Here is a 72089-nt window from a genome sequence, read left to right on the forward strand (position 1 = left end):
CGCCCAGAAGTCGCTCACAGGTCGCGCAAAGCTTCTGCCTCAACTCTTATTTTAGACCCCAATTTGTGCGCTTTCTGACAGGGCTGCGCGGCCGCGAATTGGTTGCTCTGTGAGTTTGGGTGTTGGGCGAATTGCGTGGCTTAATTGGTGAGTAATTAGGTTAGAGTTTGGTGGTCGATTGTGGGTTAAGGGCTGGTGGTTGTCGAATCGATGCGGTGGTTGATTGTGTGTGAAGGAGGCTGCGGTTTATGGGAGCAGGGGATTGGCAGGTGATGTTTGTTGCGGTTTTCTGTGGTGAAAGTGGTGGAATAGGGGAGAATTGCGTGGTTGTGGAGGCTGTTGGTGGTGATTTTGGTGGCCAAATGGGAGGTGAGGATGGGTTGTTGTGAGGGAGCAGAGGGTTGGTTGTTGCGGCATTGGTGGGTGATGGTGGTGGTGGTTGCTGGCGGTTTTGCGTGGCTGTGGATTGGAGTTAACGTGTTGGGTTTGAGTGGCTGAAGGTGGTGCGCCAAGGGGTTGTTTAGATGTGCAGATTTGGGGTTATTGGTGGGCTGCTGTGGTTGATTGTGGTGGTGCAAGTAGGGTGAGATTGGTGGTGGTTTGGTGAGTGTGTGGCTATTGTTGTTGGTGTTGGTGTTGTTGGGGGAAAGCAGGGCTGCTGTAGGAGGCTGGTGGTTTGCGTGGTGGTGGTAGTGGCTGCTGTTAAGGGTGGCTGAAGGTGTTGATGGTTGCGGTTTATGGGAGCAGGGGAATCGTGCTTGATATTGAATTCGAGACTCCCTTTATGACTCAAAACTTGAGACATGAATATTGAACCTCGAACCTTGGACCTCCGAGCACAATCCTACACAAACCAAGAAAACCGAGAGAAAAAGGGACTAAACCTAAAATAAAATAAAATAAAATAAAACAAGATAAATAAAGTAAAAATAAAATGCTATAACTAATGAAATAATAAAATAAAATGTAATAAAATAAAATAAAATAAAACAAACTAAAAACTAAAAGAAAATAAATAAAATGAGAGAAGCGGGAAATTATTAACTAAAACTACAAAAATAAACTAAAAACTAATAAAAACTACTAAAATACTCAAAATAAAGAAAAAAAGACGAGAATAAGAAAATAAAAGAAATAAAGAACAAAATGGGATAAATTATCGTAAAATAAGCCGGAAAGCGACTCAATAAACACCCTAAAAGTGACATAAAAGTCACTTATCACCTATACCAGTTTCAACAAAGGGTAAGTTTATCCCTAGTCTTAAGGTAAGTCTTTAGACAAGTCTTGAGTAAGATTCTAGCAATAATCTCTACCAAGACTACATATAGTCTTGAGATTAGTTTTGGATTCCAAAACCCATCTTGAGACTATACAAATGGACAAAAATATTTATGTTGTCCAATAGTGAGTTGCCAACTCACCATACTAAAATAATTAATAAATATATAAATAAATTAATGTTATAAATATTAATTGGATAAGTAAATCTGAAGTGGGTCTTGGAATAACATGTGAAATTGGAGAAAGTCTTGTATGAGTCTGAATAATAAAAAAGTAATTAAAAATTAGTGGAAATCTAATGTGGCAGAGTCTGAAGTATAAATCTCAGTCTTGGGATAAACTTACCCTAAGCATTCAAGGGATTGTATTTCAAAATCTCAAAGTGTCAGCTACTCCTAGACGAATAACAGTAATACAAACATGATTATCATCTACCAAACAATTTTGAGGTTTAAACATAGCAAAAACCGAGTTAAGAGTATGCTTCGCGCCATTTTTCAAATTTTAAAATTTGCAAAATGTGAATTAAGAAAGTAATACTAGTTCTTATACTATAATATATTTCATAATCAGCAAATGCAACCAAAATGAGCAAGAAAAAGCAACAGATTCAAGCAAAATTCGAAGAAAAAAAAAGCAAGAACGAACTTAAACAAAGAAACGCTCATACAAGGTTCAATACTTAACAACTATTCATGAAATTTGTTGCAAAAGACTCCTTAAATATGGCATAACAACATGGAACAAACAATTTCAAGAATTATGGACCAAATAAAAAACCCTAAATTCAAAATTTGGGGTTTAACGATTCGAAAATCGCCCAAATTCAGCCAAAAACGAACGAAATTTAGTAAAAAAAAAATTACATTAGATTATGGCAAATATGAATAAGGGACGAGATATACTTCCTTTGGCTTCAAAATTCGCAAAAAAATCGACCTTTCTAGAGAGAGAAAGGATCGAAAATGGTGAAGAAAGAAGAAAGAATGCGAACTGAAAATCGCGCTCAGCGATTTCTTTTTGCTGATTTAAATGTCGCGCGCAACTGAATCTGTTGCGCGTGAGAGACCAGCGCAACTCAAAATGATGCGCACGCCTGGCTAGCGCGACCTACTGAGTTGCGCGCTGATACTGGTCACTAAAATAACCGGTATCCAGATTTTGATCCGTTAGATCATTTTTCAATGGTTTTTGCTCGTTATTAGACGTAATGGCACACAAATTATCAAAATCTTTTAATTGCTTTGCATTTTGTAGTTTATTTTCTTCTTTGTTAGTTTTTTTGCATCATTTTTCATGCGCACCGTGCTTTGTGCCTTCCTAAGCATACGTTTTGAACGTTTTTCGTAAAGTTGTCTTAAGACGTTTCGTAGTGGTGCTTTACGTAAAAGCTCCCATCGACAGGTCTGTCATTTTATTGTACTGACGTTATAAAGGTTTGGCTTTTCTTATTTTTTCACGTCCAAAGCAAATAGGAAGGCGTCATCATGGAGCGTAAAAAAGCAAGGCGTATCGTACAGCGTAAAATTGTATGGCGTAGGTGTTGCGTAAAAATTTCACTTCAGCCCAAGCTTTCCGAGATCTACCTCTCGGAACTAAAAGGTAGAGGATTACTTTAGGCGTTAGCTCACGAGTTGACAGGCATAAGGAACAGACATATCTTGATTGGAAGCAAATACTGTAGTTAGTGAGCTTACTAGCTTACCGGACAGTTAGGGTGTCTGTCCACCCTCTGTATAAAGAGCGACGAGATGATGTCGCACCTATGTAGTCACGTGCCCCCAGTCCTGAGACACGTGTACTCATCTTGTGGACAAAACTGCTGAGAGAGTTACTGACTTTCTTCTCTCTCACTAGATTTGGATATGTGCCTCCAGTCCTGAGACATGTATTTCTATCATGTGGACATCCGATTCGAATACCGAAACATTTAGGCTCGAATGCCGAAAACGTCTAATCTTGAATGCCGAAAACACCTTTTTCATCTTTTTATATTGTTAAAGTCAAGCTAGAGTTTTAATGACATATCGAGGGACATTAGACAAACGATGAAAGGATTAAGAAGAAATCATCCCCTTTACAACCTTTTTTTAAACCGATCTCTTCTCATGATTTGACAACACCCAGAACACCTTTACTTGTCAAATTGTTCTACAAAAGTAAAGGATCAATCTAGATTCTTTATCGAGTTAAGACTAGAAATAACATTTTTTGGCCTTAATAGCTACTTGTTTCATACACTTAGCGAATCGAGGATCGTTTCTACATCCTTAGCATTTCTGAATGATTCTCTACTCTTTGAGAACTTTGCATAATGAGTCTCGGATTTATTTCCTTTACTACATTGATCATCGTCTATTCTTGACTTGATCAAAGTGGGGGCTAACTGTAGACACCTACTTTTGGCCTCATGTCCTGACAAGAAGGGCAATGACGATAAATAAAACCATCTTCATGTTGGATCGAAGTGAAGAATGCTTAAGGATAACTGGTTAAACCACAAAACACAAAAGACTATCCCAAACCAAGAAACAAAGCTAAATAAAGTCCAATTAATTAAATTCGATCATAGTTAGGCTTAAGTCCGTGCTTAAAACCCAATAATGACGGATTTAGGAGCTCCGAGGTTAAAATAAGCGTTGCCGAAGAAAATAACGCGCGCATCTCAAGGAGTTGCGGTATGCTGGCGTGTGCAACTATTTCAGCTGCGCGTGACTCTCAGCGCAATTGCCAAAAGTGCGCACGTGAAAGATTCTCAAAAAATTGGAAAATCGAATCTTGCCATAAAGCTGCGCGCAAGACAATTAGTTGCGCTGCCTATAACAGCGCAACTCAATCACCTGCGCTGGGTGGCCACGCGCAACTCATCCAGTTGCGCGCGACACCCGTTGCGGCAAAATGTTCATAACCCTAAACTTACCCATTCCCTATAAATAGAGGCTTAATCTGACGCTTAAACAGACATAAATTAACCCTAAACTCTGGCGAAAAACTTGTGAACTTGTGCTACCTAACCTCTCTTGTCCTAAACACTCACCCCTTTGATATTTTGTTACTACGGTGGAGGTTTCTGAACAAGGAGTCAATAACTGTTCTAAACGAGGATCTAACAAAGAGAAGTGGTAAATTCCCGAGCACTTAGATAAATCATTTTTATTTTCTTGTTTAAAATAACTCTAATTAATTAATTAGTGTTGCTTGATCACTTTAAAAAGGTTTAATTAATCAATTCCACATAGTTTATTACATTAGTTAAGATTAGAATTGAATAATTAATTGTTGGTTGATCACTTAAGCCAAGGCGAATATTGTTTATTTCTTGTCCTATTAACAAATTTGATTAAATAAAGAATAACAACGTTGCAATGTAATTCCTACGTGAATTGATGTGTGTAAATAAAATCAACTAACTTAGTTTTAGGTATCCCATTGCATATATTGTTTAGTGATGAAATGGTAAAAAAGGACGAGCTAGTAGAGGTCGTACTAGGGCTAGGATAGCGATTCCCCCTTAAAGGGAACGTGATTTTAGTACCCTCGCTCCCGAACTCATTTTTGGTTTATGTAGACCAATTTGGGCATGGGTAAACTTAGGATTGGTGCTAATTATTACATGAACTCCACATGGAAGAAAGGCATGAACGAGGTTTATGAGTTTTCCTAAAATTCATTGGCGACTCCTACTTGTTTCTTATAAAAAAGCGTGATGATAGAATCAATTGTAATTGAAGGTCCCCCAAAAATTTAGGAATTCAAATCCTATTACAACTTAAAAAGTGTAAATTCATGGATTTTAAATTTCCATGGGCATCTAAGGAAGGACCCCCTTACGATGGGATCACCCTCCTTACAGATAGTCCAAATTCCACAAGAAAAAGATGCTACCATTAATGGAGTTTGGGACAGTGACGATGAGGATGTCTACCTTAAAGATTTGGAAGAGACTGCGCTCTCCACAATATATCTAGTAGATGATATTTGGGATGAAGAGGATTCACCCATAGATGTCCTCACAAGGTCCGGGAGAATGTAACCTCCAATTACTGTACAACAACCTATCCCTACAACTTAACAAGTTCCCATACCTATCATTGCAGACAACGATGTTGTCAAGCAATAAAGAAGATCAAAGTTGATATGAATGTATGGAAACTCTTAGCTACATCCCATCAACATAGGTTGGTGGTAATGAATGCTTTGGACAAGATAGGAATAGATTCTAAAACCACTCTTGAGGGGTTGGCTAACTTTCTCACGAGTGATCTTCCTAGTCCTATAAATTTGATCATCTTTTCTGATAAAGGCTTACCTCCAGAGGGTGATAAACACAATAAAGCATTAAATCTCACGGTAATCTGCAAGAGAATGAATGTCCCAATGACTCTTGTAGACAATGGATCAGCAATAAACGTTTGTCCACTCCGAACTGCCAGGATGTTAGGGATAAAAGATGAAGACTTGTCTCCATCCACACAAGGAATAAGAGCCTATGACAACACTCTCCGCCAAGCCCTTGGGACTATCACTATGAATGTGACGGCAGGAGTCATAGAACATGCCACTACGTTTCAAGTGATAGACATTAAAGCCTCTTTCAACCTATTGTTAGGACGCTCTTGGCTTCACGACCTAAAGGCCTTCTCTTCATCCTTTCATCAGCAAGTGAAGGCTATAGTTGGAGGAATCCCTATCACAATTTATGTTTCACCAATGAGGATCAAAGCTATTGAAAATCATATAATAAACGTGGAGCACGATGAAGATGACAAGGACTTGTGGGGCTTTAACGAAGAGGTCTCCTTGATCGAGGAAGATGAAAGGACCCCTTTTCACCATGACCTCCACTCTAACATGACAGTAAACAGCATTCTTAAGAAACAAGGACACTTTCCTTGGATGACCGGTGGAAAGAAGAAAGGAATAGCAAAACAAATGGGACTACCTGCGGACTTATTTTTGGGTATGAAAAGAATGATCCAACACGCATTTAAGACAACTCCTTGCTCATTCAAATGGTATTACAGAGTGATAACTTTGATCCGTCAAAACTTATCACTCCAGCAGAGGGTCTAGTTCAAGGATGGCGAAAAACTGTGAAAGTAACTACGCCAAGCGGAAGAAAGATCTCTATAACAACCGGACAAGGGTCAATGTTTGATGAATTGTCAGAGTCTAAGTTAGAGTCTTCCCCTATCGAATTTCGTAAGTCCTTAGTAGTAGCACCCTCTTTTAGCTTTTCTTCTTTAGTTTCTTCCCCTACGATAGTCAATAATTAAGTCCCAACGGACGTTTCTTTATTTGATGTAATGATTTCAGAATTCAATAATATGTCTTCTTCTACTTACTCCTCATGTCATTATTTTACTCAAGATAATGAGCATTGCTTAACTAACAATGAAAGTGATAAATAAATAATTAAAGCAATGGAAACACTTGAAAATAAAACACGAATAATTGAGGGTACTGAAACGGTTGACATCTAAAAAGATCCAACCATTAAAAGAGAAGTTAAAATCGGACTAACACTTAATAAAGATGAAAGAACCGGTTTTATTAATCTATTAAAAGAATTCATCAATGTATTCGCTTGGTCATATGAAGATATTCTAGGCATTAATAGAGAAATAGCTCAACACACAATTCCACTAATTCCAGGAATGAAACCTCTAAAACAAAAGTTACGTCGAATGAAACCTGATGTGGCTCTTAAGATAATAGAAGAAGTATAAAAACAAATAACAACAGGTTTTATCAGGGAATCCAAATACCCCGAATAGGTTGCAAATGTAGTCCCATTTCCGAAGAAGGATGGAAGGGTACGAATGTGTGTCGACTATCGAGATATAAATAAGGAAAGTCCAAAGGACGACTTCCCATTAAAAGACATCAATATTCTAGAAGATAATACAGCGAATCACACAATTCTCTCATTCATGAATGGATACGCAGAGTACAATCTGATCCTCATGGCAGAAGAAGACATTGATAAAACAACTTTCATAACACCTTGGAGCACTTACTGCTACACGGTAATGCCATTCGGGTTGAAAAACGCGGGTGCCACTTTCCAACGGGCAGCGACTGCCTTACTCCATGATATGATGCACAGGGAAGTCGAAGTCTATGTAGATGAAATGATTGTGAAATCAAAGGATCGACTAGGGCATTTGGTAGCCCTAAGAAAATTCTTTGAAAGATTAGGAAAATATAACATGAGGTTGAATCCATCCAAGTGTGCTTTAGGAATCACCTCAGGAAAAATTTTGGGATATGTCATTAGCTCTAGAGGAATAGAGATAGACCCAACCAAGATTAAAGTAATCATGTCAATGCCACCGCACAAGACCGAGTAGCAAATTTGGGGATTTATTGGTCGGTTGCAATACATAAGTAAGTTCATATCAAAGTTGACAACAATGTGCGAACCAATATTCAAGAAGCTCACAAAGAATGTGCCGATAATATTGGACAATAAATGTCACAAAGCCTTTGAGAAGATCAAAGTCTATCTCGCTAACCCTCCTATATTAGCACCAGCACTCCCAGGAATCCCTCTTAGGTTGTACTTAACAGTCACCAAAGAGACAATGGGGGCCATGCTCGCACAAGAAGTAGAAGGAACAGAGAACGTCATCTACTATTTAAGCAAAAAGATGCTCGAGTATGAAATACGCTATACACCACTTCTCAATTTTCCACCATGGGATAATCCATTTGATAGCAAAATTACGAGAGGCGAATATTTTGCTTTACTCACGGCGACCCATCTTTATGGAAAAACGCTTCTTTCACCTCCCAAAGCACTTTGGAGTATATTTTTCAATGTTATCAGGAGGATTAATTAATTCTAGTCTCTCCATAAGCCACATCTGCAAAAATCAAATGCAAATAATTAGTATTACTATACAAAAATATATGTTTTTTTATTTCTGTAATTAAAAATATTATTTTTCTACCTGTAATAAAATTGGAGAACCTCGAAAAGGTGCTTTTGGATTTTTCTTTAATTCATCCAAACTAAGAATTGTTTCTCCAACAATTAATGGCAATGGATTTCTCCCTGATTCAATTTGTTCCATCACAGATACTAAAATTGCTTTACCCTCACAATTATTACCACTAGTGAGGTGATATTGGCTAAGCATGCAAAAGAGAAAAGCCCTTCTTCTATAAACATGAAAAGACTCAGAATATGGTCTATCAAAGTAGTGGCGTGCAAATTCTTTCAGATTAACTACGTTACCATCTACAATATTTTTTAGATCTCTGTATTTGAGATTAAAGAAGCGCTCAAAATCTTTTTAATAAGGATAACTAATATTAGAAATTACCGCAAGATCCATGGAGGGAAAGCCTAGAATGGCACCAAATTCTTCCGATAAAGGACTAATTTCATCATAGCCTAGTCTAAAGCAATGTGTGTCTGGATCCCAATATTCTAAGGCGGTATGAATAAAACCTATATCTATGTCTACCCCCTTAATACCATAAATACCTCCCATATGAAAGAAATCAAGCTCTTTTCTCTCCCTAGCAGTCAAAGAACGACACCACTCACGAGTAAAATCACTAAAACTCTTAGACATGATTGCTTAAAGAAAATTAAAGCTATAACTATTATTTTTAATCTGCTCAAAATATACAAAACTCTGCAGATTTGGGGGCTATTTATTAACAAAACTGATGCAGTTTGTTTATCGGAAGGATTCGAAGAAAAAGAGTCAGTCGCAAGACGACAGGAACAGCGCCTGGCGACAGGGCTTATCGCCTGGCGATGAAATCAGCGCCTAGCGACAACACCAGCGCTTGGCGACAGAAAGCCATTTCAACGACAGTTTTTTCGCGCTATGCAAACCATATGATTTCTTCGATTACGACTCGATTTTCGTGCATTGACTATATGTTTTCGATTAATTTAAGCTTAATTAATTTTAGGCTTATGTTAGTCAAAATTTAATTTTTTATTTTTTCTTTTTGGGGGAGAAAGTCGTATACCCTCCATTAATAAAAATAACAGAAATTTTTTGCGCAAAAATTAGTCACAATTTTTTGCACACACTCACATACACATACAGTAATAAATAAAAAAGCAAAGATAAAATAAGCGTAATAAAGTTGTATATACAATATGTCTAATATATACAATATGTCTTATAAAGAAGTCATACAAATTAGCAAAGTCCTACCAGTCAAATAAAATAAGCAAAGGTACAGCTATGGTACCGGAGGACGCAAATGTGGAGGCACTCCCAAGGTATCAAAGAACAAGGTGGATCGTGGAATATGCCCCTCACCAGCATAGGATCGCCACCATTCAGGATCGACAAAGTCGGGCCAGCCTATCCAGGCTCACTATGGAGCTGAATAGCCAATGAATGAGGCTGCAGCGGCTGCTGTGACGACGAGCCAACCTTGTATGTCCCACCACCCCCTAAAGGAGTCGATGGCATGCCTCCCTGGCCTGCTGACCTAGCCTGCGCACCTTCAAATGAAGAGCCCGAACCATTTGGTCTATTAGGAGGGGACGTCTCTGATCGGCCACCCTCACCCCTAGAAGAGGTACGACGACGCCTTGACCCGGACCTCTCTCTCCTAGCCTCAGATCTCAGTAGGGTATGAGGAGAAATAGGTTGCCCCTGCAAAAGTAAGTCATGTCAGATGCAAAATGAGTTAACCAAATCATAAGATAAGGGTAGGAGTGATACCTCTGCAGTGTCATCATGGCGACAAGAAGCACGATCCCTCCATTTAACCAGGGTAACAAAAGGCGTCCAAGACTCTAGCCATCATCGTCACCACCTCGCGAGAGAACTGTCAAAAGACAAGTCAGTATCGATCAACAATATGCATGCAAATAAAAAGCAAATAAATGACTCACCCAAGTCTTACGTCGTGGTATCGAATGCTCGATAAAGCGATGATCCGAAGGAGCAAGAAGAATCATCTCCTCAACAGGGCCATACATCCCATAATAGGTCATGGACACAGGTGGAGCGACAAACTCCGCGTGCGCATCCTATAAGATAAACTTGATAGTTAGCATCTGCTTGGGGGATACACAAAAGATAAAAAAGCAAAATAAAGAATACCTCCTCTCTTCCCTCTGGCAAAATCGGTGGTGGAGCCAAAAGCGGCAGCAAGGCCTCCATATAACACAGCTCCGGACGAGCGTGCGTCCGCCAAGGCGTGCCCTCTAGCGCCCTACTCGCCAAAGTCCTCAACCGCGCCTTGTCAAATATATGCCGATGGTGGGTGAGCCGGAACAACAAAGGCGTCCGAGGAGTGCTGAATAGCCACCCTCTCGCCAAAATACACCGCGACATCATACGTCCCCTGGATATAGCGACGCTGAGCGGTGTATTGCGCAGCAAGCGCAGGAATGTCAAAATCGGCCCACGGCCAAAACTCTACGGCCGACTCCTACAAAATGCATACTCATGAGACAAAATCCTACTAAAGGTATAAAGAGCAGGCATCTGAAAAAAAAAACATACTGAGAGGATCAACTCTCGGATGCGCCTAGAAGTGACATCTACACTGTGACAACCTCCCCAACAGGCAGTTACAGGGAGCTCGCGAGGTGAAGGTCTCGCCGGCGCAAGAGATGGAAAGTACTCGTAGAACCAAATCTACGAAAACAAAAAAAAATGTGTCAACGGATGCTAAAATAGGTCTAGAGCTAACTTTAAAAGGAACAAAGTATACCTCTACGACTCTCTTAATTAAAAGCTGGAAAGTGGAATGTCTCCCTAGAAGGAGTTGTGATGATTAGAAAGTCGCAGTCCAACCAGGAAGTCTGCATAGGCCAAGCTAGCCCTATCATACGACCCAACTAAAGCAAGGTCGCGAACAGCAGACAGGTAGTAGAGTAGCATTCGACTACCTCTGTCAAGAGAAAAGGTCCCTGACAATAGGATAAGAGCAAAAATGTGCACCCGTTGCTCTAAGGTGGTCGCAAGATCCTGAAATACCACAGCAAGCGTGCTCCGGCGAATGCATCGAGTGCTAAGCTGTGTCAGGTCAGCCTCAGCATGAGCCCGAATAGTAATGGGGCCTAACAGCTCCAGCTCCTCTAGAAAAAAGAGTGTCGTTGTCGAAAGGGAGAGGGACTGAGGTGAACTCCAATACCGTAATGAGACCAAAGTCGGTGAGGGTAATAGTCAGCTCATCCCATGGAAAGTGAAAAGTGTTGGTGGTGTCCCAAAATAACTCCACCAAAGCTCGGACTACAAGGTGGCTTTTTCCAAAACAGTACATAGCTTGGGTGGCTCGCAGCAAATGATTCAAGCCACATAACTTACACAGAAGGCGCAGACCGACATGGTCGCGGAAGTAAGTATCGTACAATGAGCCAATGATCATGTTTCCAGAACCATGGCTACGGACCCTCCCGCTGAGAATCACTTGACAAACGCGCTCTGAGATGTGGAACTCTGGCGCAAAATACAGAGTGTGCTCGTCCCACTCTATAAACCTCCCTAGAGAAGAGGAGGTGCCTACGGGGTCGTCCTCCCGACGAGTCTCCTTATAACGGGAATGAGAACCCGAGCCTCGTTGTCTAGCCATGCTATATTTGCAAAAAAACCATAAAATTAAGGCTCTATAGTATCTAAGGTTCGCCTAGCCGCATGATGCTATGTTCGCAAAAACAGAGTATGTAGTACTAAAACAGAACACAATTTCAATCTAAGCATAAATTGCAAATTTCAGTAATCAAACAATTTCTTGCAATATTATAATAAATTTTGTGACAAATTTTGACAAAAATGGCAAGCAAAAACACGAAGAATGGGCCACATTGTTCTCACGAACTCAATAGGGTCAACAAAAGCAAATTGCTCATTTCTTCACCAAATTGAGTGAAACAAGTCTCAAGGCGCTCTAAATATGATATGCAAACATAATCCAACAATTTCAAATCATAAAATTCAATAAATGAAGAGAATTAAGCAAATTTGGGTTCGAATTTTTTGAATACTCGCGCAAGAACATCTAAAATTAAGTTAAGTTTGAGAAAAATTTACATGGATCCAGAAAATTTATGAGACAAGCTTTGATTTGCAACAAAATTGAGTGAATTTGGTGCACAAACGAGCAAGAACGGATTATTTGAAATCTCGAGCAAACGCGAGCAAGCAGTAGCAACAGCCACGACAAATGGGGAAGAAAGAGGTTTTCTTTCAAAACCCGACTCCGCCGCTAGTTGACGAGTTCGTCGCCAGGAGCTGGTCTTTGTCGCCTTGCGACAGAGTAAAAACGTGGCGACAAAGCTTTCCAGCGCGCGTTGGTATGGCGACAAAACACGTGGACCTCATAAATGATCATGTGGGCCTTATGCAGCAATTTCAGGTTCTTTGGTACGCCAGTTAGCCCCTATAAGATTTGACATGATTAAGTAATGGGCTCGATTACAATCACATAAAGTGATTGACCTGCTGAAAGATCGTCTCACTTAGCTTAAAGCGCCTAAACATTAGCTAAACGCAAAGGCACCGACATAATGGTTCATAAAAAGCAGAGGCACCGACATAATGGTTCACAAGCAGCAAAAAGCGTCGATGTACTGGCACAACGGAAATTATAACAAATATCACAGAAGCAAAGTTCAAGCGAGCTTTAAGGATTGACGGGCGTTGATCTTCGATAATTTTCTTCGGAATATTATCGCAGCAACTGAGGATGGCTTCAGGCAGAGCAATCTTTGATCATGTTCCCTAGCTTGAGGAAGATGGTCACAGGGCGGTAGAAGATCGTTTCGGGCGAATCAATCTTCGATAGTGTTCCTTGGCTTGCGGAAGATTATCAAAGCGGAAATTGGAGGCAGTTACGGGTGTAGCAGTCTTCATATGGTATCCCCTAGCTTGAGGAAGATCATCAAACAAACAAAAAGCTCTTTGTTCAGAGATGTGTGGACATATCATTTGAAGCTCTTTTACTCAGAGACACGTGGGCATATCATTCAAAGCTCCATTGTTTAGAGACGCATGGACATATCCTAAAAAAGAAGCTCTTTTGTTCAAAGACGAGTGAACATTAGCAGCGGCAATGCAACAATATGGCGTTCCCAAGCTTGTGCAGGGTTGTCACAACAACAAACGTAGTAACAAGTCGATTACCCTCAGAGACGTGTGCTTGACGGTGCAAGATACGCATTTCTTAACTCTCTTATCTGTTTAACTAACACTAGTTTGCAAGTATCGACGTTACAAGAATGATTTAGGATTGCAGAAGGTTCTGAATCATTCTCCGTCCCTACCGTTACTTTGACTTTTTTTTCGAAACATAAGTTTCTCCAAACTCAGTCAAAGTGGGGTGACAGGCTAAAGTCGAATCACCTAATCTAAAGTAATTCCTAAAACCACTAACTAAAATAGATAGGGAAGTAGGGTCGAATCCACAAGGAAACGAGTCTTTTTATTCCTAATTAATTAATATAATCTAGATTATAGAGTAACAAATTATTATTATCGAAGGGAAACTAAACTACTAAGAGTAAAAGTGGGAAAAAATAAAAGTAGGAGGAGAAAAAATGAATAAAAGACCTAGGGCATAAGTTCACCAATAAATAATATTCCAAGGTAAAACATAATAATCAATCATCAATGCATCAATTAATCAGATCATAAAGGGCTTTCGCTATGTATTACATTCACAGAGTTAATTTACCAGTATTAAATCTCATCTCTCGAATCTCAACTTAACCATTTATAAATTAGTCCGCCTATTGAAACTAAGCCTAAACATCAATTCTCATCTCTCGAATCTCGAATCAATATTGATAAACTCATACATAATAAACCTGCGCAAGTATAGTTGCATAGAAATAAATCAATCAATAGGAAAATAATCTAGCATTGACAATTAACAATAATAAATTATCCCTTCATATTATTCATGGATCCCCACAACCCTAGAATTAAACTACTCGTGCATAATTAAAATTAAACTAATTAAAATAATTAAATTAAACATGATAAGAAGCAATAATATTAAAACTAATTTGAAATAAACAAAAGCAATAATAATAAATAAATAAAAACATTTGACGAAAAACTTAAAAGAACGTAGTATCTTAATTCCAAGAACAATCCCGTTAAAAAAAAATCCAAGAACAAAACTTCAAAGCTAATAATCAAAACTTAAATAGGAAGAAAAGAAAGCTGCTAAATTGCAATACCTGAATTTAAGAAATAAAGCTGATGAAAACTTAAATTATCTCCAAGGCTAATAATAAAACAAAAGCTAATTAATTAGACTACTGCTACCCAGCTATCTAATCCCCCCGCAGCGATTGACTTTGTAATATCTACTACCCTTGAAAACTCGGAAGTTCACATTACTTAGCGAATGTGAATAGTGATTTTCGAAAGGAGTAGTGACTTCCCGATTTTGCCCCTTTTTTTTTTCAAAAATGCCCTTCTAACTTCTTCTTTTAATTCTTTTTCTGTACGCCATCATCTTCTTTTTTCATTTTCATTCTGACTTCTTCTTTTAATTCTTCTTCTATACGCCATCATCTTCTTTTTTCATTTCACAGATATTACTTCTCCATATTGTTGATTTTTTGCTTTTTTTGCCATCGCCATGATTGAAGCATACTGCGAGGTAATTTTGTTTTGATTTTTGAATATAATTTGGGTGTATTTATTTGTTTTGATTTAGATTTGGCCTGAATTTGTTTGTGTTGGATGAATCAGGTTATAATTTTGGTATAATTTGGGTGTATTTATTTGTTTTTATTTTTATTTGGCCTGAATTTATTTGTTTTTATTTTGATTTTGGAATATAATTTGGGTGTATTTATTTGTTTTGATTTTGATTTTGATTTTGGGATATAATTTGGGTGTATTTATTTGTTTTGATTTTGGCCTGAATTTGTCTGTGTTGGAAGAATCGGGTAATTTTTCAGCATACATTTAAGTTGCAAAAAGGTTGTTATTGACTTTATTGAAGTTTTTACAGTGTTATAGCATTTTTTTACTAACATGCATTAACTTTGAGATGTTAATGGTATGTTTGCTTCTTTAGGTTCTGTTATGTTGTTTGGTCGATTATGTTTGTTTTGATTTATTGTGGATGACACGGTACATGAGGATGAAAAAGATGAGAATAGTAAGAAAAGTATCCCATTGCTCAATTAATGACACTTGGAGTGCACTTCCATTTGAAAATGATAATATGAGTGGAAGTACACTGCAAGTGTCACTTATTAAATTGTAGGGATGTCAATTGCCAAGAGCTACGAGTCAAGAGTGCAACCTATTGTAATAATTAGATTTAAAATAAATTCAAATCAAATCAAATGAATTTTCATCATGTGAATCCATACTCGAGCTACGAGTCAAGAGTGCAACCTATTGTAATAATTAGATTTAAAATAAATTCAAATCAAATCAAATGCATTTCCATCATGTGAATCCATATTCTAAACTACAAATAATGGAAGTATCATATGTAATAGACTCTTGAGCTAGAGTATTATCTATCTTAGTTTTGATTTCATGTTTAGGTTGGTTATATTTTTTTGTGGTTATTTATAAGTTTTCATTTTTTCTGTTTGGATGCATTTTTTTAACAACATAAGGTGAGATGAATTGTTGAGGATTTGGTATCAGATTCTATAGGATTGTTTTTCAGTTATTCTAACATATTGCAGTGACCAATGTCTAATTCTTGTTTGGTATCATCCTTTACATTGTATGTTGATATCTGTTTTAATGGTTTAATTTTGGTTTTAAGTTTGTCTTGATCTGTTCTGGTTATTTTGTTCTGTGTTAAAGTACATTGTTGTATCTTTTGTTTTGTTATGTTGTGGTTACTGTGTTTTGTTATTATTCATTGTGTTCGGATTTGATTTTAGTTGAATTCAAAACTTTCACTTATGGTATATATATAAGAGAGCATATAGTGTTGTGGGTTTCCATGATGTTCTTAGAAATTACTTTTGTTTCTGCTTATTTTCCAGTTCTTATGTTGTTCTTTTTGTGGTTTTGATTTTTGTTAGAAATATTCAATAGATTTATTCAAGATGAATGCATAGATAATGTTGGACTTAAAAAGAGTTAGATTAAATTATTAGAATTGACAAGATTAGTGTCTATTTTCTTGGTGAGTATCAGTTCTTATTTTTTAAATCACTATTAGTGTATTGTTAGTTCATGTGGATTAGTTATGTTATATTGTTTGATCATTTTATCTTCTTTAGTTATATGCTTTTAAATTACAAATTTCACTTTTTTTAATTTTAAAACAACAAAATTCGCAAGTGTTGCTCAAATTGTTTTCATTCTTTTTAGGTTTTCTTATGTAAGTACACAATGACTGATAGGAGGAAATTGCGAGAGTTAGTAGCACAGCTTGATGCTGTTTTTGATGAGATGGAAGACATTCGAGAGCAAGAAAAAGCTGAAGTAGATGGATTAGCCAACATCAGAGCTGCACGCATGGTTAAGTTACAAGAAGCGACAGTTTTATTATCTCAACTGCATCGGCTTTGGGAGCAGTGCGTTACAAAGCTATATTGGCAATTAGGGAAAGATAGAAGAAGGGCTTGGATAGCTTATGGGGTTATTGGAACTATTGAGAAATTTGTGCTATCTGAGGAGATAATTATTGAAGATGGCAAGGGTAGTGTTGTGAGTAGGATTGTTGATGTTGGTGGAGACATTGTAGCACGGGAGGATGATGGTGGTTATGGGGTTGTCGAATATGCTGGTGATGTGGGTGAGGGAGATGTTGTAAAGGAACAAGGTGAAAATAAAGATGAAGAACAAGATGGTAGTCGGGATTTAAAGAAAAAAGAGAACAATGCAAAATCCTCTTGGAGACAACCAAAGAGTAATGCAAAGACAAATGGTGAAGACGGTCTAAGCAACTGGGACTGTAAAAAGGGAGAGGGAAAGTCTAAATCTTCATGGGATTTTGATAAGTAGGAGGATTTAGATGGAATGAAAAACGATTTGGTGTCTCAAAAGGAAAATAGAAGATCGGTTTGGTGAGGAGATTTCAGGTATTGATGGAGATGATTGTGGCAAATATTTGTCTTTTGGCAGTAACAATAGGTATGAGATGATGGGATACAAAGTTAGTTACGGGTAAAAGGCTTTCATAAGATAAATAAGTTAAGTTAATTTGTTTAGTGAATTAGATTTAGAACTTGTAAAGTTTTTGGTTTATTATAAGTAGGTGGTAAGAAATATGTTTTTTGTGTTTTGATATGAATGGCAATGTTTTGTTGATTTATCTTCCTTTGTAACAAGTTGTTATAGCTGTTATATAAAAAAAATTATTTTTTCTTGCAAAGAGTATATTCATACAAATATAATCCTTTTCAGCTCTCATAATTTTACAAATTTCATTGTAATTATACACAGTGATATTTAAGCTAAAGTTGTTAAATATTACGATCATCTTTCAAGGTACATTGTAATTATTAAAACTGATATTTACGTTCTTTTATTTCATTTAACTTTTTCCTTTATTTCAGAAAATTTAGGAAGTAAATATGAGTTTTTATAATTATTAATATATGTATATCAGTTTTAATTTTCACCAAACTTTAGGGCATCCAATAATTTGTAGTAAATAGAAATTAACATTAAAATTTCAAAATAAGACCTATATATTTTCATTACTTAGATAATTACACAATACTTTTTCCCTTATTTTTTTTTTTTAAAAAAAAAAAAAAAAAAAAAAAAAAAAAAAAAAAAAAAAAACATAAGCTACTATTCTAAAGAACCTCTAACTGATTTTTCTTTAGTATTTTCCCTTTTTTCTCTTGGCTCATCCTTTTCATCTGCACCATCTTTCAAATCTTCAATTTCTTGTTTAGTATCTTCCCTTTTCTTTTCAGCCTTACTTCCGTCATTGGATTTCCTCTAAACATCATTAACAACCATAACTGGCCATTCACCACAGCAATCCCTTACAATCTGTCGATTTTTTTCTTAGTAGTTTCTTCCTTTTGCTGTTTTATTTTTCTTCACCCTTGAAATTCCTCGTTCCAGAAATTTTAAGTGATTGTTCATCTTGTTCGACATAGCGGTGACATACACTCGGAAACTTGCAACATTATCTTCTTGTGATTTTGACTCATCAAATCTCCAAATTAGTGGTGCAAATACGCTTTCAGGAGTGGTAGAGCTACCAGTGCTAGCCATTATTATACAGAAATGAAATGTTTTGCTTAAAAAAAAAAAGCAAAGTAGAAAAAGAAAATGAAAGACAGAGCAGAAGATTTGGGTACAATTTATGAACCATGCAAAAGATGTACCACAATTAACTAATTAAGAGTACATATCAGTTTGTTTTATGCTGATACATTATTTCAAAGTATACGTACTGCATTGAAAATGCACCTAAATAACAAAATCTAAGGAAAATCAAAGGGTTTTAGAGCATGAATCAGGGAATTATTAGAAAAAAATTGTAAGGATAGTCTAAATTCATAGAACTTGAAGAAAAATAGGGGGATTTAGTCAATCAAACAATCCCACATTTTGATAGTAATTAAGAGTACACTAAATAGCAATAATGACGAAATGTTGAAAGAATATAGACTTCCAAATTACAAATTTTAATTTATACATTTATGCATTTGCTGAAATGGAACCTTTTAATTTCCACCATTTTCCTTTCTTCAAGCATAGTGTCCGGGAATTAGAATAATAGTTTTTACAATTCTTAATTCATATATATCAGTTTTAATAATTTAATGTTATTTAAATGATATGATATTATTCACACAAGATTTTATACTGTATTGCTTGATTACATTTATCAAATAAAGTAATCATGTTATTTATTTCTCATCAATCTAAGGTTTCACAATATATTTTATTTATTATTTATTCGCTTATTTTTGGGATGATTAAGGTGACTTTAAAGATATTGTAAGGTTTTTCATATCCAAACTAATGCATATCACGAGTTGACTGTTTCAAGCATTAGACAGTGCGGAGATACTAAGATGGATACTAAAATTCATAACTAGAGATTGAATACCAATTTCGATAATATATGGCTTCAAATTAGGACACATAGTTAATGATAAGTTTTTCTTATCAGTTTTGAGAGATTCTTATTTGTTACCCTCTTGATTTCTATCCAATATCACTATGTTGATTTTTTAAAAACATTGAAAAGCTTCCTCAATTATTGTTTTGGGTTACATGTATCCAATTTGTTTATTTTAATTACTACAAAGTTTATATATGACAAAGTTTTGCTATATGCTTACAAAGGCTACAAAATTTTGCTTCTTTTGCTTAGAAACTTTATAATTGAAATTCTTTTCTTACTTCTTTATGTATAACAGTTTACTCCTCGGTTGTTTAAATAATTGACTATACATGTTTAGTTTACTAAGTTATTTATTGTTAACTTAACTAGGTTTATAAACTAACCATTTACAACAAAACATAATATTCCTACTTAAGGCACACTAGAATAACTATTAATTTTAAAATTTACAGAATTACAAGTAGCATAGCAAATTAAACATCACTACATTAGTTCATTGTTCATAAGACAGAAATAAACTTAAACAAATAACTTAACTTACAATAAGTCTTTTTTGCAAAAGTAAATCTAAGGTTTTAGAACGTAAACTACAATTAAAACACCAGAATCCTTACATAATCATCCAATAACAATCTTACAATACTACTTACATTAATTAAGCACTAGATCAACAACAAATATATTAGGGTCACCTTTTATAAACTTGATAAGTGCACCTTCATCCTCTTGATCATTGTATCTTTCAATAAATTGCCTCACACCATTTTTCAGTGAGCATTCAGTAATTATATCACCCTTTTTCATAATTTTCAGCTGAATCTCAAATTGTTCATCAAAGTTTTGCAAAATTACATCAGTTGTCTCACTAAATTTGCTTAAAAACTTCTTGGCAAAGTCTAAAGGAACATTTTGTAAACAACAACACCAAAAACACAAAAAACAGAATTCAAAAAAGGCTTATGCCAAAATCAGATTAAGTTTAAAAATGTGTTTAAGTTTATCAACACTTACAATTTTGGCCTGCTGAAGATAAGCTTTTTAAAAAATGAACTTATAATTTGGCAACTGACAATCAACAACAATTTCATCAATCCAAGCATTCAATTCAATCATCTTCTCTGATTTGCCTTCAATTACAGCTTTGCGCCCACGCTTTTTCATAGAACTAGGTGAACCCTTGCTGTATTATGACCTTTGCACTTTCTTATTTGTTGTTGCTCTAACAATTTGAACAAGAAATGAACTGTAACCTGAATAGATGAAATTTATAATATCACCAGCTTTTAAACTATTGCCCTTCACAAATTTAGACCAACCCTTTCCCAAAACAATTTTCCATTCTTCATTCTTTTCTTCGTGTACCATAGTAACATACCAAATTTTGGAATCATACCAGAAATTTGTTATTCTTTGCTTCAAAGGGAATAGAAAACGTGAAAGAGAAATCAGCCATGCAATTTCAATGTAGATTTCTGAGCTATACACCTATGGTTTCAATTTATAAAACTTATTAAGTTTTACTAGGCTATAAAGGCTTGAAAAATATAGAGCAAAAAAGAAGGTATTATATTAATTAAAATATTTATTGGCAATACACATATACCGAAATATATGATATTGAAAAGAAAACTCATCAAGAAGATTAAGTTACAAAAACTTTTCTTCTTCAATATTCAATAATAGTAATAATTACAAGTTTTAATACTATTACAATTTAACGTTTGTTTAGTTGTAAATATAATTATTAATTATATTATATTGCAATATAATTTATATAGTTGATAAACATATTAAATTTGTGGTTTCTTGCATTATATGAATTTTTAAACTGAATTCAATACTTAAAAAATCAAATTACCTTAATGCTTAATTATGCTTACCAATACTGAAATAATCTCACTATATTAATCTCACTATAATTATTGACAGGGTAAAGTCGTGTCCCCTAATAAAAAATAATTACCTAAATCACTAACTACAGTAGATAGGGAAGTAGGGTCGAACTCCACAGGGAAACAAGTCTTTTTAATTCTAATTAATTGTGATAATCTAAATTTTCTAAGTAACCAATATTTTAAATATGAATTCTATACTACGAAGGATGAGTTTTGGGAGAAAAGAATCAATAATAAGGAAACCTAGGGTCGCAGGTTCACCAATAATTAATATTCCGGGATAGAACGAAGCAATTAATAATTAACAATGCATCAATAACATGATTAACAGGCTCTCGCAATTTATTAACCAACATGGATCTAACAGGCTCTCGCAATTTATTAGACCTAAGTTCCTATTAAAAATAGCCTTTAATATTAAATCAACATCTGCTCGATTCATCAATTCAATATTGCTAAACATTCACAACCAAATTACATCTGCTCGATTCATAATCTACTTGCAAAGAATTAAAACAATTCAATAGGAAATTATCATGCAATATCAACAATCAATAATAACAAACTATCCCTTCATATTAATTATGGATCCCCTTAAACCCTAGAATTAAACTACTCACTAATCACCATAACTAATCCAATTAAATAAAATAATTGAAAACATAAACAAGAAAACAATTAAAATAGCTGAAATTAGAAAGGGAAGAAATTGTACCAAAACAAATCTGGAATTAATGAAGGAATTAAGTACAAGAGTTTAGAGAGAATTCTAGAGAGAGAGAAATACTAAGTAGAGAGAGAAAGTATAAGAGAAAGAAGTGATTAATTATCCGTACAAAACGAATATAAATATCTCCCCTAAAACACGAATTAAACAAAGCTTAATCAGGTTCTAACAAAACACGCGCCCGATCGGGCCCGCCTTTTTTTCTATGCCTATCTTTCAGTGCTGCGCCCGATCGAGCCTACGCTCACCCGATCGGGCGCGCATCTCCTTGGCAGCTGGCATGCGCGCAGCTCGCCCGATCGGGCGTAAGCTTGCCCGATCGGGCCCGGCTTCATCTTGGAGGTTTGGACTTCGATTTGGGCTAGATTTCTCGGCCCAATCCATATTTCCTCTCGGGTCTCGAATACATGGTCCAATTGCCTCGAGCTCCGAAAATGGTCGTGCTCCTCCAATGCTCGTAGTCGCTACATAAAAATCCCGGGAAAATACTCCAAAGGTGCAATTCTCTGCAAACCTTAACCAAAACTACGAAAACACTAGAAAACACATATTAGTAATAAAAGTGGCCCTAAAGGGCCAAAAACACTACTAATTATGACCGAGGGACGGGGGTAAAATACTATATAAAATAGACATATCAAACTCCCCCAAGCCAAACCTTTTCTTGTCCCTAAGCAAAGAGCTCATCAATGAACATATAAAACATACTTCACCCCAATCCACAAATCAAAAGCCAACGATTCAAGGTAAAATCAAACAAACATGCTTCGACGTCAATCAATCTTATTCATCTAATCACCCTTCCTCCCCAATAATTGTCAAGTAGAGCAAAACACAAGAGCATATAGAATTCAAGACTAGTGCTCACACACTCGACTCTCATTTATGTGGCGAGTAAAGAATGTACTCGATCGCTCTCCACCCAACCCCTTTAATGTGAACAATTCCCTCCCAACTCACACTCTCGTGTGTATAAAACAATGAACGCTCAATCCTACTAGTCGACTCGAAATATGTCAAGTCATAACTTGCATTGAAAGACAACACTTTCACATTTACACAACTTCTATGCACAAGGTCGGAAGGTCTTTTAAGCTTGTAATGTAAGGCTAGGGTAAAGGTAGGATAAATTTGGGATTATGTGAGAGAAAAGCTATGCATTAAGGGAGCCAAATCCTAATAAACCCATGATAAAAAATAATGATCATACACATCTCCAACATAACCAACTCCGACAACAATCTACCAAATACACTCCAAACAATAAAACAATCCCGACACTCACAAATTCACTCATAAAAATATGATAATGTAGAACAAGAGTGAATAACAAACTTTGAACTCATAACTTGAAATATTTACATTGAAACTCAACCCCTTTTTTTTTTCTTTTCTTTGAATTAACCCTCACTTAGAACATTTGAACATCAAACACTTTTTCTCTTTTTTTTCTTAGAAGTTCACTTTCTTTTCTTTCATATTTCTCATTTTTTTTTTTGAACTTCTTTTTTCCATCACACTTTTATTTTTCAAATATAAACAACTTTCAAATTCATAAAAACAAAAATATGATCAAGAACAAGTTACTTCTCAAAGCCCACCCAAATTGTGCAAATAAAGTGCACACCACAAACTCCCTCACCTCACTCACTAATAGCTCCCCCAAGCCAAGCTTGGGACTAGTAACCAATGGGGCAATTTAGGCTTGCAATGCGGCTATGAACAATAAAAGGGCACAAGCAACAACATGGGTGACAAGAAGGGAACAAATGTATCTAAATATCTCTAAAGGCTACCTAATGAATGAACGCCTTCGTCCTCCTCATGTGCATATTATAAAGTCATGAAACACTACTCATAGTTGCAAATCAATACTCAAATTCATTGACATACCAGGAATTATGGAACTATCACACATTTCCTAACCAAATCAACTAGTCAAGCACTATATTCACAAGCAGTTGGACAAAATTGACGCAAGTTAAGGAATCCAAACAATTAGACTTCAAATCATGACCAACAAATCTACAATGTTCATCATCAAATACCAAGAATCAAAACAATTTTCTCAAGTATGGGGCACAGGGAAGCATGATTTACAATTCATTGGAACGTATTTTTTATTTTTATTTTTTCAATTTTTATTTTTATTTTTCATATATAAGAAAGAAATAAAAAAAACTATACTAGAAAGAAAATAAAAACTACACTAGAAAGCAAATAAAGGGAGAGAAGGAAGAGAATTTCAAAGGTGAAAGAACACCCCCCCAAGCCAAATCAAGCAATGCCCTCATTGACTTGGGAGAGTAGCCTACTCCTCATCCTCATCCATCCTAGAGTACCCCCCACCGTGGCTAGAGCCGGCCCCTCCATGGCTAGAGCCACCACCACCATACCCCGAACCACCGGCATAGTAGTTAGGGTCTACATTCCCACCCATACCCCCATATCCGTGGACCGAAGAGTAGTCCACGTAAGTACCATAAGCACCGGGGTGAGAATACCCTCCTTGGGGGTATTGGAACCAATCGGGAGTAAGGGAATCGGGAGGAATAGCCCCTCGACGGGCATAATCATCATACATGGGGTAAAGGCCCCTCCCTAGGTTCCTCTCAATAAGACCAACCCTCCCATCTAGGGTGCTTAACCTAGAGTCTAGGTTTTGCATCATGCCCTCTACCCTTCCTTGCCTCGTCTCAATACGGTCTAGTTGGCTCCTAAAAGCCGAAAAGTCATATGGGGCATTTGGGTCAACATTGTAATCAACCGAGGAAGTAGGCATGGTAGGCATGCCATAGGTGAAAGGTGGGGGTGGTGTGTAGTGAGGTGAATGGTGAATGGGGGATTGGTGTGGTTGTGGTGAGGGGTGAGGTGGTTGAACCTCACCTTGACCATCTAACTCGAAGGTATAAGAGGGCTTCCCCCTCTCAAATTTGGTCAAGGCGGGGTTGGGTAAGGTAAATGCTTGGTCTCTCCTACCCGATTGTCGGTGGACAATCCACCAAGTATCACTCCCCACCGGTTGTACCCAATTCAAACTCCCAAAATAAGGTAGGTCCATTAGGTTCGATCCCACAACTTTTCTATGGCCATCGGGGTTCCAACCTAAATGCTTCCTAGCTATATGGGTCACTAACCCCCCAAAGTAAATAGGCGCTCTAGACCTACTAGCTTCGGCCGCATTGGCCGCCCTTTGAAAATGGTTGGCTATCCTATGGGGTAAATTTAATTTTTCAGCATTAGGAATTATATAGGAAGCTAACAATTCCAATTCATCCCTCCGAACATTTGCCGGTTCATGCCTCCCAAAAATAGTGAGGCCAGCAAATCTTTGCCAAAGTTTGGGGACGGGATGTTGAATCCACGTCCCTTTGGCATGTTGGAGGTTCACCAAATCCTCCCCTGTTAACCTCTTATAGACCACGGCGATGTGGTCTTGAGAAGGTTCAATAGGCTTGTCCGATTTCAAGTCAAACAATTTACCAAATTCCTTTAAAGTTAATCTCACATTATTGTTTAACAATCGAAATTGGACGTGAGTGATAAGTGCATTCATTTTGATAACATTAAAACTTGATATAAATTCCAATGTTAAATAATCATAAGTATCGTGGCACATTTGAACCACTCATGCCGATGCCCTTAAACAATTTTTCTACATATTTGTCAAGACCTAACCTAGCTAAAGTAGGATGATGTATGAAACGGGTAGAAATTACCTGACGATCGATGAGGTTGATCATCCGAACCCGTTGCTCCTCCGAAACGATTACAACTTCCTCCCATCCCGGAATTTGAAGGTCCGGGTTGATTGTTGGTTGTGCCGCACTAGAGCTCTCACCCCTTTGATTTCTTAAACGCTTGGAGGCCATTGTCGTTGAAAATAGTAGAAAATTTGAGGTTTCTCTCTCTTAGGGTTTGAGAAAAATTGAGACAAAATTGGGGAAAAGTAGGATAGAGTGTAGAGAAAGGTGAGGGAAGATGAAATATGTAAAAAATTTTGATTTTGGATGGAGGAATTGGAGAAGATCTTAGATTGAAGTGAAAGTTTAAGGTTTGAAAATGGAGGTTTTAGAGAGAGAAAGTGAATGAAGAAGAAGAAATAAGGAGGAAATGAAGGAAGAAAGAAGAGAAAAGAAAATAAAGGGGGGTCGTCCTGATGGCGCGCCCGATCGGGCGAGCCTAGCCCGATCGGGCGAAGGTGTGATTCTCCAAAATTCAAGTTGCGCGCCCGATCGGGCGAGCTCCGCCCGATCGGGCGCGAACGCGAACGATTTTTTCGCCCTTTTTCTCGCCCGATCGGGCGAACTTCGCCCGACATTTCTTTTTCTTTTACTCGATTTTCCAAAAATTTTGCCCGATCGGCCGAAAATAATCCTGGAATCCACTTAGCTTGCGCGCCCGATCGGGCGAAATTTGCTTCAATTCTTAGCTCACTTACGCGCCCGATCGGGCGAAATTGAACCTGAATTCTGGCTCACTTGCGCGCCCGATCGGGCGAGCCTCGCCCGATCGGGCGCGAGAGAGCCTTTTTCCTCCGATTCCGTTTCTTCTTCAAAATTTCTCTAAGTCTTTATACCCTGTGGAATTCATACCTGTACAACAACACTTAAAACCCGGTGAAATATCACTCTCCTCGCCTCTCTAAAAAAAAACAATAAAAATAAAAAAAGAAAAATAAGGAAAAGGAAAACTAGCCTATAAAGCATGAAATACGGGTTGCCTCCCGCAAAGCGCTGGTTTATCTAGGTCCCGCACGACCTTCTCACCACCTTGAAACTCATGTTGGAAGTGGAGTTAGGAGAGTCTCCTCCACATCTCTAATGATAGCACCTTCATGATACACTTTCAACCTTTAGCCATTCACCTTGAATTCTTCACCTTTGTCATTCACCAACTCTATCGAACCAAATTTGTTTACCTTTGTGACAGTGAAGGGACCGGACCACCTAGACTTCAACTTTCCTGGGAAAATCTTCAATCTAGAATTAAAGAGAAGAACCTTATCGCCCGGTGCAAACTCTCTTGGTAGGATCCTCTTGTCGTGCCACTTCTTGGTCTTCTCCTTGTAGATCCGCGCACTATCATATGCCGACAATCTAAACTCATCCAACTCATTGAGTTGAAGGAGTCTCTTCTTACCCGCGGCCTTAGAATCCATATTAAGATCTTTGATCGCCCAAAAAGCTTTGTACTCCAATTCTACGGGAAGATGACATGCCTTACCATAAACCAATCTATAAGGTGAAGTACCGATCGGTGTTTTAAATACAGTCCGGTATGCCCAAAGTGTGTCATCAAGCTTCATGCTCCAATCTTTTCTTGACTTGGCTACTACCTTTTCTAGGATCGCCTTGATTTCCCTATTAGAGACTTCAACTTGACCACTAGTTTGAGGGTGGTAACTAAGCCCTATTCTGTGATATACGCCATGCTTCTTAAGGAGGTTATCCAATTGTCTTTCATGGAAGTGGGTACCCCCATCACTAATAATAGCTCGTGGAACACCAAACCTGGGAAATATGATCTTCTTGAAGAGCTTAACGACTACCTTGGAATCATTCGTTGGTGAAGCTATGGCTTCAACCCACTTTGACACATAATCGACGGCTACAAGTATGTAACAATTCCCATTGTAAGATGGGAACGGCCCCATATAATCGATACCCCAAACATCGAATATTTCAACTTCTAGGATGCCAGTTTGGGGCATCTCATGCCTCCGCGAAATGTTGCCAGTCCTCTGACAAGAGTCACAAGCCTGCACAAAAGTGTTAGCATCTTTAAACATATTAGGCCAAAAGAAACCTGACTCATTAATCTTGGCCACCGTTTTAGTGGGGCCATGATGTCCACCATAGGGTGAAGCATGACAACTGGTAAGGACGCCGTGAACCTCCCATTCGGGAACACACCTGCGAAATAATCCATCTGCACACTCACGAAACAAAAAAGGGTCATCCCAAAAATAATGTTTAACATCAAAGAGGAATTTCTTTTTCTGTTGGTAGGACAAGTCAGGAGGTAGAGTACCACCCACTATATAATTAGCAAAATCGGCGTACCAAGGGTGATGCTCTACAACTGCATACAGGTTATCGTCAGGGAAAGAATCGTCTATAGGTAAAGAATCCTTACCCTCATCATACCTGATGCGTGACAAGTGGTCTGCCACTACGTTCTCTGCTCCTTTTTTATCTTTTATTTCAATGTTGAAATCTTAGAGCAAGAGAACCCAACGGAGTAGCCTTGGCTTTGATTCCGCCTTGGCTATCAAATATTTTAATGCTGCATGATCAGTAAAAACAATAACTTTAGAACCAACTAGATATGATCTAAATTTCTCTAAAGCATATATAACAGCAAGAAACTCCTTTTCTGTGGTGGCATAGTTGATTTGGGCTTCATCTAAGGTTTTTCTAGCATAATAAATAGCATGCAAAACCTTATCCTTCCTCTGTCCGAGCACGGCTCCTAGTGCAAAGTCACTTGCATCACACATGATCTCGAAAGGGAGGTTCCAATCGGGAGCACATATGATGGGTGCCGATATCAAAGCCTGCTTAATCCTGTGAAAAGCCTCAAGACACTCGTCAGTAAAAATAAATGGGGCATCCTTGAGCAAAAGCTGTGTCAATGGTTTAGCAATTTTAGAAAAATCTTTGATAAAGCGGCGATAAAACCCCGCATGACCCAAGAAGCTTCTAACTCCCTTGACATTAACTGGGGGAGGTAATTGCTCAATCACTGATATTTTAGCTTTGTCTACCTGTATACCCTTATCAGATATAATATGACCAAGGACTACTCCCTCTGTCACCATAAAGTGACATTTCTCCCAATTAAGCACTAAGTTGCACTCCTCACATCTTTTCAAAATTTTAGCGAGATTAATTAAACATGAATCTAAAGAAGAACCATATACGCTAAAATCATCCATAAAGACCTCCATAATAGACTCTATGAAATCAGAAAAAATGCTCATCATGCAACGTTGAAAGGTAGCAGGTGCATTACATAAACCAAAGGGCATTCTACGATATGCAAAAGTGCCATAAGGGCATGTAAAGGTGGTCTTTTCCTGATCTTCTGGGTGAATCGGAATTTGGAAAAATCCCGAATACCCGTCTAAATAGCAAAAGAATTTGTGATTAGCTAACCTCTCAAGCATTTGATTAATAAAGGGGAGAGGGAAATGATCCTTTTTAGTGGCGATATTAAGTCTACGATAGTCTATGCACATACGCCACCCTGTTACAGTTCTGGTGGGAATTAATTCATTTTTATCATTGGTTATCACAGTCATCCCACCCTTCTTCGGTACTACCTGCACAGGACTTACCCACTTGGAGTCAGAAATAGGATAGATGATACCTGCATCGAGTAATTTCATCACCTCTTTCTTGACTACTTCCTGCATGTTTGGATTTAATCTTCGTTGGGGTTGAATGCAGGGCTTATAATTTTCCTCTAGATGAATCTTGTGCATGCAAAAATCAGGGCTAATACCCTTAAGATCATCAATACTGTACCCTATAGCCTTCTTATGGGTTTTGAGAACCCCTAGAAGTTGGGAAGATTGTAGGTCAGTGAGTGCAGTACTGATGATCACGGGGTGTAGTTCCTGCTCATCTAGAAAAACATATTTTAAATGAGAAGGGAGAGGTTTTAGCTCAGGTTTCTTGACCTCTGCAGGTTTTGATTCCTGAACTAAATTTACTACCTTCATTGTCTCCGTGGGGCTTAACTCTTCTAAGGAAAGAGCTTTTTCAATATTTTATACCTCATTACCCCAAATGCTTGCATTATCGCTAGATAAATTCCCGCAGAGAACTTCCTCCAAGGGATCCTTCACAAAAACCTGTGGCAAGCTATCAACACAAATATTGTCCATTATATCAATTATATCAATATAACAACAATTTTCCTCCAACATAGGCCCTTTCAAAACCTTCCCTAAATTAAAGGTAACATTATCGTCGCCTACAGAAAGGGTCAGTTTACCATTTTTCACATCAATAATAGCTCCTGCAGTGTGGAGGAAAGGCCTACCTAATATAATGGGTATTTGTGTGTCCTCTGCCATATCTAAAACAACAAAATCAACTGGAATGAAAAATTTACCAACTCTGACAGGTACGTCCTCTAAAATACCTAAGGGATATTTTACCGAACGATCTGCCATTTGTAAAGTTATATTAGTAATTTTTAATTCCCCCATATTTAATTTAGCACATATAGATGATGGCATGACACTGACACTAGCACCCAGATCACATAGAGCTTTATCAATAAAAACATTCCCAATGTGACAAGGGATAGAAAAACTACCGGGATCCTTTAATTTAGGAGGTGATTTATTTTGCAAATAAGCACTACACTCCTCTGTGAAAGCTACAGTTTCTACTTCATTAAAGGCCCTTTTCCTAGTCAGAATGTCTTTCATGAATTTAGCATAAGCAGGTACTTGAGTGATTAAATCAGTGAAAGGGACTGTTACCTGCAGGTTTTTCACAACCTCTAAAAACTTACCGAATTGTTTATCAAGCTTACTCTTCAGTTGTCTATTAGGGAATGGAAGCTTGATAACTGGGCTCTGCACAACTCCTCCCTTATCCTGCAATTTACCCTGCATAGAAACATTAGTAGGGTTAGTATCTTTTTGTAGCCCTGCAGGGCTAGCAGGATTACCGTTTGGTATAAAGGAATCTAGATTAGAAACTGGTCCATCTTCCTGTGGCATAGGAGGTCCATCATAATGAGAACCACTCCTTAGAGTGATTGCATTAGCATGATCTGTAGGATGGATAGGCTGTGACGGTAGAGCTCCCTGCTAACGGGATTGTAGGGTAGATGAAAGTTGTGCAATTTGATTGTCCATGATTTTATTGTGGGCTAGGATAGAATCAATTTGCGCATCCCTACTCTCCATGTGCTTTTGCATATTAGCTAGCATCGCTCTAATTTCTGTCATGGCAGGGTCGGAAGATGATGAGGGTGATACTTGGCTTTTCTGGCCGGCATTAGGATGATAATATTTTTGCTGTGGTGGGGGTTGCTGTTGTGGTTGTTGTGGAGGTGGAGGGTTTTGTACATTGGTACTCCGGTATGAAAGGTAAGGATGATTTTTATAACCGGCATTGTAGAATAGGGGTTATTTTGCCTATAGGTTTGAAAGGCATTAACTTGTTCCATAGAGCTCCTACAATCTTGCTCCCAATGACCTACAATTCCACAATTTTCACAAAAAGCTTCATGGTTAGCAACAGCAGAAACATTAGCTACAGAGTTAGGAGTAGCAGTAAGATTATCTAATTTTTGACAAATAGAAGTTAATTGAGCTTGCAAAAAGGATACAGAATCGACATTATGTTTTCCCTTATTCGCAAACCCCCTCGGATTCCCATATTGGGAATTGTGTATTGCCATGTCTTCGATAACCTGTCCTGCATCATCCACATTTAAATTCATAAACCTCCCACTAGCTGCCGAATCTAGTACTGATCTGGAAGAATTTCCAAGTCCATTATAGAATGTTTGGATCAATTGCCATTGTGCTAGATTGTGGTGGGGGCACTCTCTCTGTAGATCCTTGAACCTCTCCCAAGCCTCATATAATGTTTCGTCGGCCTCTTGAGCGAAGTTCTGAATAGCACTTCTTAGTACCGTTGTTCTCTCTGCAGGATAATATTTATTATAAAAGTTCAAAGCAAGAGTTTCCCAGTCAGTAATACCAAGTGCAGTTCTATTCAAACCATTAAACCATAATTTTTCTTTGCCACATAAAGAAAAGGGAAAAATAATCTCCCTGATTTGGTCCTGTGTAACCCCGGCTTGTCTAATGGTGTTACAATATTGGCAGAAATCTGCGATGTGAAGATTAGGATCTTCACCCTTAGCTCCGCTGAACTGCTTCCTCTCTATCATAGTGATAAATTGGGGCTTGATCTCAAATTGAACTCCATCAAGAGCCGGAGTAGGAGTAAGGTGCGGGAAATCTGTGAGCTTCGGTTGCGAATAATCACTGAGTTTCTTCTGGGTCGTCATCTCTGATTCTGAATCTGAAGGAATATCTGTATCACTAGAATCAGTGGGAGGATCTCTTCGATCATTGTCGTCCTCAGAACCCGCCAGAATTTGTCTATAGAGTCTCCTTTGCCTATGAAAAGAACGCTCGATCTCAGGATCAAAAGGGATGTCACCTGATCTAGAACACCTGGGCATAAACAAAGAACTAAAGACAAATATGAGATTTGCCTCAAAGAACTAATGTTCTCTGAGGCAAAAAGGGGGGGATGATCTAGACTACAAAAATATAATTAGAAAATAAAAATAAAACCGTTTCCCCGGCAACGGCGCCAAATTTTGACAGGGTAAAGTCGTGTCCCCTAATCAAAAATAATTACCTAAATCACTAACTACAGTAGATAGGGAAGTAGGGTCGAACTCCACAGGGAAACAAGTCTTTTTAATTCTAATTAATTGTTATAATCTAAATTTTCTAAGTAACCAATATTTTAAATATGAATTCTATACTACGAAGGATGAGTTTAGGGAGAAAAGAATCAATAATAAGGAAACCTAGGGTCGCAGGTTCACCAATAATTAATATTCCGGGATAGAACGAAGCAATTAATAATTAAGAATGCATCAATAACATGATTAACAGGCTCTCGCAATTTATTAACCAACATGGATCTAACAGGCTCTCGCAATTTATTAGACCTAAGTTCCTATTCAAAATAGCCTTTAATATTAAATCAACATCTGCTCGATTCATCAATTCAATATTGCTAAACATTCACAACCAAATTACATCTGCTCGATTCATAATCTAATTGCAAAGAATTAAAACAATTCAATAGGAAATTATCATGCAATATCAACAATCAATAATAACAAACTATCCCTTCATATTAATTATGGATCCCCTTAAACCCTAGAATTAAACTACTCACTAATCACCATAACTAATCCAATTAAATAAAACAATTGAAAACATAAACAAGAAAACAATTAAAATAGCTGAAATTAGAAAGGGAAGAAATTGTACCAAAACAAATCTGGAATTAATGAAGGAATTAAGTACAAGAGTTTAGAGAGAATTCTAGAGAGAGAGAAATACTAAGTAGAGAGAGAAAGTCTAAGAGAAAGAAGTGATTAATTATCCGTACAAAACGAATATAAATATCTCCCCTAAAACACGAATTAAACAAAGCTTAATCAGGTTCTAACAAAACACGCGCCCGATCGGGCGAAGGGGGCGCCCGATCGGGCCCGCCTTTTTTTCTATGCCTATCTTTCAGTGTTGCGCCCGATCGAGCCTACGCTCACCCGATCGGGCGCGCATCTCCTTGGCAGCTGGCATGCGCGCAGCTCGCCCGATCGGGCGTAAGCTTGCCCGATCGGGCCCGGCTTCATCTTGGAGGTTTGGACTTCGATTTGGGCTAAATTTCTCGGCCCAATCCATATTTCCTCTCGGGTCTCGAATACATGGTCCAATTGCCTCGGGCTCCGAAAATGGTCGTGCTCCTCCAATGCTCATAGTCGCTACATAAAAATCCCGGGAAAATACTCCAAAGGTGCAATTCTCTGCAAACCTTAACCAAAACTACGAAAACACTAGAAAACACATATTAGTAATAAAAGTGGCCCTAAAGGGCCAAAAACACTACTAATTATGACCAAGGGACGGGGGTAAAATACTATATAAAATAGACATATCAATAATCTCACTATACTTCACTTAAGGCTCTACTATCAATTTTGTCTCATTTGCGCTATTCATCAGATGAAGAATTGCCTCGTTTGTGCTACTCATCATACGAAGAAAGTTGCCATGGCAATAAGCTTATTACTCATTTTGACAACAAATAATCACTTAAATTAATTTGATTTCAAAACACTAATTTATGACATAAATCAACAGTATTAAATCAAAACAAATCATTTTTTTTTCTCAACAAAATTATAAACCAGACTACATGCTTTGATCGGAAAAATGCCAAGCTATATTTCCTTAATAATGTAATAGTAATTGCGAAACCGAAAAGTCAAAGACCCCATAATCCAATTTTTTCAATACTACTTGATAATATAACAGTGATATGATACCTTTTTATAATTACAAAATCATTTCAAAAATATGATAATATAACCATAACCAAATTTAACATCTACATGTTGCTCATACATATTCCTCAAATTCAATTGTAAGTAGCAAAATATATAAAGCATACCCTAATTTTCAAAATTACAATTTATAAATTCCACACAAGTTTAAAACATATATCTTTTTATAACTATATAATACTCCTGCCCTTACACAAGACTGATAATAAATAAACAATTGAACCAAGTAAAGTCAAGCTATTTCACATTATACTTAAATGGTTTTAAAATAAATAAACAAAAAGTTCAGTCATATCTATTTTCATACAATTGTATAATTTAACAAACCAAAATTAATTCTACAAATATAGATCAATTCTACCAAGATAGAAAAAAATTTACAAAAAAAAATAAAGTGAAATAGTTAGAATCAAGAAAAACCAAATCATGACTTTTCGCTTTCCCTAGCCCTTTTCTTATACTTCTTCAAAACTTCTTCCAATAAATCCCTTTCCTTTTCTTTGTCCTCTTTCAGTTGTTGAAGTTGAACAGACCCTTTAGCAGCTGTTTTCTCTACTCAATCTAAAAACCTCACAAATTCAGGAACCACGAAAGGTGCTTGCACAATAGCTCGTTCCACACCTTCAAACGCAATTTTCAGAATCGCAAAAACTTCGACAGTTTTTTTGACAACTTCCATCTTTAGTGATTGTGCTCCGGCCTGAATGACCTCCATGATACGGCTATGCACAGCACAAAAACTTTCATACTTAGCAACAACAGCATCAAGCTCCTCTGAGTCCCGCATCCTTATACAATTTTTTGCACCAAAAAAGCAATGAAAATAGTTTTTGATTAGTTTCTATATAAAGTACAACACACAACAACTATTCACTGTTAAATATGCCACCTCTTGGTACAAGAAAGTCTTCCGAAGTTTTAAAACTACACATTTATCCAAAAATTAAGTTAGTTTTAAAAAATTTTCCAAAAAAAAGGCCAGATACCCAAAAATATTAAATAAATTCTAAACTTGCTTTTATATAATTTTACATTGATCGACTCTACTCATATATGATAGTACGGAGTAACAACTTATCGTGTTATATTTTTAATACAAATTAAACAAACAAGTCTACCTATTACCATGTAAATATAAATCAAAACAAGTTTTATAAGACTTTTGTTTATTAAAAGGATATGTTATATTAATTAAGTAACAATCGTTTAATATAATATTTAAATTCAAATCCGACTAATTTAAATTGAAAAATCAGTCAAATTAAATGATAAAATTACCTAATAATTTCCAGAAAGGCGTGTTGATTAGGTCATTAGTTATTTACTTTAAAATGCATTGTCTTAATTTAAACAATAGTCAACTAATAAAATCAAAGCTAAAATTCCCAAAAAAAAGGGGGGGATATTGAAATCATAACATTCATCGGTGATCTTCCGACCTAGGTTAGTGATATATGGATTGTGAAAGAGACTTAATATAGCAACTTCATCTCTAGTACCCTCAATTGGTATTTTTTTTCCGTGTTAAGGAAAAAATGATAACACTTCGTACTGATTTATATTATTAAAGAAGAAATTAGTTTTTTATAAAAACAAAAAAAAAAGATAAAAGTGCTACAATCAATCATTTCACGAAGAAAACATAATATTATAATCTCATACATAAGAATAAAAGAGTGCTATAATTAATAATTTAAAAGAGAAAAGTCAATATTATAATCTTATACGTACAAGGAATTTCAAGGGTAGAGAAAAATAAAAAATAAAAAAGAGAATCAACCAAGAAAAAAAAAATGACAAGTTGTGAAAGATGGCTATGGAGAATGGCCAGTAACTGAAGTCATTTTTAAATTAGCAAAATCAACCAACTCCTAAAATGATGACTACGATTAATTTTTTTGGTCGAATTAATAGTATTCATATAAATATTTAAGTGACATATTTTAAAAATTAAAAAATGCATCATCCTTTTTTTGTCATTCAACCTAATTATTCTTTTTTTTGTGTGTGTTTTAATTTAAAATGATCATCTAAAACGTTTGCGTTATATTATTACATGACTTTAGTATAAGAAGTACATTGTATTAGATAAATACAAAAGAAACTTGATTTCTATTTTTGGAATATTCTTACGTAATTGGTATGTATAACAAAATCCCATTATTATATTTTCCAAACTGAAGAATTTTCTTGGTTTACGTGTGTTATGTGAAACATTGCAACTCTTCCCCTTCTGCATACTATCATTTACATTCGAAAAGACATAAGCAAAGGGACGGCTTGAATTTGTATTGAAAAGATAAGACTTTCATTTACACAACCACCAACATTATCTCTGTAAACTTAAAGTGCCTTTTCCTCTCAACCTTTCTCCTTCCATTCAAAGGTGAAAACCTAAAGTTCACCATGGCCGAAAATTATGATAAACCCCCATTCACAGCTTGGGACCGAAATTCTTTAGAAAAAAGGAAAGAGAATCTCAAAGGTCAGTTTTTGGCAGCCGGTGAAGTCCATTTAGATGCAATAAAAAAGCAAGAAATGCTGATGCAACAAATGAAATATATTGATAAACTGATAGCAAAATGTGATGAAGTTGCCCAGCAAAAACACAAGGGTAAGAGAACTAAAATTGGGAGCAACTTTGATTCCCCTATTCAAGTTAATAGTGATAGTGATGATGAACCGATAAAGATGAAGAGAATTGTACGCTTTAAAGGGATGACATCTAAGAGCAAAGGCAAATGTAGCAAGGATAATGACGTTCAAAGTGTTGGCGTAGAAGGCGGGGAAGCTGATATGAATATATGTGATTAAGAGGCTGAGGACAAACAAGTCATCCCTTCATCGGTTGTTGTTCACGCTGAAGAGGTGTTGGAGCAACCTAAAATTTGAGAAATTAACGCTCATGTGATGCAGCAGGGACAATAGGAACCGCAACTTAATCAGCAGGGGAACTCAGAAGAAGAGGAAGAAGACGAAGAACAAGAAGTTGAGGAGCAGCAAAATGAGGAGGATGAGGAAGATTCATGGTATGCTCAATCAGAAGAGGATCTTGGTGTACCATACCATTATCACTCTCCTGAAGTTTCTCATAGTGATAGTGGTGCTTATGGCTAGGATTCTGATTAGTTATTTTAATTAAGTCTTATAATGATTTTGATTGGCTAGAGTATATAAATATTTTGTTTTGCATGTGCAATATTGAAGATTATATAATTATTTTGGTATTTTGTTGTTTTGTTTGTAATCACATTATGATTTTGAGAATAATAAGTGATTAATGTATGCTTTATGAAATATAGGGTTTCAAAACAAAAACAAATTGATAAAACTGAATGCAAAAAATATGGGAATTTTAAGTTGATTTATAGTTAGCATTAAGATTTATGCATGAATCTGATTTATGATCTGAGTTTTAAAAGCATAACAAAGTTCATGTTTTCAGTATATGTTTGCTGATTTGTAAAAATTATTATGATTTCCCTTTTTTGCATAATTATTGCTACTTGTAAATACAAACTAGCTTAGTTAGTAAGGTCTCTTACTTACAACATAAACCAAAACATGATAGTTCTTCAATTCCACCATTTTGAAATAGCATATGATGTTGCTTTAATTTGCAAAAAATGAAATTGAAATGGTTTCTGTTTATGGTTAAACTTTTAATTTACTTAGGTTTATAATTTAACCTGTTGGATAGAGAATTCTAATCTAGATATTGTTGAGAATAGTGAATAAATCAAATTAAGTTCTAATCAGTTTTTGCTGTTGATGAGTTCTTTTATTAATTTTGGGAAAAATTAATAACATTTTGAACTCATGTGTAATTAAGCTGATATATTAATCATCTAATGGATTATTACATTACATGCATCATAAGTATATTATTATACTTTAAATTAAGGTTAGCATTTACACGTATATGTAAATATATCATCATTTGGAAACATTGGACCATATATTCAGAAAATGCACTTTTGCAAGTAATATTTGGAAAGGTTATAGTTTAGGAAGGAATGTCCATCTCTAAACAGGAAAATATCCCACCTACTAAATGACTTTAAAACTAAATGAGGCTATTAAGCCTGAAGAAAGGTAACTTATAAAAAAAACTATCAGCAGTTTAGTGCTGCTGCTGGAATAATAAAGTGTTCAAAAACATATATCTAAAACCTCTGGCTGTCATCAATTTTGTGAACTATAGAGTGAATGTGGCTTACAAATCAATATGCCAGTGTTTCTATGTATGCTTACAAATTTAACATTAGTTCATTTGACTGTATCAATAAAGGTTTATATCAAAATTGCAGAGGGCTTATGATTTATGCTCTTATTGATTGTTGTGTTTTCGTCTAACAAATAAATGAATATTAGAAGAATTTCATGTGTATAAGCTCTATTAATATCCATTTTCATGATATGGAACATTAAAACTCTGCTACAAACTATTTTTTATATTTTTTTAAAAACTTGTAATGTTTTGTTCTAATCACTTCAGCTTGGCTAAAGTAATTACTGGTTGGGATATTTCACATGGGCTACCTTGAGCATTCTTTGAGTACTTTTTCTTCTTACAAATTCAGGTAAAAAGCGTGGGGCTCCCTTCTTGGATTACAATTGGCGGAGAGAGACATCATAGTAGCCTGCCTTGACTATAGTTAAGGAATATATTTGTAGCTATATATATGTTGTGAATCGGAGTGTCAAACATTGATTTTGTTGTGTTTTGTTTTGATTCAGTGATGTATATTACTAAGATTATTCACATTAAAAGAATTGATTCACATCAAAGAGATATGGCTACCACGTATACAACTCCTTCTAGCCCCCTAGGTTTTAAAAGAGAAAAGAGAATTGTTATTTAGATTTATGCATGAATCTTATTTAAAATCTAAGTTTAAAAAACATAAGAAAGTTCATGTTTTCAGTATATGTTTGCTAATTTGTATTGATTATTATGATTTCTCTTTTTTGCACAATTATTGTTACTTGTAAATACCAACAAGCTTAGTTAGTAAGGTCTCATGCTCACAGCATACACCAAAATATAATAGTTCTTTAGTTTCACAATTTTGAAATTACATATGGTATTGCTTTAATTTGCAAAAAAAAAAAAAAAAAAAAAAACAAAAAAAAACAAAAAAATTTAAATGGATTTTGTTTATGGTTAAACTTTTAATTTACTTTGGTTTATAATTAAATCATTCGTTTCCCAAAATGACAACCTAACATTTCTAAGCCATGTTTAGTAATTGTTCCTTATCAACAAATTTTTTACAAATCATGCATTCTCAATCTTGAATGTTTACGAAAATGTCAATAAGCTGCAAATAATTAAATCAAACACAATAATGCTAAAACAAGAAACTTTATTAAAACCTAAATGATAGATAATAAGAGTTTTAGAAATCCATATGAACCAATTACAAAGACTTAAACGAAAAATAAAACTACTTAAGCTTAACATCCTTATTGCTTATCATATATCAATCAGCACAGTTTAATTGCAATTTTACATCAAACACAATACACTTCCCATGCAAATACTTAACAAGTGCACCTTCATCAACTTATACATCGTAATAATCAATTAACTTATCAATTCCATTCTTAATAAAACATTGAATAATCTTATTATCATTCTTCCAAATCTTCAATTGAGCTTCAAATCGCGTATCATAAAGTTGCACAACGACATCAGTCGACTTTGGAAACTCACCAAAATGTTCTTTAGCAAAGTCCAACAGAACATTCTATATTTTTTTTTAAAAGGCATTAGCATAATTAAACATTAATAGCAAAACAAATTCATATTTAAAAAATAAACTAACACTGAAATTTGAAACTTACAATGACCCCTTGTGTATGATAAGATTTCGAAAACACAAATTTAAAAAATGATCCATTGCAATTAGCCGCGACAGAATTAAACCAAACATTTGTTTCAGCTACCATCTCCGAAGACCCTTGTACAAAAGGCTTGCGACCACTCTTTTTAAGTACACTAGCTCTGGTTTTCATCATCCTAATGGAAAGAAAAAAAATAATCAATGCAAAAATATATGTAAAAACTCGAATAAAAACATAAACATCTAAACCTATACCAAAAATATAAAAGAAATGAAAAAGAAATTTCTAATTAAGCATCACATATTTAACATAGAAAAAAAAAAGAACAATGCCTTGATTAAAAACATCAATTATGTAGAACTTACCATCAATTAATATAAATTCATAAGCCAAAGAAATCTCATATCATCTAATTATTAATTTTAAGTTAATAGCATCAAACAAAATATTTGGTGTAGCTATTCAAACAAGGAAAAAATCAAACATGGCATATAATATCATCTAATAAATTAATTCAATAATTGAAATTTAAGGCATATGTATTTTTGTTTCATCTTCAATTGATCTAAGAATGACCAACAAAGTATTCTATAATATTCAGATTGTTGGGAAACCAATTAGTAGTTACTCATCTCATTTATTGGATCATAGAAAATGTTACAAATGCAACAAGAGATAGCACCAGACAAAAAAAATCGTGAAGATATTCAAGAGAGGAAAAAACACAATCATAGCATACAATATTATCTCATCAATTAATTCAATATCGGGTTACAGAGAAATGGGCCATTGAATATGAGTATTTAGGTTACATTGACCATTAAAGAAATCTAGGATATGAAGGTAGTATAATATTTGACGTAACTATATATTCAAGAAATGAAAAAAAATAGACATAGTGTAGACACCCATTTGTGTCTCCCCAAAACCAAACCCGATGATGAGTACCTTTCATGTCGAATCATAATCGAATAAAGTGAAAGTGTGGAAAATTTAGTGTTGCGGATAGTTTTAATTTCTTTTCTCTTCTCTCTGTTTTTGAAAACTTATTTTAAGAAAACAGCCAATCCAGTTTTGTTGGTCCATGATATGGGTCCAATAGTAGTGTAGTTGGATGGGGCTTGACAAGAGCTTTCCAACGATATATTATAAGCCCAATTCCGATGAATATTGAGGAAGTTATGGCCAATTTACTGAACTGGGCCCGGTTTGAGCCTTATATGCGGCCCAATGATCTAGGGGAGGGCCTAATATAGATTTATCATTCCTAATGCAATTAGGAATGGTTTTAGTCTTCTAAATTCTTCTAAAAGGTTCTTTTCATTCCTAATTCAATTAGCATTGATAAATTGACTTTTGTTGACTTTTCAGAGTTTTAATTAGAATCAAAGAACATATTTTGAGGAAAATACGATTTTATCCTCCTGTACGGCAATTTCTATCTGATTTTAAGAAAACGCGTGAATTTCTAGATCAGCGCCAAACGCCAGCTGTAGCGCCTGACACTAGCATTGGCGCCTGGCGCTAATGTTGGCGTCTGGCGCCAATAGCCAGCGTTGGCGCTAATCAGATTTTATCTGCGCCAAAACTCTGTTTTGATATTTTATCTTTTTGGCTGATTTTCTCTATAAATAACGTATTAAAAACTCCGTTTTCAATAATCAGTTTTCATCCACATTCATCTACGATCTACCATTACTCTCTTTCTCTCTCTTTTCTAAACTAACTTCTCTCAAATACAAAATTCCGCATTCATAAGATCTAGATACACCTAGCCATATTCGAAGTTGCCTTCGCCCTAGACGTGAAAGGTTTTAATTTCTGAGTGTTTGGTCCCAAATCTCTCTTTCAATTATTTAATTTAATTGTTATTTGTTTATTATTTTCCTTGAAGTTACTAACGTGTGTATTTTGTTATTAGAAAGAGATATGAGGCATCCAAGTAGGTGCTTTAATGGTTTAATTGATATTATGATGTAGAAATCATGTTTAGGTTGTTTTTATGATATTCCTAGTATCATGTCTAGGGTAACTTTAATATTAAATATGATTGTTATGATGCCTTTTATGTTCTTCCTAATATTTATGATTGTTAGTATCATGTTAGGGCTAAAGCTTTGATTTTTATTGTTTAGTGACATGCTAGGGTTTGTTATTAATCTTGTTAGTATCATGCCTAGGATCTTGCTATTATTATGCTTTAACATGATTATGATAAATATTATTATTATTATTTTTATTGTTATTATGTTGCTTGATATATTTATTGTTATTGCTTGATCACACCCTTTTATGCATGTTTAAAGGGAATTGGTACTTGTAATCACGCTTATATAAGATATTAATAATCTTGTTTAGGGTTAATTTGATTATAATTCAAGTGATCGCCAATAATAGATTTATTTGTGCATTAATATTCAACCAACATAGATAAACAAGTTTAGGGTTAAACCTATTGATTGCATGTAAGTCAAAAAGCGCACATGAATACGATCAGAATAAAGTAGAGGCCTATTATTAGGGCAGGTTCAATCTCTTTTAGGTTGGATTTGTACCTTCATCCCCAAACCCTTATTTGGTTCAAGACCTTATGGAGTTGACGATCTCTTGGATCGTTAAGGGGTGTAACCTTCACCCTGTGAACGGTTTACAAGTTCCTAAAACTTGTTGGCGACTCTTTTGCTCTATCTTCTTTCCCTTTGGATGCCACCGTACTTTAGTGTATGATCACAGTGGGGTTCAAGCTAGGGGTTAACGCTTGAAATATTCCCTACACATAGCATATAATACAATTTGATCAATTAATTTAGAAATTTAGGTTTAAGATACATGTTTTTCTATTTCATCTTCAATTAATCTTAGAATTGAGTTCATTTTTTACAGACAAATTAATATGTGTTCATACAAAATCGTAACCTCCTTTAACTTCCTCATCTTATTGATTATATCCTTTTTAAACATAGCAAAATAAAAAATCGAACAACTCAATTAACGAATTTCATCTATCTATTCATCAACAAATAAGATTTTTAAGATACAAATTTTTAAAACAATATTTGATCATTTCTCATAAAATTGTCGTGATTTAGAATGATAATTGATAAAACACATTAGAAAAAAGATTTTTTATTTTTGGGAAATTCTACATGGTGGCCTCCAAGTTTTTATGTTTCTACGTGGAAGACACACTTTTTTCCAACTCTCTCAAGTGTCACTATGGTTTTGCAAAATTATATATAGTGTCCTTTTTTTGGGTTTATGGCTAACTTTTATAATTAAAATGGTTAACCTTAGGTTTTTTGGTTTAAAAATTAATTAAATTATATTTTAAAATAAAAAAAAAAGATTTTTTTTTTAAAAAAAAACACCCCAAACCCACGACCACCCTCCACCACCACGACCACCCTCCCACCACCCCAACCCCCATACACCACCGGCGCCCATAATCCCTTTTTACCGCGCCGGCGCCGGCGGCCCCGTCCCCCATCTCCACTGGCACCCAGACTCCCCCTCCCCCATCGCAATTAAATCGCCCCCAGCCCCCTCCCGTGTTTCCACTAAACCACCACCAACCCAGATCCCAAGAAACGGAGTAGTTGAAGGTAAGGGGGGTCGGAATTGGGAGGAAGAAGGGTAAGGGCGCCGGGATTGAGACGGAGAAGGAGTTTCGAGGGTGGAGGGATGGTTTTTCTGGGTTTTTGTGGGGGGTAGAAAGGGGTTGGTGGTCCGATTCGTGGGGTAAGGAGGGGTAGGGGACGCCGCGCTGGGGGAGGGGGAGTCTGGGCGCCAGTGGAGATGGGGGACGGGGCCGCCGATGCCGACGCGGTAAAAAGGGATTATGGGCGCCAGTGGTGTATGGGGGTTGGGGTGGTGGGAGGGTGGACGCGGTGGTGGGAGGGTGGTCGTGGGTTTGGGGTGTTTTTTTAAAAAAAAAATTCTTTTTTTTTTATTTTTTTTTAATTTTAAAATATAATTTAATTAATTTTTGAACCAAAAAACCTAAGGTTAACCATTTTAATTATAAAAGTTAGCCATAAACCCAAAAAAAGGACACTATATATAATTTTGCAAAACCATAGTGTCACTTGAGAGAGTTGGAAAAAAGTGTGTCTTCCACGTAGAAATATAAAAACTTGGAGGCCACCATGTAGAATTTCCCTTTATTTTTTTTTAAAAAACCTTACCTAAATTCAATTTAGAGCACAAACGTGGAGTATGCTTCAATGACTGCGAGAATGAAATACAGACAATAAAACCCTAATTTAGTGTATTTAAAAAGAAAAAAATTATACAACTTATTGACTTTTAAAACATATAAATATTCTTAAGCTTTTTTTGATTTTTTTTAAACCCCCCCCCCCCCCAAAAAAAAAAAAAAAAAAAAAAAAAAAAAAAAAAACAGAATCACATTTACAAGATTTCAAATTTATAACTTTCATATTACAAAGTAGGCCAATAATATTACAAAACAATAAAATCATTAATCAACACTTAGTAATTAATATAATTAAAACTCTAACACCAAATTTAACTTACATTTGACAAAATTTTCTAAATGGGATATAATCTAAAAGATTAGTCCACTTAAATTATTCTACATTGTACCACTCTAACTTCAATTTTTTTTACATTATTAGTAATAAAGAGTGGATTTTGCATTATTCTACTTTTTTTACAAGACTCAAATTTAGAACAATTAAACTAATTAATTACCAATAAAATTCCAAGTCGAAATTCGATAGTGTTCATCGGATTCCTCGGTTAATGTTTTATTTCGGTATTGTATTTTTGTGAAACGAATGATAGATTTTAGATTTTGTAAACTTGAATTGAATATGAAAAAAATTAGAATGATTTAAATTCAAAATAAGAAATATTGGGTGTTGATATCAAAAGTTCATACTATAGCACTTGTTACGAATATATGAAAGTAAATTATTGTTAGAAATCATTCAAGCTATTTTAAGCTTTTAGTTTATCCTCACAGATTGTATTCCTCCATCTCACATTGCTAAGTGAGCTTTCCCTTTCTGCCTTCTTAATATATAGATAAAACTTTTTTTCTTATGTAAACACTAAGAATGATTCTTTTCAAGTATTTTTCAAATATTCATTCATTTATTATTAGTATAAATTGCGAAGTTAATTGAATTGTTTGAGTAAATATTAAATCACAATTCTTACACGATCAAGATACAAAATAGTTAATTATAAGGAATAATTATAATTGGCTAATAATAATTTTAACATTTATATTCTAAAATTGGATTTGATTAACAAAACAACTAAAATTTACAACTTAATTCATCTAGCCCTTTTCGCATCCCCTAACCCTTTTTTTATGCTTCTTCAATACCTCATCTAATTCATTCCTTTCCTTTTCTTTACACTCTTTCAGATTTTCAAGTTGAATAGCACCTTCAGCAGCCATTTTCTCTACTCGATCTAAAAACCTCACAAATTTAGGAATCACGTAAGGTGCTTGAGCAACAACTTCTTCCATACCTTGAGACGCATCTCTCAGAATTACATAAACTTCAGCGGTTTTTTCATCAATCTCCATCTTTAGTGACAGCGCTCCTGCTTGAATGACCTCCATTATACGACTATGCAAAGCGCAAAAATCCTCATACTTGGCAATAGCAGCATCAAGCTCTTTCGACTCTCGCATCCTTATGAGAAAATTCGGAAAAAAAAAAACAAAAAAAAAGCTTTGGAATAATTTGTACGTAAAGAACTATTTCTAAATAATAATCACCATCAAATATCATAATATATTAAGTATCATTTCTATGAGTATCCTTCACTATACAAATGTCAACAATTCCAAGGTGTTTTAATTATACACATATTCCCAAGGTTAAGTTAATTATAAACATTTTTTCAATAAAAAGACTTCATTCAAAAATAAACTTCAATAAATTCTACACATTCTTAATTAAAGTCTAATGTCAACTTTATTCATGTTTGATAACATAGAATTACAGCTTACCATATTAATTTGTTCAATTTAAATAATAATTAAACGAACAGATGTACCTAAAACTAAGTAGATATAGATTAAAACAAGTTTCATAAGATTTTTTGGTTAATTTAAAGAACTTATTATGTTAATTGAATGACAATCATTCAAAATAATATTTTAATTAAAGTTTGACATATCAAAACCGGAAAATTAGCCAAATTAAATAATACTCTACTCCTGTTTGATTGTATAAAGTAACAACTTACCATGCTATATTTAAAATTTTCATTAAACGAACAAGTGTACCTATTACTAAGTTGATATATATCAAAACAAATTTTAAAAGTATTTTAATTTTATATGTAAGTAAAAAAAATAAGAAATGATTATCGTCAGGTATTTAGGTAAAAGTGACGAATTAGATGCTTAGCTCAAGTTTTTAAATTTTGGTTTGATAAAAAAAATTATTTATGGCCCATTTATAGTATTGTCGAATATTCATGTAACAAAATATTACAATGTCGAAAATCTAAGTAAACTAATATTTAGTATTAATGTAATTTGTTAACAATAATATTATTAAACCACTCAACACTTATTATATTTTAGAAAAAATATATTTTAATATAACCACATATTTTCCAAAATAAGTAATATATTATTGAGTAAATTTGGGCATCTAATGTTTTTTTTTTTTTTTTTTACAATATTAATTATAGTAAGACTGCAATAGCTTGTGTTTATATTTCCTATGTAATGTTGTGTTGTTTTTTGTATATGTATGAAATTCATAATAATGAATGTTAAGAACTCTTTAAAAGCCTAGGTCATTGTAATTTGACTGTATTCATTATTTGAATTCCTGAAAAAAATTTAGTTTTATAATTTCTTATTTCTCTGTATACTAACCTACTCAAAGGTTTGTTCAATTTTAGAATGCAAACAGCATTGACAAGTCATCTTCATCATCTAATGTGCCTACAAATTTTCCTTTTGCACATTTGGACACCTGGATGCAGATACCTTTGCTACGTCGTCGTTTAAAAATTTTACGATCTCGGAAGAGTGAATTGGAGGAAGAAATGGCTACATTTCAAAGGTCGATGCTGCAGGTGGATGAAGATATTCTGCAAACAGGTAGAAGGATGGAAGAACTTCAAGATATTGTTGATGCTGCTAAGATGGATGGCCTGCATCATCGTGAAAAAGCTAAGCAATTCGAGTTAGAACAAAGTTCAAAAACAGTTAATGGTCCTCCGCAGGGGATTCAGAGTATGAAAAACTAATTGAAAGATAGATTACGAGAAAATGTTAGTCTAACCTTGTTCCTTTATAGTTGGAATTGAAATTGAGTTTATGTGGTATTCTGTTGGCACGAGAGCTAATAATGTAAAACGTTTTAGTTTGCTGTTGTTGCATAAGTGCATCTGTTATTAAGAATATGATAAGTAGAGAAGAGGTTTGATTTTTCATTTTAGCCTCTGTAATTGCTTCATATATATTCCTATAACTCGAGAATTTATCGTTTAAGGTATAATAAAGTTCTTTGATTTAGAATTCTCATGTCTAGCTTATTTATTTGCAACTTACTGTATTTTGTGTAAACATTCAAGCGTTGAGAATGCATTCCTAACAATAATTTAATTTCAATAATTTACTGTATAAGTTAATAGACCAAAAGCTTAAAATAACTTGAATGATTTCTAACAATAATTTACTTTCATATATTCCTAACAATAAGTTAATAAATCTCTGTTTTGATATCAACACCCGATATCCAAATCATTCCAAATTTTTCCATATCCAAATCAACTTTACAAAAACTAAAATTTATCATTCGTTCCAAAAATATACAATATTGAAATAAAGCTTTTATTGAGAAATCCGATAAACACTATCGACACCCGATATTTTCAATATTGGCCGATCGCGCGCCTGTGCGCGATAGGGCAACTAGTTTATACAAGTCCCAAAACTCCCATCTGACTTAAACTCCTTGCAACACACTCACCCGATCGGGCCATTAGTCCGCACGATTGGGCCCGCCAAAAAACACGCGCAGCTTGGGCTCTCTCATGAGATTGGGTCAGCAAGTTTGGCCCAATCCTTAGCTTGTTTAGTTTGTATATTGTTTGTTAAACTTGGACTCCATCATATTCGAACTCTTATTCACCGAACCAAATTCCTTGAACTCGGTCTTGAGCTTTAAATATTGGGTCATAAAATACGCTCCGACTCTAATATCTTCGTAGTGGCTCAATAAGCTCGAAAATTATCATTAATCTACAAATTCCTACAAAATAATACCAACTCTAAAAAAACACTAGAAAACGTATATTAGTAATAAAAATAGCTCCGCATAGCTCAAATAAGCACAAATATGACCATGGGACGGGGAATAAAAACACATATAAAATAGACTCATCATGGGGTCTTCTGTAGACACCCACATGTGTCTCCCCAAAACCAAACCTAGTGATGAATACCTTTCACGTCATTTGATTATCGAACAAAGTGAAAGTGTGGAAAGTCAAATGATGCGGATGTTTTCTATTAGGAAAAATTAGAAAATAACACCCAAAAATTGTCACGATTTTGATAATAACACCACCAAAAAAAAAGTTTTTATTATAACACCATAAAAAAAAACAAAAAATTTGGTTTCACCACCACGTAACTTTTCCATCCAAAAAAACCGTTAAGTGGGCCCCACACCGTACACGTGTTAATCATTTATTGGATAAAAAATTCAAAAAAAAAAAAAAGAAAAACCCTATAATCCTAACCCAGCCACTACCACCACCACCGGCGCCGGTTTCTGCCGCCGTTAACTCGACCCTACCATGGCCGGCACCCCAACCCAGCCCCTATCAGTGTCTCCCAGACGTCGCCGAACCACCCAGACCCCAACCCAAACCAGCCCAGCCCCCATCATCGTCTTCCCGTCGTCGCCGAACTTCCCAGACCCCAACTCAAACCAGCCCAACCCCCATCATCGTCTCCCCGACCCGAATCCATCGCCAAACCACCCAAATCCAACCCTAACCAGCTCAGCCACTGTACTCCTCTACCAAACCCAACCAAAAGTCGTCGCCAAACCACCGAGTCCCCGACCCACCCATACCAAAACCCACTAACTGTCCTACTCCTCTCACCCTCACCTTGAACCAAATCGGGTTTCGGGTTTTTTTGTGGGTACGTTTGGGCTGATTTCAACAGTTAAGGGTTGTCGACTGGCTGGATTTGTGGGTCGAGGGTGGTCGGTTGGGATTGGGTGACGGCAGTGGAGGCTGGGTTGGAGAACGGTGGTAGGAACGGCGGCGCCGATGGTGGCTGGGTATTTCAAGGGTTATCCTTTTTTTTAAAAAAAATTTCTTATTTTTTTGTTTTTTATTTATTTTAACCCAATGAATAATTGACACGTGTACAATGGGGGGACCCACTAATGGTTTTTTGGATTAAAAAGTTAGGTAGTGGTGAAATTAAAATTTTTAATTTTTTGGTGGTGTTATAATCTAAGTTTTTTTTGTGGTGTTATTATCAAAATCGTAAAAAATTTTGGGTGTTATTTTCTAATTTTTCCTTTTTATCAAAATATTACTCTTTCTGTTTTCTAAAAATATTTCTTTTCTTACTTTTGTTTATGAAAAATAGCCAGTCCAATTTGGTTTGGTCCATAATAAATATTTCTTTTCTTACTCCTGTTCAAGTAAAGTTATTTTCGACGACATTCGCTAAGATTGTGGAGGTTGTCACCTAGATTTGAGAAGATAGCACGAGATGGGCGGTCTTCGAGGGAATTCTCTAAGATTGTGGAGGTTGTCACCGAGATTTGAGAAGATAGCACGAGATGGGCGGTCTTCGACGGCATTCGTTAAGATTGTGGAGGTTGTCAGCGAGATTTGAGAAGATAGCACGAGATGGGCGGTATTCGACGGCATTTGCTAAGATTGAGGAGGTTGTCACCGAGATTTGAGAAGGGCGGTTCGTGATGAGGCGGTCTTCGGCGACTTTTGCTATGATTGGGAAGGTTGTCACTATAATTCAAGAAAAAGAAGCTCTTTTTTCAGAGATGCGTGAACATATCCAAAAAAGCTCTATTGTTCGGAGACGAGTGAACATCAAAACAGCAAGATGGCGTTCCGTTAGATTATGGAAAGTTGTCACAACAGCAATGCAACAGCAACAAATCGGTTACCTTCAGAGACGTGTGCTCGACGGTGCAAGATACGCGTTTATTAACTCTTTTATCTATTTAACTAATGCTAGTTTGCAGGTATCGGCGTTACAAGAGTGATTTAGGATCGCAAAACGTTCTGAATCATTCTCCGTCCCTATCGATACTTACTTTTTTATTCGAAACTTATGTTTCTCCAAACTCAGTCAAAGTGAGGGCTTCTGTAGACACCCATTTATGTCTCCCCAAAACCAAAATCAGTGATGAATACCTTTCATGTCATTTGATTTTCGAACAAAGCGAAATGTGAAAAGTCTAGTGATGAGGATGTTTTTATTAAAATATCTTTTCTTCCTGTTTTTGAAAATATTTCTTTTCTTACCTTATTTATGAAAAACGTGCATTCCAGTTTATTTTGGTCCTTGATAAGGGTCCAATAATAGTGTATTTGGATGGGGTTTGAAAAGAACTTTCCAACGATATATTATAAGCCCAATTCCGATGAATAATGAGGAAGTTATGGCCAAAATACTAAACTGGGCCCGGTTTGGTTTTTTATATGCGGTCCAATGATCTAGAGGAGGGCCTATTATTAATTATCATTCATAAAGGTATTAGGATTGATTATAGTATTCTAGAATACTCTAGAAGGTTCTTTTAAATCCTAATGGAGTTAGGATTGATAATTATGTTTCAAAGAGTTTGAAATTAAATAAAACTACTCCTTTTTAGAATCCTTGATTTGTACAAAGTGGAATATATTCAGATTTTATTTTCGTGCCTCATAATATTTATCCAAATTTTATATGGATGGATAAATATTGAAATTATCTTTCCAATGATATATTATAATATTAAATCCGAGCTATAACGAAAAAGATATGAATGAGATATGAAACTCTATCCAAAACTGACAACCTTTCACTATTTCGGCCATATCTTTTTATCTAAAAAATATTTTAATTTGATTCTATTTGGGTTAGAAAGTAGACTTTAAGAAATTTCCAACGACATATTATATGACTTATTTGGACTTCTGGATCAAAAGATATGATAAAAACAAAAACGCGTGAAACTGATTATTAGCAATTGACGACAAGCATTAGCGCCTTGGCATTTTATTTTGTAGATCCTTTCTTTTTTCCTATTTATAAAATGAGCATTTTATTTCCTTACATATGATCATCGCATTGCATTGCATTTAAAATAAAAAAAATCCATGTCGAATTAAGCACAAGGTATACCAATGATTTGAGGCACCCCTTGTAGCCACATCATATCTCCTTTCACCTTTTAAATATACAGTCCTTTTTGATACACAACTTTGAGCCTTGTCTAACGATAGACCTTTCCTTTTTCAACCCATATCTACCTAACCTTGGGATGGGATGGTGTGTAAATTATGCATTTTTTTTTAGGAAAAATACACTTTAATAATCCCAACTATGGGCGATTTACTTCTAACAATCCCAACTACAGTTTATTTTTTAACAATCCCAACTATGGGGTTAGTTTTCCTCCAGCAATCCCAATTACCGGTGACCTGCTAAACAAGTTTTTTTTTAACTTTTTTTTTAATCGCCACATGTCAACATGTGAATGGTCAGAAATTAAAATTTAAAAAAAAAATAAAACAAAATAACTAAAAATAAAAAATTTAAAAAAAATTAACCGAAAGTTTCGGCCACCCTTAATTTCCCCACCATTCGCCGGAACCCTAACCCCATCCCCTAACCTCGCCGGAAATCGGCTGGCCAACACTCCTTCACCACTGAAATCAGCGGCCAACCTCTACTACCTATCTCCGACCCCCATAATCACCCAACTAGCCCTCCTCGACCCCCAAAACCACCTTGAAAATCCCATTAACCTCATTGAGCCCGTGAAGAGATTAGATCGAAATTGGGGTCTGATTGAAGGTTTTTGCGAGATGATGAGAAGAGTAGCTATAACAGGGCAAGATGGTGGCTTGCGGCTGGAGTTGCAAGCTGAGTTGCGGCTGGAGTTGCTCTGTTGTTATGTTGCTGTGATGAGAAGTCGGTGGATCGGAGATGGCTGGTTGCGGGAATTCGTATGGCGAGGTTGCGGGAATTCGTGGAGAAAGTCGTGAGAATTCGTGGTTGGAGTGCGTCAATTCATGGTGAGAGGTGGAGGTGGCTGGTTGCACGAATCGGTAACTGGGGTTGCACGAATTGGTGGCTGGAGTTGTGAGAAATGGTGGCTGGAGTTGCGCGAACTGGTGACGAGAGGTGGAGATGGTTGCTGGTGCCTGGTGGTGTGAATTGGTGGCGTGAGGGAGGAGTAATGCTGGTGCTATTTGGTGGCGAGAAGTGTGTGTGGTGAGCATGGAGGAGCTAGGCGATGGACTGCAAAGGTGGTGAACGGTGGAGCAGGTGACTGGTAGGGGGTGAGGAGAGGGTGGCTGAATTTTTTTTTATTTTTTTATGGGTTTATTTTTTTTCAATATTTTGGACCAATAACGTGTTGACACGTGTCATGGTCACCTGTTATAACAGGTTATTGACTCGTCGTTGACCGGTTGGGACTGTTGAAGGAAAACTGACCCCATAGTTGGGATTGTTAAAAAATAAACTGTAGTTGGGATTGTTAGAAGTAAATCGCCCATAGTTGGGATTATTAAAGTGTATTTTTCCTTTTTTTTTAAAAAAAAGCTTGAGTGATTCAATAGATAAAAATAAGCAAAAAAATATAGTAATAAAGTGTAACAAAGGGCAAGTGTTCCAATGTCTTTGACATGAACATGTCTTTGATATGAACACGTCTCAGATTGCGTCTCTTATCGAGTGCTCGGTACCATGCCTAAGAAACATGAATGCCAAGTGAGTGATAGACCGCATGATCGGGATTGCCCACACTTATTAAAATAAAATAAATAAATAAATAAAAGAGCTAAAAAAGAGTGAGAAACCTCAAGCATGAAAATACAAATATTCCAAAAGCAAAGTTGCACACCTTGGGGGCTTTATCTAGGGTCTTGAGCCTTTTATCCCCTTCTTCTTCAACCTTTATTCTAACAACAGTACAGCCCTTAAAAAGACCTTTTTGAGGTATACACACACTTGTGCGAGGTTCGGCTAGAGCTACGTTCGGCCTGATTCCTAACCGATACGTAGACAACCTCACATCGAGGTGCGGCCGTAATAAAAATTCATTCATTCATATTTACGTTCATAATCGATCATATCAAGGGATCTCCTTTCCTCATCCCTATCTACTTAGATCTAGACTTGGGGGCTTGATCCCTACATCATTAGCTTACCTAGCCTAAAGAGTCACCATCATTTGACTCTTCTTGAAATAATATTTTCCCACACACTTAGCCCTTGCGGCCTAACTTTAGTGTCACTTTCACACACCGCACAGATACATGACCAAATATACTTTCCCTTAGGAACCCTTTGCCATGAAATCTTAACACAACGTTGAAGCATTCCTTGTCATGTCAAAATCGCTCATCACTCATCATTGCATCGAAGCATGCCTAAATACTTTCATTATCGAGTCTAAGATGTTACAATCCTTGCACCTTGAGAGACAGCATATATCTGACTAAGCTCATTGAACATGGACCTTTAAAAACTTCGCTTCTTTCTTTTTTCGCGTCTTTCTTTTTCGGGAGAAAGTCGGTACCCTCCACAAAAATGACGTAAAATTTTTGCTTTTTTGCATTTTCGAGTCCCACGATCACAATACAATGCACACATGAGTCATGTACACGTTGAGTCATGTCATGATATCACCTTGATTTGAGTCTAACAAATGTGTCAAACACTTTGAGTCGAGTCAACCTCGAGTCAATCACAGTGAGTCAAGTTCATACCTTGAGTCACGACAAGTCAATGAGTCAAGAAATACAAAACCTTAGGTCAATCCTAAGATAATTAAAGAAAGATAAGCAAAGTCCTATAGTCAAAGATATAAATGCAAGTGCATCCCAGCAAGCGAGGACATTCCCGGAGTTTTTTCGAAAAAACCGCGAATATGATATAGGAGATTCCTCCAAGATAAGAGGAATTACATGGATCAGTAAATTAGAGATGAAGAGCTTTAATTTACAAAAGATTTGAGCGGATTTGGTTGAAAGGAAACAAACCAAACTCAATGTTCGGAGCAAAACCAAGCAACAGCGGCAACAAGAGCAGAATAGGGAAGACCCGACTCCAGCACCAGACGACTAGGCTATCGTCTGGCAACAACATCCAGCGTCTGGCAATAGATTTCAGCGCCTGGCGCTAGATCCCAGCGTCTAACGAAAGAGCAAAATCGCGGCGCCAGAGATATTTTAGCAGCGACAGAGCTCAAAGCCTCTAAGAACAACAATTTCGGGTTCCTTGGTACGCCAGTTAGCCCCTATAAACAATTTGGCATGATTTAAGTACTCGGTTTGATTACAACCGCAAATAAGTGATCGACCTGACGAAAGATTGTCTCACTTAGCTTAAAGTGCCTAAACATTGGCTCATCACAAAGGCACCGACATACTGGTTCAGAAGCACCGACGTAATGGTTCACAACACCGACATACAGGTTCACAATTCAAAGTACCGACATACTGGTTTACAGGCATTAGAAGCGCCGACGCACTGGCTAAAGCAAAGTTTAAGCGAGCTTTAAAGATCGAAAAACGTTGGTCTTCGGTGATTTTCTTCGGAATATTTTCGCAACAACTGAGGATGACTTCAAGTAAAGTTATTTTCGACGACATTCGCTAAGATTGTGGAGGTTGTCACCTAGATTTGAGAAGATAGCACGAGATGGGCGGTCTTCGACGGCATTCGCTAAGATTGTGGAGGTTGTCACCGAGATTTGAGAAGATAGCCCGAGATGGGCGGTCTTCGACGGCATTCGCTAAGATTGTGGAGGTCTTCACTGAGATTTGAGAAGATAGCACGAGATGGGCGGTCTTCGACGGCATTCGCTAAGATTGTGGAGGTTTTCACCGAGATTTGAGAAGGGCGGTTCGTGATGAGGCGGTCTTTGGCGACTTTGGCTATGACTGGGAAGGTTGTCACTATGATTCAAGAAAAACAAGCTCTTTTTTCAGTGACGCGTGAACATATAAAAAAAATCTCTATTGTTCGGAGACGAGTGAACATCAAAACAACAAGATGGTGTTCTGTTAGATTATGGAAAGTTGTCACAACAACAATGAAACACCAACAAGACGTGTGCTCGACGGTGCAAGGTACGCGTTTCTTAACTCTTTTATCTGTTTAACTAATGCTAGTTTGCAGGTATTGACGTTACAAGAGTGATTTAGGATCGCAAAACGTTCTGAATCATTCTCCGTCCCTATCGATACTTACTTTTTTATTCGAAACTTATGTTTCTCCAAACTCAGTCAAAGTGAGGGCTTCTGTAGACACCCATTTATGTCTCCCCAAAACCAAATCCAGTGATGAATACCTTTCACGTCATTTTATTATCGAACAAAGCGAAAATGTAAAAAGTCTAGTGATGAGGATGTTTTTATTAAAATATCTTTTCTTCTTGTTTTTGAAAATATTTCTTTTCTTAACTTATTTATGAAAAACGTGCATTCCAGTTTAGTTTGGTCCATGATAAGGATCCAATAATAGTTTATTTGGATGAGGTTTGAAAAGACCTTTCCAACGATATATTATAAGCCGAATTCCGATGAATAATGAGGAAGTTATGGCCAAAATACTAAACTGGACCCGGTTTGGTTTTTTATATGCGGCCCAATGATCTAGAGGAGGGCCTATTATTAATTATCATTCCTAAAGCTATTACGATTGATTATAGTCTTCTAGAATACTCTAAAAGGTTCTTTTAAATCCTAATGGAGTTATGATTGATAATTATGTTTCAAAGAGTTTGAAATTAAATAAAACTACTCGTTTTTAGAATCCTTGTTTTGTACGAAGTGGAATATATTCAGATTTTATTTTTGTACCTCATAATATTTATCCAAATTTAATATAGTTGGATAGATATTGAAATTATCTTTCCAATGATATATTATAATATTAAATCCGAGCTATAACGAAAAAGATATGAATGAGATATGAAACTTTATCCAAAACTGACACCCTTTCACTATTTCGGCCATATTTTTTTATATACACAATATTTTAATCAGATTCTGATTGGGTTGGAAAGTAGACTTCAAGAGCTTTCCAACGACATATTATGACTTATTTGGACTTCTGGATCAAAAGATATGATAAAAACAAAAACGCGTGAAACTGATTATTAGCGCCTAACGACAAGCTAGAGTGCTTACAATAATCATAATAATCTTTGAAGTGCTTAAATCCATGTTCTATCCAATATATTTCATGAACCAATCCAATTTCTAGCTCATTTCCCTAAACCATAACCTATTTTCCACTTTTCATATCCACATCACAAAACTGAGCTGAACTGATTTTTATAGCAATATAATTTTGATCCAATTATTATTTGGTTGGATAGGACTTTTAATAAGCTTTCCAACAACATATCATAAGCCCAATTCCGAGCTATAACGAAAAAGATATGTGCAAAACACTAAACTCGGCCCAAAACCGACACCCTTCCACTAAAACGGTCTTATCTTAAAATTTACACATGATTTTGACCTTATTCTAGTTGGGTTGGAAAGAAGACTTGATATTCTTTATAATGATATATTATATGCCTTATTTCGAGCTTTGGATCAAAAGTTATCGTAATTTAAAAACGCGTAAAAAACTGGAATCGTCGCGCTGGCAACAAAACCACCGCGTCGCGGGGGAAAGTGACGTGGTACGGGTCTTGGTACCGTGATACGGGAATTCTCAACGTGTCACGGTGCCTGGTGCTATGACACAGGAATTCTTGTGCTTTTTTCCGCATTCTTTTAACGCGTAAATTCCCCACGTCACGGGGGATGATGACGTGGCACGGGGTATGGTACCGTGACACGGGATTTTTCACCGTATCACGGTGCTTTCTCGTGTCTTTTTCGCATTTCATTCCCAAGCGCTTAAGAATCTGGATGCAAAAACTCCATCGTGTCACGACATGTCTTCCTGTGTCACAGTGCATACCCCGTGACACGGGATCGCTCCGTGTTTTCTCCGCGTAATCCCTAAACGCATTTTATCCTCTAGATGTTTGTTTCTGTCCCGCATCACACTGTTCCACCGTGTCACGGGATTTTCCTCCGTCTGACAGTGCCTAACACCGTGTCACGGTGTGCTCTGCCATGTCACAGTGTTATTTTTTTTTTAATGTTTTTATCTTTTTAGGGTTCCATGTGTTCCCTCTACTCATTTTCCCTTAAATACCCCCCTCCTTTCTGCAGTCCGGGGCATCAAATTCTTCTCTCTTCCACTCTTTTACACCAAAAATCATTTTTCTCTCTCTCTCCCATATTCTAAGCCTTAAACTTATATTCCTAATTACACCATTCTTCCCTTAAGCACTCCAAGGAGTCCATACTTAACCCGAGGTTCCGTTCTTAAACTATGGTGTCAAAGGTACAAAAAACTAAGGGTTTCGACCAAATCAACTCTAATTTTTAATTAATTTAATTTAATTTCCATTTGATTTATATTTTTATTGAATTTACTAACAATTTATTCATGATGTAGCAATTTAATGGAACGCGCAAAATGTGATTAATTAATTAATTTAATTACTCTCATTTTATTTTAATATTGCTAGTATCATGATTAGGTTAATTTTATATTTGATTTTACTAACGATATTATTGTTATTTTGCTTCCAATATTAATGTTTATTTTATTATATTTTATGATCACCTTATTGCATGTTAAAGGGAATATGTAATTGAAAATTACGCCTAATAAGATAATTTGGACAACCGGTTTAGGTTCCTTTTTAATCTTGTTATTAATTCAAGTGGTCACAGATATTTTAGAATTATGTGTTGCATTAATATTAAACCAATTTATTAGCATAATAATACTTTGGAGCAAATTGAATCTTTGTTTGCATGCCTTTGAGATCGCAGGAATCACTAAAAGAATCGAGTAGAGGCCAATACGGGCGAATGTGACTCCATGACTCACTTCGTACCATCATCCTCGATCCTCCTTTCGTGGTTCCGAACCATATGGAGTTAGTAATCTCATGGATTATGAATAGGGTGTAACCTTCACGGGTCAATCGTTGTTGCCTATCGTTGTCCCTTCTTCGTGGTTGCCTTTTATGATCCTTGAACGGTTTACAAGTTCCTTAAAAACTTGTTGGCGGCTCCCTACTTTCCTTGTCCTTAATCGTATTATTTCAATTCCCACTTCCTATGAGTGACAAGCATATTCACACATGCTTTTAACGTAGGCGCACTTCAAACAACGCCTAAAATGCCGCAATACGGCAGAAAATGAGGCGAAACGACAGAATTTTGGTGAAAGTAAGCAGCGGCAAAGGCACCGTGCCACGGCATCATATGCCGTGACACTGTGTATGGCATCGCGCAACGACAAAAATTGTCGTGCCACTACAAAATTTGGGCATATAAAATGCACCGCAGCGGCACCATGTCACGGTAAAAAAATACCGCGACGCGGCAGATATTACCGTGACACGGCAGTTTTCAAGATTTTTTTATTCAATTTCTTTGTTTGATTCTTCCCTTGCATCCGACTTTTTGACTCGGATAAAAACAAATTCATTGTAATTTTTAATTAAGGCAAAAATAAATACGCTATTATCATTTAAATAAATTTGACTACAATTATTGGCATCATATGCCTTATTTAAAAATTAAAATTTAAATCATAAAAGCAAAGCAATATTGGTCTAATCCTTCTTCACTTTCGAAGCTTCATTTTTCTTTTCCACTAGGTCGGCCTTCACCATTAGTGTGTCTTTTGTAGCCCGAACCGTCACACCTCTAGTTGAACTCTCACCCCTTTCACCCTTATTATAATTCTTAGGTTGCTTCTCCCTATAAACCATCTTTTCTTTACCCTTTCCTTTTCCATAGTTTTTCTTTTTAGGCATTATAGGAGTCTTAAATTCAATTCCTTGTGTTCTCGGACCTAGATGATCCTTAAGAGGTGCCTTCTTACTTCCATGTCGTCCCTTCATATCAAAGTTGCGTAATCCGACTCGATCCCTCCTACTTCGAGGATTGAACCATGCCTTGTATGCACTAGAGAAGGGGGGAGGAGCTTGATTACTCCAGAAACGGTCCACATAGGTCTTCCAATCAAATAAGTCTCGTACTTGTTAACATTACTTTCATGCAATGATACTTCATGAGGACTATCATTATAGCGTGGAACTACTTGTTCAAGTCCATATTGTTGCATCAATTGGGAAGGGCAATAAAAAGTCAACTTTAAAATACTAGGAACGCGACAATACGGAGTATCATTCGTCCAACCATCCTAGTAAGCCTCCCCCAAGACACCACCCATCGAATGGAAAATTCTCTCTTTGCAAAGAACACCTTCCAATAATCATATGACATGTTTGCAGAGTAATTTTTCTTCCTGCGAACTAGATCATTTGGACCATATTTTTCAATATCGTCGGGGGCTTCAAAGAGTTCCAAACGTTCTATCAACCAAATCTGCGCAAAAAAAGAGGGGGGCAGAAGAGCGCCGTGACACGGCAGAAAGCACCGTGACACGGTGCCTGCCACGTGTCACGGGGGCTAACTATAGTGCGTTTTTACCTGCAATAGCACTAAAGAACCCTTCCTGATGACTTCCCGGTTAAATTTTGCTTTGTTAAGACCACGTAAAGTTTTCCAAGGCAAGTAGGCATAGGGGATCTTCTAGATTCAACATGTTCAAGCACAGACGTTAAACAAGCATGTCCTACTCTACCGTTTGCAATTAAAATCTTGATAAACATGCAAAAAATATGAGCCCTTCTACGGGATACATGATATGACTCAGAGACAAGACGATTAAAATATAAATTTGCAAGCTTTTCTAGATATACTTCATTACTACACACAATTCTATTTAAATTTGGATCTATTAGATTCAGATGACGTTCAAAATCTTGGTAATAATATTCACGCAGAGTAGGCATTGCAACGAGATTTCTAGCAGGGAAGCCAAAGATAGAACCAAATACCTCCGACAAGGGACATATTTAATCATAATCGAACTTGAAACAATGAGTTTTCGGACTCCAATAATCTAAGGATGCCCTCAGAAAATCATGTTCAATTGCTACATGTCTTAATGCTAATAAACCTTTGACGTGAAACAATTCTAGCTCTCTTTTGTCTACATTAGTCAAAGAATATGACCAGTCACGCAATGTATTATCAAAATTCTGAGACATTATTATTGAAATTTGAAATTCTAGCTATTTTATGTTTTGTAATTATTCATATCACGAATTAACTAGTCGTAATTTATAGCCAAAAGCACTTAGAAACGCGAAAAACCTATCCAGCTAAACGCGCAAAATACACCGCTGCAATATTTGCGCGTCATGACACGGGAAATTCCACCATGTCACGGGATAAAATGCCGTGACGCGCCAATTTCTGCCGTGACGCGGTATATTCTGCTGTGTCACGGTGGTAACACGATTTTATATTTTTATCCGGATTTTTGTTGTTTTTCCTTCACCGTTTATTTTCCAATCTAGTTTTTCGAGAGTTTTATTCCTAATAAAATTCTCATTTTTATTTTTATTTTCTTTTTCTTTTGGGAAAGTTTTAAAACTCTTCCCATTTTTATTTTTATCTTTGTTTTTATTTTTGGAGAAGTTGTCAAACTTGTCCCATTTTTATTTTTATCTTTATTTTCTATTTCTATTTTTATTTTCTTTTTGGGAAGTTGTAAAATTTGTCCCATTTTTATTTTTATTTTTATCTTTATTTTCTATTTTTATTTTTATTTTATTTTGGGGAAGTTGTAAAACTAGTCCCATTTTTTTTCTTTTTGGGGAAGGCCGGTACCCTTCACTTAATAAATACACAATCACACACAATCAATCTCAAGCACACAATAACATCCACACTAATTAAGTAAATAATGTCAAATACATAAAGTGTGAATAAAATATACAAAGTGAGTCATGGTACATAAATGGTGTCAAGTGTCATCAACCAAGTACATAATAAAAACCCTCAGTCAAAACTGCTCAGATCAAGAGCTAGGATTAGTGTCATCATGAGACCGCGTGTAAGGGAATGGCGGACCAAAAAGACCCTGCATCATCCGAGTGCAAGGAGTAGTGTCCCTACTAGTACCAACCACTCCAATAAAATAAATACTCAAAGTGGGTCCTGTCAAGCTAAAATGCGTCTGCTGACTCCAAGACGTAGGAATCGCCGGTGGAGGCATCGTCCCAAACAATGGAACTGAAAATAAACCCTGGTCCGTAGGATTAATGACCGGCCTAGACTAAGCCTGCTGGAATGGCTGAGAAGGCCGAGGCTGCTGCCACTGAGTCTCTTGAAACGACTGAGAAGGCTTAGGCTGCTACCATTAAGTCTCCTGAGACGGCCGGGAAAACTCAGACTGTGGCCACCGAGTCTAAAGCCCCTGAAATGGCTCATAAGTCTGAGGCTGCTGCCGATGTGTCTGAGAACACCGACAAACCTCAGGGGATCGTCTGCGGTGACTAGGCTCTCCCTCGTCCGAGCCTCTATGTCTTGAGTGCTAGCGAGGCCTCTGTCGCTCCTGAAAGACACAAAATGAAAAGATATCAGTGATACGATAAAATGCAAACATGAGAAAACACATGAAAATACCTCATGAGCATCTTCTGAGCCACTCTTACAACTCACACCGCGTCGTAGCTTGATGACACAGTGCTTCAAAGTATCAATCAACTTCATAAAGCCCATCACATTCGAGTGCGTGAGCTGAAAACAAAAAAATCAGTAACAAGCAGTATTAAGAAGATAAAAAGGCATGTAAAAAAACTTACCGGCTCGAACTCATCGGGCACGGACTCCTGCACCAGTCTGAAACCCTCTGGTGCATCAGTAATATGCTCACCAATCATGTCAATCGGTCTCGGGCAACGAACAGACTGAGGAGGGATCTCAACCTTTCCCTTACATCGAGCAGTAGTCTAAAACATGATCTAATAATCAGGTTATTTGACGGTTTAAGCAGAGACTAGCAAAATAAAATCCTAAAAGAAAAGCAAACCTCCGAAAGATGGGGCGGAGGGGCCAAGGAAGGAAGCAAGTCCTTGGAATAATCACTCTCTATACGCACCGGCTCTTGCCAAGGAAACGTATAGCGCTCCCCCTGTTCAACAACTCCCCCAGCAAGTGTGAGTCCAACATCGACTCCGGTGGAGGCAATGACAGCACAAAGTGGTCAGCGCTTTGTTGACGAATAACACGCTCTCCAAGGTGCATATGAGCTAAACCGATAAAAGCAAAACAAGAAGAAGAAAAAATCATCACCTCTAGGACTCTCCACAAACAATATATAGCATCAAGGGCCTGGTCATTCAGCTTCCTGCAACCATGACGCAGCGACGAGAGTAGATCAGCATATCCAATACTAGCCCAACTGTAGGATCATATCTCACTGATCTTGACCAGAGACGGTAGGTTGCAAACAAGTGCACGAGAACTCCTATCATGAGAAAGAGTCTCGGAAATGAGGATCAAGATAAAGATCCATACTCGCTGCTTAGGTGTCGTCTCAGCTATGTCAAAACCATGGGCAAGAACAGAAGCCAACTTTGATTGCCCACTCCTAGGACCACCTTGAGGCACCGGCCGAGTCCTAATATGTTGAACGACAGAACCTAACAGCTCCGCTACCTCACTCGCCCACCAAGTGAGGTCAGGAATCTGCTATACAACCCGCTCGGTGAAGCGCAAGCCACTGATCATGCTAAAATCCAGAGGAATCACCGTCATTTCCCCCCAAGCAAAGTGGAAAGTGTTGGTAGTATCTCAAAAATACTCCAACAGCGCTCGAACAACTATCAAACCACAACCTCGGGGGCTGCAAAATCCAACAACCGCTGAATATAAATATCCCAAACCAACAGACTCCCATAAGGCGTTAGTGACAAGATCCCATGTGATGATCCTGTATAGCCGGGGAATCAAGTCTCCAGCGCCTGATCCATGATGGTGAAGCACGCCATCGACTATGCTGGTAAGTGGATGGTGATAAATATGGTTCTCACGACTAAAAACCAACTCGTCCGGTGTCTACGGAGGTGGAGTTCACCTACCCTTACCCGTAGAGGGGCGAGGCTTAGTCTCCAATGCATCGTCTATGTCCTCGGGAACCATAGGAGTGTCCTCTCGGAAAGCCTGACGCCGGCCACGAGTAGAAATGTCTCGGTCTCCTTGTCTAAGCATGCTATTATGTTCAAACAAAAATAAAAATCTAAATACTTAGCATCATTTCCTAAGTTATTTAGTTATTTATTCAAAAACAGCTTAATAACTACCTCAAGTTGCATTTTCTGTTATATGCTAAATTTTTACCTCAAGGCTAAAAATTAGCAAAATAATAGAATTATTTCTAGTACTTAGTTTTTCCATGACAAACTAATACTACAGTTGTCCTAATTACATGATACTATGTTTTCCATGACAATATAGTCCATACACAAAAAAATAGAGCATGTTTCAAAATTGCACAAAAATAATAGATCGGCACATCATAGCATATTTTTCAAGATCTACAACAATTATGTCACCATTTCAAGTGCAAAGAGACAACAAGGACACCATTACACGCACAAGTAGTACCAAAAAATGGTGACTTGCTCATTTCTTCACCAAATCATGCAAGTTTAGTCTTAAATTTCTCACAAACAAACATACATTCATATACAACCTATTAATGGAATGAATTTCCACATAAAAAAACAAAAAAAAAAAAAAACCCCAATTTGATTTTTTGGGGTTTCTAGCAAATTAGGCGTTTACGGAGAAATTTGAGACGAAAAGCAAAGAAAACTTACATGGATCCCTGTAGGAATTCAAAAACGAGGAAGAAAGCAAGAGATTTGAGTGAATTTGGTGGAGAATTGAGCGAGAAAAGCTCAAAAAACCGCAGTAACGATAACAGCTACACCACCGCGACACGGTGCTTAAGTGCGTAACACGGCATCACACGGCGTGTCACGGTACAGGACTACGCGACAAAGACAGCGACGGTAGTAGCGCTGAGCTTGAACAGCAGAAAAATCCATTGCGGAACGGTGTTTGAAGCCGCGACACGATGACTGGCGACGTGCAGCGGTCCACGTTCACGTGATGCAGTTAAAAGAAAAGCGGCAGCAGTAGCAGTGCAGCAGCAACGGAGCCGAGGAAACCCTCCCAAAAACACCGTGACATGGTGCGGCACGCCGTGAAGCGGTAACAAATCCCGTGTCACGATAATAGCAGCTGCGATGCGGTATTCTGAGAAAAGAAACAAAAAAAAAGAAAAAAAAAAGGGGGGAGACAAGTTAATAATAGCAAAATGAAAAAAATGAAATGGAGAAGGAGCTGAGAATTTTCAATTTAAAGGCAAAGGAAAAGAGATCGTGGCACGGCGTTATTTCCCCTTCTACTGCATTTGCTGGTCAAACCCACGAAATTCTAAAGGCTCGATGCACGCAGCATTCTAGCAGAAAATATTCTTGGCATAATTGACGAATTTAGCTATACAAAACAATCCCGTGTCACAGGATAATTTATCGTGTGACGGTCTTGGTTGCCGTGTCACAACGCCCCTAACACGTGACACGGTGCCTAGGCGCGTGATCTGCATGCTCCAGGGAATATTCCTTGCTTGTTTGACTAGGTTTGAACGATTTTCCGCAGCTTTTGGACAGTTATTTTCTCACCGGAAATACGCAGAAATTTTTAACTGATATTTAAAGCGTACCAAAATTACCATTTTACCCCTAGAAAGAGTGTAGGTCACATTTTTTTAAACACCCAACATGGTCAGATAGTCGACTTAAAGGTGTGAATCATCTACGGCCCACGTTCGAGGACAAGCGAACCAACTAAAGCCCGCGTTCGGGGACAATCGAACCACCATCATTTCACTGCGCAAGGAGACTTTTAATCTCATAAGACAAGTTTTTCCTCTAGCATGGAAAATTGTCGGTTGTTGTCACCTCTCAAAGCTAAGAAGTCAGCAATTATATCAGTTATCAGCTTTCCTCAAGCATGAAAAGCATTATCGGTGGATTTCTTCAAGTATAGAAAACCGCCAAGTTTATCTGTCGGCTTTCCTCAAGCATGGAAAGTATTATCGGTGGATTTCTTCAAGCATATCTATCGGCTTTCCTCAAGCATGGAAAGTATTATCGGTGGATTTCTTCAAGCATAAAAAACTGCCAAATTCATCTGTCGGCTTTCCTCAAGCATGGAAAGTATTACCGGTGGATTTTTTCAAGCATAGAAAACTGCCAAACTCATCAGTCCACTTTCCTCAGACATGGAAAGTATCATCCGGTAGATTTCTTAAGGCTTAGAAAGCTACCAAATTCATCAGTCGACTTTCCTCAAGCATAGAAAGTGTTTCGGCGAAACGTCATCCGGTGGATTCCTTCAAACATAGGAAACTACCAAACTCATTTGTCACCGATACACTGGTGTCAGATAAGCATTCTATCATCCCTTTACTCTTTTATTTGTAGATGTAACATTTTTCTACAGGTATCGGCATATACAGAATGATTTAGGATCGCAGAACGTCTTAAATCATTCTCCATCTCTATCGACTACTTTGACTATCGTTTTCGAACCTGATGTTTCTACAAACTCAGTCAAAGTGGGGGCTTCTATAGACACCTAAAAATGTCTCCCCGAAACCAAACCCGGTGATGAACAATCTTTCACTGCCATTATTAGTCGGGTTAAATATTTAATCCCGAGAGTGCTTAAAATTCATGTTCAATCAAGCTCCGTTCATAAAAAGGTAAACATATCAATCTTAATGTTTAGATAAAGCATAGTTCAAATTTTGGCCCAAACCTTTTTATTCATTTGACATTATTTATTATTTTAGCCCAACTAATAAATAATAAACCTGAAATAGCCCGAAATTATGAAGCGACACTTAAAAAGGATTAACGTAATTAGGGTAAATATGTATTTGGACGAAAAATAGGAAGTAGAGTCTACCGCGCCACGGCATATTCTCCCGTGACACGGAGGCTGATCCTTGTTTTATCCGGGTAAATCCTTCACGCGTTTTACCTCCCGTAGGTTAATTATTTCCCGCACCACTCCAAAATGTCCCGCGTCACACAAGGTTTCCCCGTGTTACGACATTATTTGCCGTGTCGCGGCAGTGTTTTTAGGGTTTTTTTCCTTTTAAGGGTTTCGTGTGTTCCCTCTACTCATTTTCCCTATATATACCCCCTCGTTTCTTATGTACGGGGCATCAATTAATTCTCTCTTCTATGCTCTAGCCTAAACACTAGCCTACCTCTCTTTCAAAATTCTTTCCTTAAACACTCCAAGGAGTCCGTACTTTACTCGAGGTTCTGTTCTTACACCAAGGCGTGAAAGGTAGAACTGTTTGAGGGTTTGGCCCAAAATCAACTCTATTTAACTTAATTTTATTTTAATTATTGTTTTATTTATTTCCTTGAAGTTACTAACTCATTTATTGTGTTATATTTGCAAGCAAATAAAATCAAAGTAAGAATTATGTTTATTTTATTTCTATTATTTTTCTAACGATTTTATATTATTGGATTTATTGTTAAATTGCTTCCAATATTAATGATTATTCTATTATTATTATTATTAATCACCATATTGCATGTAAAAGGGAATATGTAATTGAAAATCACGTCTAATAAGATAATTTGGACGACCGGTTTAGCTTCCTTTTTAATCTAGTTATTAATCAAAGTGATCACTAATATTTTAGAATTATGTGTTGCATTAATATTCAACCACTTTAGCTTAATAATAGTTTGGATTAAATTGAATCTTTGTTTTCTTGCCTTTGAGATTGCAGGAATCACTTTTCATAATAAGAATCGAGTAGAGGCCAAAACGGGCGAATGTGACTCCATGACTCACTTCGTACCATCATCCCCGATCCTCTTTTCGTGGTTCCGAACGATATGGAGTTAGTAATCTCATGAATTATGAATGGGGTGTAACCTTCACAGGTCAATCGTTGTTGCCTATCGTTGTCCCTTTATTCGTGGTTGCCTTTTATGATCCGTGAATAGTTTACAAGTTCCTTAAAAACTTGTTGGCGGCTCTCTACTTTCCTTGTCCCTAATCGTATTATGTCAATTCCCACTTCCTATGAGTGTCAAGCATATTCACACATGCTTTAACGTAGGCACACTTTAAATGACACCTACGGTTAGTAATCTCAATGATATTGCATATATTTTAGCCCTATATTTGAATATTTTTTTTTTTGTAAAATTTGAACATTTCGTAACTCCTCCCTTTTAGACTGAAAAGACTACATCAAAAGGAATTTCGCAAAAAATGAAACTTCGTAATTTTAAAGTCAAACCTGCTTATCATTTGCTGCTACACACTAAATTTCAGCTTTTCCACCTGTTTTACTTCCTGAAAAATCCCTTTAAAAAATAAAAATGCCTTTATAAATCGGTAATTCCCGTATTCCCTTCTTGAGAAACAAGAAGAGGATCTCTTAAGGGTATTTGTGTCAAATTCTGTCTTAGTACAAGAGTAATACGGTCCTTTTGAACTGAGTCAACAACTGGGAATGGACATGTCATTTTGACGCCCCATTCAACGACGTTAACGCGGAAAATAGTTACCCCCCACCTGGTAACACAATTACTCACTCAGTTTTACCATCCCCTCTGGTAACTCAATTACTCACTCAGTTTTACCCTCCCCCCATTAACCCCTATTAGATTTCCTTCCATTAGAATCGGCGGATCTGGAAGTTTCGGGTGTGGGTGTCGTCGGGCGATGTTGTTTGTGGATTTACTCGGACTAGGCTGCGCGGATCTGGTAGTGTAGGGTTCGGGTGTCGTCGGATTAGTTGTTGTTGTTTGCGAATTTACTCGGAGTAGGCGGCGGATCTTGAAGCGTCGGGTTCGGGTGTTGTCTGAGTAGGCGGTGTTGTTTGCGGATGTACTGGAAGTGATTGGAGAAGAACGGCTGTGAAGCTGGTGTAGCTGGTAGGGTGAAGCTGCTGTAACAGAAGCCGTAGTTAGTCTGTAAGTTCCCTTCATCCTTTTTTTTCAATTGATCAGCTGTGTTACTAATTGTAATGGTTATTGACTTTGAGGTATATGCTAATTGCTAGGCTTATTATATTATTTTGGTTTTGTTTGCTCACTTTTAGAATTTTTAATTTATGCATGTTTTGTTGAATTAAGGTAAGAGTTGTTTTGAATTACAATTTACTGCAGCTTAATGATTTGGGTTTTGTTGGGGCAATTAGGATTGGTTAATTTATTCAATTAAGGATCGAATTGTTGTCGAGTACGATAGGATTTATTAATACTAGGCCTATGAATTGAATATAGCAATTGGTGGGTGGTAGAATAACCGATTTTTGCTTGCTGACTTTAATTTGTATGTGTTAAATATAAACATTGTATAGGTTATTATTGTTTCAAATTTGAACGAAAATCAATAAGAGTAGACATGTTACCGATTGTATGTGCAGGACGATGTCGGTATATAGGATCACTGGTAAACGTAAGAGCACTGTGTATGAAGAATCTGTGGTGAGTAATTGTTTTGCTATTGTAGTGGAGACAGTAGTTATTATAGTGTATTGGAACTTTGATTTTTGTTGAGGTTTTTCTGTGTGTGTAGGTTGGTGATACTGATGGTTCTTAGTTGAAGAATGATAAGGTGAGGTGTGCAAGTTTTTTGGTTTGTGTTTAAGGTTTTTGTGTGTATGGATTATGCTGTGTTACCTGGTTTTACTTTGTTTTCTGACTATATCATTTGTTACTAAATGTAGGAAGTAGTCGAGGTTTCCTTTAATAAGGCTATCCAAAAGATATTGACATTGCACCCTAATCTGTTTAAGGTTTGAACATGTGAATGGGATTATTTTGTGATATTGTTTATTGTTTCAGTATGTTTGATTGTGCTCTACACTACTCTGTAGGATGATAACATAAGTGTTGGGAGCTGTTTGAAAGCTAGAGCAGAGGTGATTTCATGGCGTAACAATTGTTGTGGCAGGGTCAGTGAAATCCGAGTTTATGCACACTACTCTGTAGGATGATAACGTATTGTTTTTTATTGATGTTGTGTTTCATTATATCTGCAGCCTCCTAATATGAAATGTCGTGTTGAATCATTTGGTAGAATTTGTCAAAAAATTGATGAGCGTAGGAAACGATGGGTTAATGAAATAAGATTTGGGGGCTTGTTGCACCTTGCGTTTGATATGCATTTGCCTCGGCAATTGTCTTACTGGGTTATGACTCGCATTGATCCGATTAGCCAAAAGATGATAACTTCCGGTAGAGAGTTTATGTTCTCAAAGAACCAAGTGAGGTGGGTTTTAGGCATTCCAAATGGTTTTAGAAGTGTTCCGACCACTAAAACCATGACTTAGGAAGGGCGTATGAAAGTTCAAAATATACTTCTACGATATGGGAAATCGTGGGAATCTAAGTCCAGTAAACCCTATGGTAGGGTGTATACGTCAGTTGGTATACCAGTTACCGGGGAGATGATGGATAGGTTAGAGGGAAACTTTGAGGAAAGTGAATAAGAGGTTTTCAAGACCTTTTTTTTTATTGTTGCGTTGGAGATGGTATTGTGCCCAACACAATCACCCTGACTTGGGGCTGATCTTCTTCCTGCTATTAGCTGTGCAATGGATGCGGTTCAATATGACTGGTGTGGTTTAGTCCTTTCCAGATTCATGGACAGCGTGACCACCTTTGCCCGTCGGTTTTACGCAAACGGATTTGCTAGTGGCTGTGGTGGATGCGCAATATTTGCTGTTGTATGCCTCTTTAACTCTCATTTCCCTAATTCAATAGTATTTTTGTTTGTACAGCTTTCTAATCTATTTTTTTTGTGATAGATATTCTATTTGGATAGGTTGGATAGAGATCCTGTGGATTGGGATGCATTTCCTAGAATTAAGGTTTGGAATATGAAACAGATAGGTATGGCAGCTAAGTGTGACAAGTTAAGTTCAGGGGACTATGGGAACTTAGGGGTAAGAAATATGTTGATTTGTTTTTTATCTGTGTTATGACAATGTAGTTTTTTATTTGTTCTCTTTGACAATGGAAAAAGGTTGTAGGTGTTGGATGTTGCGTATGGGGAGAAACACCCTAGAGATGCACGGGATATCGAAGGTCCATCCCAACATGGAATCCTGAATGTAAGATGGTGTGATGTTGGTTTTATATGCCTGTTGTATAAGTATGTGTTTGTTCCATGACATATTGCGGTGTTTGATTAGTAGGAATTACCACAATATGTAGTTGGATTTACGTCTCGGCAAAGGAGGGGTTAACTGGCTTCGTCCATGGGATCCAAGAAGAGAATAAGTTGTCCACCGACGCATGACTAATATTGGTTTAAATTCTATTTCCATTCTAATAATCAGTTTTCTCAATTTTCGTTTGTGTTGTTTTACGTAATAATCTTTTTTTTAATAATCATCTCTTAATAATCTGTTTGTGCACTAATTCATAACAACAATTTTCTAATGAGTGTTGTATTGAACCTGTAGTTGATTAACTTTCATGGCTGTAATTTTAGGCTCACTAGGATATTATTATGTTGGGCAACTACAACTGGCCACTTGTGATCCATTAGGTTCAGAAAATTATGTTGTATTTATGTTAGCAATGCTTGAGGCCCAATATCATGTATTCCGAACACACAGTTGTGGGTTTTTATAAAGGTTGAGGCCCAAATTCATATATTTCATAATATTTCAAGGTTTACAAAAGTGGTATTACATGCAGGTGATTTTGTAGCAAAGGCCTGAGAGGCCCTATGTCAAATATGTCGAACTCATTGTGGGTCTACATAAGTTAGTTTAAATGCATATGAGAATAAGAGAGATGAGCGGTTTACATTCTTTTACCGAGATAGTACATGAAATTTTTTGAGTCTGATGACTTGACTTTCATATTTGAACCAAAAATTGGGGTAAACTAATAACCTAGTTGAATCTAATAACTACAATGAATAGCCCAACAAGATCCTCTTGTAGGTGAAGTCGGATACCCTTAGCGAATATAATAACAACAAATCCACCAATTTATCCACCCTTTGACCTTCCAATTATAAATCGTCCATAGCCTTGGCATATAACTCTTTCCATGTTTACTGATACCCTTGTCTCACTTAGAATCAGTATGTCGAGAAGGTGGACTGAAATAACATGGTTGAAATTTCCCATAAATGTTTTCCTTGCCATATCACGACAATTCCATGCCACCATTCTTACAGACTCTTGATTGCCATCTTTGGTACTGACTTGAAACATTGTAGTAATTTTCCTCCCGTCTAATGGGTTGTTTGTCACCATATTAGAAACAAATGACAGACCATAACATACACAATTACCACGTACATTGATTAGCTTGATATCATTTGAATAGCTATGTGTACACAGGAATTGGTCACCACTGATGAGGTTACAGGTTTCCCTAATATGGGGCAAAACAGAGCAGGGGTCTATGACGTTTTAAATAGACCTAGGGATGACTTGCTCGTAGCCGTCTCCCTCATTGCCGCCATCATGGTCAAGCACCCACCGAATCGTGATTTTTAATGCAGCGAGGAGCATAGCTAGGTCTGAAAGGTCTGGTAGATGCGCAGGGGACACCTTGTTCCCCTTTCGTATCACCAGAATGTCACCCTTGAAGCTTGATCCCCTAGCCATGGTTTGTGCCACCTCACGCGCTGTTAGTAGTTGAGTAGGGACTGTTCCCCCTACCCCGAGCACGCACGACTTAATTTCCCCCATGAATCCGTTCCCGTTATAGCTGCTTCCACCAATTGGTTACGGTAGTCGCCTCTGAACTTGCAAAGAATTTGTGTGAGTAATCAGCAAGGGAATTGCCTTGTTGGTGTTGCACACAAATTGTTTTCTGTTCTCAGACACGGTTACAACTGACTTGTTTGGAGCAACACTCCTAATACAT

The 72089-nt window shown here is 36.7% G+C and overlaps 1 protein-coding gene and 1 non-coding gene across 6 annotated transcripts; both read left to right on the forward strand.

Moving 5' to 3' along the window:
- The first annotated feature begins 31489 nt into the window (after nucleotides 1-31489).
- LOC145566360 (small nucleolar RNA R71) lies at nucleotides 31490-31596 on the forward strand. Its single transcript, XR_014095404.1, has one exon. It is a non-coding gene; the product is annotated as a small nucleolar RNA R71 (small nucleolar RNA).
- A 36222-nt stretch (nucleotides 31597-67818) lies between these two features.
- On the forward strand, nucleotides 67819-70841 carry LOC145602714 (uncharacterized). 5 transcript variants are annotated; one of them, XM_081659029.1, is made up of 9 exons: nucleotides 67819-68162; nucleotides 68618-68678; nucleotides 68770-68813; nucleotides 68921-68989; nucleotides 69071-69148; nucleotides 69236-69922; nucleotides 70004-70141; nucleotides 70229-70309; nucleotides 70413-70841. In XM_081659029.1, exons 6-9 carry the CDS (start codon nucleotides 69791-69793, stop codon nucleotides 70476-70478), a joined length of 417 nt encoding a protein of 138 aa, XP_081515155.1. In that variant the 5' UTR covers nucleotides 67819-68162; nucleotides 68618-68678; nucleotides 68770-68813; nucleotides 68921-68989; nucleotides 69071-69148; nucleotides 69236-69790; the 3' UTR covers nucleotides 70479-70841. The 5 variants fall into 5 exon arrangements, with proteins under 5 accessions (XP_081515155.1, XP_081515213.1, XP_081515035.1 ...); XM_081659087.1 differs by having other exon boundaries at nucleotides 68770-68808; nucleotides 70394-70841; XM_081658909.1 differs by having other exon boundaries at nucleotides 68770-68808.
- Nucleotides 70842-72089: the final 1248 nt, after the last annotated feature.

This window comes from Chenopodium album, chromosome 1 (genome assembly GCF_948465745.1).
Source record: "Chenopodium album chromosome 1, dcCheAlbu1.1, whole genome shotgun sequence".
Lineage (NCBI taxonomy): Eukaryota > Viridiplantae > Streptophyta > Magnoliopsida > Caryophyllales > Amaranthaceae > Chenopodium > Chenopodium album.

Coding starts and splice junctions, on each gene's coding strand:
- LOC145602714 (XM_081659029.1), top strand. CDS start 69,791: ATGGATGCGGTTCAATATGACTGGTGTGGTTTAGTCCTTTCCAGATTC. Junction 69,923..70,003: donor GATGCGCAATATTTGCTGTT/GTATGCCTCTTT, acceptor TTTTTGTGATAG/ATATTCTATTTGGATAGGTT. Junction 70,142..70,228: donor GGGACTATGGGAACTTAGGG/GTAAGAAATATG, acceptor AAAAGGTTGTAG/GTGTTGGATGTTGCGTATGG.